The sequence below is a fragment of the Vidua chalybeata genome, chromosome 8, assembly GCF_026979565.1.
Source record: "Vidua chalybeata isolate OUT-0048 chromosome 8, bVidCha1 merged haplotype, whole genome shotgun sequence".
Lineage (NCBI taxonomy): Eukaryota > Metazoa > Chordata > Aves > Passeriformes > Viduidae > Vidua > Vidua chalybeata.
In genome coordinates this window covers 7,001,432-7,064,272 of record NC_071537.1, presented here as the reverse complement: position 1 = coordinate 7,064,272, position 62,841 = coordinate 7,001,432, and the positions used below count along the sequence as shown (strand labels likewise).

General features: G+C 40.4%; 1 protein-coding gene across 1 annotated transcript; it reads right to left on the bottom strand.

Moving 5' to 3' along the window:
- Positions 1 to 10,440: 10,440 nt before the first annotated feature.
- HSPA12A (heat shock protein family A (Hsp70) member 12A) lies at positions 10,441 to 51,378 on the bottom strand. Its single transcript, XM_053949676.1, has 12 exons — positions 51,315 to 51,378; positions 49,460 to 49,545; positions 47,474 to 47,601; positions 41,014 to 41,200; positions 40,066 to 40,170; positions 38,102 to 38,218; positions 23,092 to 23,263; positions 19,950 to 20,036; positions 19,306 to 19,410; positions 18,563 to 18,821; positions 16,843 to 16,946; positions 10,441 to 15,579 (listed from the first exon to the last, which is right to left on the bottom strand). The coding sequence occupies exons 1-12, from the start codon at positions 51,328 to 51,330 to the stop codon at positions 14,945 to 14,947; spliced, it is 2,001 nt and encodes a 666-aa protein (XP_053805651.1). The 5' UTR covers positions 51,331 to 51,378; the 3' UTR covers positions 10,441 to 14,944.
- Positions 51,379 to 62,841: the final 11,463 nt, after the last annotated feature.

Sequence of the window (62,841 nt, the reverse complement as noted above, 5' to 3'; positions counted from 1 at the left end):
GAAACAAATTCATTTCTGTCCCCTTGTAATCCTGCCTCGTGTCCCTCAGCGTTCTGCTGGACAAGGGGGCTGTGTCTCCTCTGCTGCTAGAGGAAGCTCATCCTCACTGATAGAACCTCACAGAACTGCTGGGGATCTGCTGCTACACACATCTACTGCTCCTGGGGACCTTCTCTCAAGAAGGACCTCATCCAGAACACTCTGTCCTGAAGGACATCAACCCCCCTGCAAAGCTTTAGATTCTGTGTAGTGGTGGAGGTGGAAACCAATTTATTTTGTGTTGGAGCACTACTTTTCTAGTATAGAAAAAAAAAAAAAAAGTGGGTTTTTTGGGGTTGGATTTGTTTGTTTGTTTGTTTGTTTTTTTAATTGAGTGCATTCTGCCAGCTCTCAGAGGATGATGGAAAGGAGATAGGGGATGTAAATAATAGACAAAGAAACATCAGCACTGAAGATTAGCAACCCATGGAGATGCTCTGGGCTGAAGTAAGTTCTTTATATAAAAGCCAAAGTGCTCCTTGCTTTAACACAACTGAAGAGAATATCCTCCAGCAATTTCAGTCAGAGACATGCAGGCTTGCTTTTATGTTTAAAAACCTTCTAAATTGCATTTCTGCTTCTTGCTCAGATTAAAAGGTACTATTTGATTTAGATTAGATGTATGGAAGAAGTTCTGTATTACAGGAGTGTTAAAACTGGCACAGGTTGCCCTGAGATGTGTTAGGTGCCCCATCTCTGGAAATATTCAACACCAGGCTGGTTGAATTTGCTGAATTCCTGGATATTCCCCCTGCTACATTCCTTCTCTCCCTGTGCAGCTCCTCAGGCAGCAGCAAGTGCAGCAAGCACACAGCAGAGTTCTCTTTGTATGTTTTCCTCCCAGCCTGTGCTGTCCAGAAGGACACTAAAAAGCTGGCATTTTTGTCTCCAGTTTTTCACAAATGTGATCTGTCTTATAGTTGTAGAATAATAGAGTCAGGCCTAATAAATACAAGGATTTGAGTTCTTTGTCCTGCATCAGGCTCTGTTAAGTCCAGCTCTGGGTTGCTCCTGTAATACCTTCCTTGGCTTCCCATGGGTGCATGGCTGCAGTTGGGCAGGAGGAAGAGGATCCAGCCACAGGAACAGAGGATTTCACACTTCATCCAGCCCTTGGAGGAGCACACAAACCCTCTCCAGGAAGATAAATAGTTCTGGGTTTATGAATAGCCATGGACAGGGGAGCTGGTGTCTGATGCTGGGTTTTCATGTAGCCCCCATCCCTTTGGCATGGCCTGCTTCCTTCTGCCTTCCCTGTTTGTCACTCCTAGGATTTGGTGTCCTGATCTCGGTGCCTCCTGCTGAGGAAACCTCAACAGGGCTATTAACTTCCTAACACTGCAGAAGAGTTTCTCCTTTGTCTTTTGTTCCATTATCTTGGAATAAGCAGGTTCTTGCCTACACAATTGTTTTGACAGTTTGGTATTCTCAGCATTATCCTTTGCCATAGCCACTTCAGCAGCCCGTGTAATTTTAACAAACACCTAACAGAATCAAGACGTTAAAGTTGACAATAGCATAATAAAAAATCTCCTTTTAATAATGAACTGGAGCTGCCGTCATCCTGTTTTAGCAGAGTAAAATCTCTCCCCCCCTCTCGAACACTTTACAAAGCTATTACATAAAATGCAATGTTAAATGAACAACAAATTACTTTCCCTTTAGCTAGCTTTTAATGCTAATGGTGCTATTTATTCCTGACCTTTTGAAATATTAGATTTTTTAAATGACAACATAAAAAGAATTCTTGTTTGAAAACGCGAGCGACTTTAAACCACATGTTATTACTTGTAAGTATAGCATGCACATGCATCATTCATTTCAGTGTCCCATTTAGGGCTAATTGGTATATATTTCAGTTGACATATATTGTTCTCCTGCAAACGTGTCAAATTCCTTAACGATGGCAGTGACAAAAGCAGAACGCTTGAGATATATAAATTATGCTTTTTACCATATAATCATTCTTATCTATTGGGAATGGTATTTGTGACAAACTATGGTCAAAAATACACAGCAAATTGATTTTTTTTTTTTAACTTTAATATCACACCATTCACGGCAAGTCTTTGATTGCATCCTTAAATGTAGAAATGTTTTGATTTTTAGCTGCATCGTTTTGCGGCTTTTGAAAAGCTCACTTTATTTATTAAAGGAAGAGTAGCACAGCGAGAATCTTAAAATGTATCTTTTGTTATCAGCATAAGAAAAAAAAATGGGCTGTAATTGTGGATATAGAGTGAGTAATTTGGGGAAAAATGCTTTGTGCTATAGTTAAGGTTTTATAATTCCTGCCAGAAATTACTATTATTTTGTTGGTGGGCAGCATTGCAAGAAGAATTTTAAATATTTTAAATATGGGAACAACTTGGGCCACGTATTTCCATTACATTTTAGACTACAGTGTGCGACTCATTTTCCCCCTTTATTACAAATCATCTCAGAATTAGAGAAAAAAAAATAAAAATTGAAGATTTCGTGTGGCTCTCATTATTACTGGGCTATAGCAGTGCTCATTGTTGTCTTCAGACAATGCCGTCCACAGTCATTACTTTGCTCCATAAATCAGTAGCATAATGAGGTTCTATCTTTCAAGAAATATTTGAGCATATCTTAATTTGGCATTGATGAATTCTCCTTCCCAAACCTCTGGAGGGTTTTTTTTAATCTAGTTTGTCATGTTGGAGCTTTCATCACCTAGCCCCAGCTGACGGTGTTATGGCTGTGTATTTATTTCCATACCTTCCTGGGATGTGTCCTCAGAGGTTGCAAATAGGAATTTTATGATGTTGTGCCTTGAAGGCTGTTTTTTTCTTGATTGGAGTTTAATTCCCAAACTGTTTTTCCCCACCCTCATCCTTCAGAAATATATACTACGTGTGGTTGCATTAAAGTGTGGAAAAACAAGGTTAAATTTGTTAACATCTTGTTGCTGATATAAACTGGGAGCAGTTTCTTTGACAAAAGAGATATTCACTGGAAAAAAAAAACCTTTTCTTTGCCAAAGAAATGATACAATAAGTTCAGATATCATTTTTCTTCTAAAATTTGAAGACAAGTAAAAGGTAAGTCAAAAAAGGTATGTCGAAAAAGGTCAGCAGAGGGCAGAGGAAGAAAGGAGAGGGTTGATGTGATGCTCCACAGTTCTGAATCAAAAAATACTAATAGTGCCCTACATGACACTTCTAAACTGTGCTTGCAGACAAACAGAAACAAGAAGTAAATTACTCTTTAAATTCGTCTAAATATTGTGTTCAATTACACAGTAACAACTGGCTGGCTACTGCACTTGCTATCACTTTGATGACCTCTATTTTGTGAGACCCAAAGACAAAAGTTGCATTCAAGTCCCTCTTTGTGCTCTGGCCCATGGAATTATTGTTGTGTGTTTATCCTAAGAAAAATATTACCTTTAATTGCATTAAGTAGATAACGACTTCACATCTAACCAATTAGGGAGGTGAAGGGGAAAAAAAGGGATCTAAACCTCCACAGTAATGCATTTGTTCAGCTAATAATTCACATTACTGTAATTTAGCATATAATTTATATAACCCAAGTGTCAATTCCACATGAAAAATAACAGTAATGAACATTACTGGTGGCTTGGGTGCCTCAGCTTGGGGTGTGCAGTTTCAGAGGATGGATTCTCTGGGAGTCCTGGTTATCCTCTTTGGAAAGTGAGTGCAGCCCTAAGTGCAGCACCATTTCTCACTCAGAAGAGGTTCTTCATGGAGGAGGAATATATACAGTCATCACCTTAATTATATGGGATGCAAAACACAGGATAAGCTTGTCCTGCCTGGGGTGATGGAAGAGCAGGAGCCACCCCTTCCTGCTCCCAACATGAAGCACTTTCTCCTCTGGCTGCAGCCCAAGTCACACTACAGAAACTACCACAGGAGCTGCTCAAAAAGAAATTAAACAAACCCTCTGTTCAGACTAACCTTTTCTGTATTGACTTTAATTCTTTACCCAAACACCAGCCTCCTCTCTTTTGATGAGGAGGAAAAAAATCATCCGGAGGGAAGTGCACAAGGGTTCTCCACCACCCTCAGCTCTCACCGAGGTGCTCTCAGTCCCTTGGGGGATTCTGTGGCCTGACCTCACGTTTCTTTCCAACCTTTCTCATCTCCCCCTTGCTTGCAGCTCAGAAATCAGTGCACCTGACCATTTTATAGCCCTGCAGAGGTACAGCAAATTCAGCAGGGAGTCAGAGAGGATGTGTTTGCCCTTCTGCACCCTCCCTCTGCCATCACCCACCTCCCACAGAACCCAGGGAAGGCTTGGCAGAGGAGGCTTCTCCCCTTTATTAAGGCCAGACCATAGATCCTCAAGACTTTGCTTTAATTCCAAACGTGCCAAAATATCTTTGCTGGGTCATGAAAACCAGCCTCTCATCCCCTCCCACAGAACCTGAATTAGGAAGCCTCTCCCAGTGGCTGTGACAGAGGGGACATTGCTCATGGGCCCTCCCTTGCTGGGTCTGAAGGGATGGCAACACAGCAGCAGAAAGCAGCATATTTGTATTGCAGAGGATCCTCATGAGGTAATAAAAACTTCCTTTTAACCAGGGAAAAATGTTAAAAGTGGAGAGCAGAGTGACTGCACCAAAGAATAATTCTCCTTTTGACCCACAGAGAAAGAGGTGCCTAATAAAACTATATGAGTACGGACAGTGTGAAGATAACTGTCTGATCAGATAATGGAATTGTTTTCAGTGATAAGAATGAATCCATTACTAATGCAAATAACTATAATAATTATAATTTGCAATACAGTAAAAATCACCTAGTCTACCTCCTCCTCTGACAGGAGACTGTATAATAAATTATAGGCTGAGAAAAAAAAAATCAAAGGGATAAAGGTTAAAAGATTAAAAAAAATTCTGAAACTTAAATGCTTAACAGGGAAGTCAAGACCTGAAAGCAGAAATTGGTGCTATTAAATAAAGCAATTGTGAAGAATGAGATATTATGGAATTGATTAACAAACCAGAAACCAAGCATTTCCTCATATCACTACCTCTTGTCACAGATTTCAATAATTCTGAAAGAACAAAAAATTAAGAGTTGGCGTATAACAAGGAAATTAATTATTTAAATGTAGGTGAATATGCTAATAGTACTCTGGGAAGATTAACATAACTTCACACACAAAAAGCCCCCAGAAGGTTCAATAAACTTGAGGAGTTTCTCCAGTTGTTTTTGCTTTGCTTCAGTATCAAAACTGGTCCAGCTATTCAGGTGTTCCCAACCAGGACTGCTCATCTACAGGGCAAATTTTTTTAGGGTTTTCTGGGCACACCAATTTGCTCATACCAGTCCCATAATCTTCTTTGTTCCTGTGACGTATTTTGGGCATGGAGACTGTAAAAAATGCTTTGTTTCAGCTTTGAAGGAGTAGAATAGAGCAGATTAAATAAATCCTTTGTGCAGAGCCTGCACTACAGTGAGCTGTTTTCTTGTTTACAGCACCTTTTCTTTCTCCACTGGTTAAGCAGAGGGGAAATACTGATGCACAAGGTTTATCACTCACTGTTGGCATCAAACCATTCATAGCTTTAGGTGATAGGGTACTGGGAATCTCCCAAGAGATCATGTGGTTCTTCCCCAGCCACCAATTGGAGTAAAACAGCTATTAAACAACTGAGTCTAAAGCACTGTCTTCCAAAACTCTCCATTTAGATCTACATTTTCCAAAGGTCAGGATGTCCCATAACACTCACAGAGAAAACCCAGGGATTTTAATAACAGGGGTGTGTAAGGGAGATTTAGACACCCAGAGGTGCTGACATCTAGTCAAAAGTAGGGGTGACTACCAGATTAAATTAATCTTTAACTCAGAGTGGAACCCGATTTTCTGTGCTTCTGTGTTTTCCTGCATTTTAAATTCAGAGTAAAAAGCACAATGTATCCTGCCAAAACTTCCCCCTCAAGTCATTCATGAAGTCAGAGATTTGTCACCCTCTTTGAAGTTTTTCATTGCAGCACTTTTCCTGCAGCTGAAAAGCTCAACACACTTAAGGCCTGCAAAGCACAAGCAGTTCATCAGAACCTCCACAGTATAGGAGTTCAAAGAAAATGCTTTAATGATGCAAATTCTAAAAGCACTCTGAGTGGAAAACTCACAGTCTGCTTCACAACCATGACTTGTGGTTACCTCCTAAGTGCCATTTATCCAAAACACACCCAGCCAATATAACATGAACTCCTGTAACAAGCTCCTAAGGTTTAAACACATACCTTTCGGCTTAAACACAGCTTTAATCAACGCTTGCAAAAGACAAAATACAACGTGCCTCAAATCCCCACATCCCATGTCATTGTTTGCTGATGCTTCACCAGGGCTGTTTTGGAGAGGGATGCTCCCAACACGAGACCTTCACGTGTGTTCCCACAGAACAACTTCAGCATCAGTTTCCAAATCTCCTCCCAGCAATAAGATGCTTATCTTCCAGAAACCAGCATGCACTGCCTAATCCTCAAAGCTCCCAACAGAGCCATAAAAAAGATCACAGGTCTATAAAACATGATTGAAGGACTTGGGATTTAATTAAAAAATTAGATTCAGGGCATGCATGAAACTGGTCTTCAGATATGTCAAAAGCTGTCAGGGCAGGAATGAGATGAATTGTTCCCGTGTTCTCTAGGGGTAGGACAAGAACAGAAAGTCAAAGCTGACATTATGTAAGAATTCAGACAGATGAGGACAGTGAAACAAACAAATTGCCTGAGCAGGTAACACCATTTCAGAATGGCCAGAAGTTTTAAACATCAGAAGTTTTAAAAGCAGATTAAACAAAATTAGGGAGTAGTTTAGACAGAACTAATATTGTTTTGCAGCAGAAGGTGATACATGATTGATACCTGAAGTCCTTTCCACCTACATGAAACACCTGTGATGCTCTGACAGAGCTGCAGTTGCAGTCGGCAAAAATACTTGATGGAACAGAACAGAGAAAAGAAAAAAACCCTGAATTATTATTATGCTACTTGACTCTGAAGGGAAGAAACTAAAATTCTTTTGGTGGGATATTATCAGCCTAGTTTGTACATCTCCTCAGTCCTGCAACATCCTCAATAAGTGTGTGGTACTTTTTGATCTTCAATCTCATGTGTTTCACCCATAAGACAAAACAAAACAACTGCAACATTAAAGTGTTTTGGAACATCCTCAGTGATATTACCTGATTCTTCAGCTGCCTTACACAATTATCAGGCTGAAACATTGACCTTGTTTCCTGAGTAGACAAATCTATTCTTCTGCCCACTGTGTAAGGAATTTTTCATGGACAAGGCTGTGTGTTCACAACACCCTGCAGACAGTACTGCAATCCAGACCTCTGCCAACACAAAGAACATAGGGAGAAAATCATCTGAGGAAGGATGCTGGAATGTTGCTTGTGGGAAAAAAAAAAACCACATTTAGATACAACTCCTGCATAGATCATGCAGAACCAGCACCTTCTCTGCTGGATTCTGCTCTAGTTACAGCTAATTTCCTTCAACTCCACTCATTTTGAGGAGTCAATAGCCATCTAGGCAAAGTATTGGTGGGGAGACACAGGCTGAGAAAACAGATCCATGATGATTGTGACAAGATGAAGAATAAACCTTCTGAGCAATCCATTCCCTGCAGCCCTGGGTGTGTTACCAAGTGCCTGCAGGGTGCTGGTGTGTGAGAAGCACCGAGGTTGCTTCTGGGCTACAAAGGAAGAGGATGTGTTCAGTCTGGTGTCTGCTCTTATCGGCTGATGGCAGACGGAAGTTGCTACTAGAGGTGCAGAGATTACTCCTCAAAGGGAAGGAAATAATCCTCGTTGCCCTTAGGAAAGGGAGAGTCACCTTTCTAACTCCTTAGATTGCTGCAGTTCAACAAACCCTGGCAGTCACAGCTCTATCTCACCACTGTGCTTTGAAACCATCCCTGGCCTTGGAACTGCTGGAGCACTCCAAACATCTGTTCTAGCACATCCAGGTCCTGCTCATACACCTCTCCAGCCAATTCCTTTGTTTCCTTGTGTTGCAGTAAAGTGGAAAAATTATAAGAAAAAGGCCTCATAATATCAGGCCTGCTCTGTTAGCCTGTCATTTCTTCTAAGGGAAGCTAGCACCCTGCAAGTTCCCATGTGAAAGCAATCCTGGTGTGAGCAATTCGTTAGCATAATAACCTATTCCTGGGTGAAAAAACAACTGGCACCTGTATAAACTGTTTTTACACCGTTGGACAGAAAAATGAAAGCTATCTCTCACAAGCAACTTTTCCTGCACGTACACACCAGGGGTCTGAGTGACCAATCAATGCAGAATAACAACTTGTTACTAACCCATAAAAGTAATTGGCAAGAAAGCTACTACCCAATTGAGTCACACACGAGGTCGGTAAAACTGTATAAAAACGAGTTACATGAATAAAGAATAAGTTTTTTCCACCGTGAAGAAAATGGAGCCCATGTGATTTATTCCCATATCCTTACAATCCATCTGGCATCGTCCTCCTTTGGTGTCTTGGCTCTGCTGCAGCACACAATACTCCCAGAATGAGCTTAGATTTATTTTTCATTTCTCCATGTCTGTGTCAGCTCACCTGTGGACACTGATAGAAGGATCATAGTGGCTGCAATCTACCAAGCTCTTATTTTTTTGTCATCACATGGTAATGAACACTATGGCCTCATCCAGTAACTTCTGCTCTGGACACAAGGCCAGAGCTCCTGGGATATGGCATCCAATAAACCTTTCCCTAGTATTACAATCCCTGAAAAATTAGAAAACAGGTACTACTTTAAAATCACAGCCAGTACCTAATCAATTGTATGTTAACTAAAGACAATACAGAATTTCTTGGTTTGCAGAAAAATGTCTGCAGTTAACTGACCCAATATATGGCATAAGGATGGCACAAGACAGCTTTTGCTGTAAGAAATTGATCTTTGCATCTGTGAACTGCACAGGCTGTGGTGAAAACATCTTCCTTTTTTTAAATACTCATGTTCAAGTCTCTAACTTGAAGGGAAAAAAGCACAATACCTTTATTGTGACTCTGCATTGATTCCACCACAAAATTGCTTTTGATTGTTAGAACACAGCAAGGCATGAATGAGACTAATAAAATAAAATTTATTCCTAAAAGAAAATGAAGTGCAAGACTGGCAACAACCAGGCCTGAATTCCAGTCACACAAAGCATCTGCACTTCTCACTAATTTATCCAGGCTGCATCTCTTGAAAACCAAGCAGTTCTTGCACTGAGTAAAGGAATTCTGAATCCATTGTCCCTAAGCCAGAGAGTTGGACACTGCTGTCAGGGAATTCACAAGCTGTTTTACAAGCTGTTTTATTCCGTAGCTGAACACAAAATCTGCAAATTTCAGTAAGGACTTAGGTGATTTTGTAGAACCAACAACTTACCCAAAATCCCTTCTATCAAGATGGGGCTGTAGCTTTAAATCTAAACACACTCCTATGAGAAAGCCTTAAGATTTAGAAAAAAACAGTGCAAGGACCAAATTCTGAATGCACACACAAGAAACTCCACTGGAATCTTCAGCAGTGTGGTAGAACACCGAAAGCAAAATTTGGTTCTTAATGTGCCTCTGAAGACTGTAATTATATTTCCCATTGTACTAGTAACATTAATTGAATGTTTAGCTGAAATCAAGTTCATTACAAGTTAAATACAGTACCTAGCCTATTAGGATGGTGTTTATAATTATAGTCATAAAGCACTTGTAAAACACCTTCATTGCAGCAAATAGGTGGAAGTTGGGTGTAGTGGCTGCTAAAGCATCTCAGTTCACTCTCTGCATCTTTGCAGCATCGTGGACCAAGGTCACCTGTGCCACTGAATCACCTCCAGAGCTTGTGCCAACACTGCTGAATTTCAGAGGGACACAGCCTACAGCTGTAGCAGAAAAATGTAATACTGTAAAACTGCTGTGCAAGGGTTTTTGCAGTGCAGCTGGACCTTACTGAACATCCCTAGATCTATAAAGAGGCACATTCTCATGCTAATATACCTGGTTATTGGCCAGCTTATTGGTCTGATAATGCATTTTTAACAATAAAACAGCTTTTAATAATACAAGACCTAAGAGATTACAGCTCTCCTTTGGTATTACCCAAAGTCTTTCTGCCTGAACTCCAACAAACACCTTACTCAGAGAGTAAGGTGTTCCTTCCTTTTGCTGGAAGCTGAGTCATGAGCAGCAGTGGAGCTCCACCTTGGGCACACAAGTGAACTAAAGCTGTACAGATGGTTGGTGTCACTTCTGCTCAGTTACACACATGAAGGAGCACCCAAATTCAAGCATAACCACTTGGCCTGTCTCGGTTTCATAATAAATTAGGTTTCTTTTTATAGCCATTTCCATAAGAACATTAGCACTCAAAAAGAGAAATTAGTTTTAAGGTATTTTATTTGACATGATTGAAGACACAAGAACACTCAAGATACAATCCAGACAAGTTGTGAACAGCTCCAAGTATCAGTGAAATCTGAATTTATCTTGCACAGAGGTGAACAAGACCACAATGGTTGGTTTTATAATATAGTTTAAGACTATTTCAAGCAGGTGAGTACTGTGACATTATGCCCAACAACTTTTATACTATTCATCCGCTTAAGCCACTTCATATCATAAATATGCAGCTTATCTTGGCTATTAAATCTCTGCAATATATAATTAGCCTTCTCATAATAATGCATTAAAACTCCTGTATATGAATATTGGTATACTCATACCAATGAAAACTGTCCTAACCACCACTGCACATTTATCATATTCTAGCACAATTAATCATTCCATCACAATTAGCTGCTAATTCAGTAACCTGGACCCAAACTTGCAAATTGCTGCTTAGAGCAAAACTCCTGCCAAGACCTTCTGCTCTCCCTATGGATAGCTGGCCTTGTTGTCTTTTCAACACTAAGTTGCACAATGTCATCTGAAACCCCTACCAAAAAAATGTTCTGCAGGGGAATGTCCTGCAAAGTATCACAACTACAATTCTAATAATGCCTCATTTCCTAGTAAATTTCATATAAATTTTACAGCCTAACATCCTTTATTGAAATGGGCATCCACATGCCTCTTACAATGTAAAGTTGTTTAATTGGGTTACAGTCTACAGACCACAGCATAATATTCTACTTAACAATTCTAATTCCTTAGAGAGACAAGCTAATTTTCCGTTCTGAAAGAGGGCAACAAGGACAGCTGGGAATTTGTTCAGTAGTTCAGTGCTCTGCAAAGATAAGCTTGACAGTGTTCTCACCAGACTGAAGGAGGAAGTGCAAAAATATGTAAACCACGTTTTACAGGGATTTCAGCAACAAGCCCCTGCTTGGATCCAGATGGGATCTTACAAAAGGTGAATCAGAAAGGGCAGAGAATCGCTGCTGTGCACGGAACTGTGCTTCAGAAGAGCTGCAGAAACCACCTGTAGCTTTCCCTGCAGACAGGCTGGAAACAGCACAAAAATCATGGGCCACCTGATCTTGCAGGTCAACTCCTCTCCACAGGGGAGACAGGGGGTGGCAGCCATTTATTAGACCAAATCCTGTGTTAAAGCCACTGAAAACAAACCTGTGCAGAACTGGACAGATTCAGCTTAACATACATGCAAAGACAGCAAAGCCTATTTTTCTGTAAGAAGTTTGGTTTTTGGCAGGTGGAAGTGGTAGAGACTGTGTCTTACCTGCAGCTACAATACAAGAGTGTTGCCTGGCTTTGGGAGGTAGTTTTTCATTTGTTGTTGTTGTTGTTGTTTTTTAAACTAGAGAAGATCCTTATTAAAAACCCAAAACCTAGTGAGAAGAAGCTGTATATCCAGATTTTACAATCTGATTTTTGGTTTTACAGGAGGATTCATCCATTATTATGAAGAATTGCTGGAGATGGAATGGTCACCATCTGAAACAAATGAAAATCCCAGCAACAGACTATTGCATTTGTGTGATGTGCTTAGCTGGTATGACTTGCATTGCAGGAAGAATGTTGTATTCTCTGACACACCAACATTTCTTTCCTATTATTATAAGATTGGCCTTTTACATTTCATATCTTACCATCTTTAAAAGCCTATAATTACAGAAGCTGATTGAGAAACTGTGTTATTTAAAATTAACAGCTGAATGAAATCAACAGAGGCAAAGTGCATTTTTATACAAGAAAATAGCACTGTAGAAAGAAAGAGTCTGTACAATATTTAAATATTGTATATACATAAAATTATATTGTTCATAACTCATCTTAAAGTTTCTCTTGTTTGTAAACCATGGAAAGCAGCACACACAAAAAAATTCCCAGTATTTAGCTTTTAAAGCATTTAGCAGGCAGCAGGAAATCGACTGCTAGCAAGCACACTTTGTAATTATAGAAAGTATCCAGCAGGATACTGTGACTAGCATTCTCCATAGTCCTTTATTTATTTATTTTAAAGCTGAATGCAGAATACATTTCCCATTCAATCAGGGAATTCTGCAGGAGACACAGAAAACTCAGTGACAAATGCAGTGGATCAGCTGTCCAGCTCTCTACTGTGGCAAAACTCCAGGATAAATACAGAAAGTTTAAGTGCAGGATTGGAACATAAATTAATGAAATAACTGATAAAGCTTTAATCTCCCAAAAGTGTCAGTTATGGATTTAATTCATGCTCAATTTTTTAAAAAGGAAGGTTTAGGTTAATAATTAACAATGTTTTGAAAATATAATGAATTCCAGCAGGTAATCAGGCAGCTCTGTATAAATGCACTGGGAAGTGTCAGCATTTTAGGGTGATTCTACAGGTTGGTACCACTCTGCTAATTTGGAGTGGAATTAGGATTTGAAAGTTGTCAGTTCATGGCAGATGCGGAATGCAGGTTTCAGAATTTTCCTCCTGTAGCATTTTGCAAAATAAAAACTCTTCTAGTTGCAAAAGAAATTTGCCAGGTGAGCATGCTTAAGGAAACATTTTCACAAAGATGCTACCATGGCCATCAGTGCATTTCTCTTGCTTCAAGAGCTCTGTGCTCACTGTCAGGTAAGGAATGTTTCATTTAATTAATATTTGTAGTTTCATTCTATTGGCTTCTGCCTTCCACTTCATTGGCCATTCAACTCAACCTAGCAATATATTTTACTGAATTAAAATGTTTGCTACAAAAATGTATTACGGTACTTTAGATCTGAATGTTTTGTCTCTTCTGAATTGTTGAAATGTTTCTGGACAGCTGTCATTCATCACTTGGAAGCTGTGCTTCCAAATCTTAACACAGGAATGAACAAGAAAAGAAATAAAATCACCTGGGGAAGTGCTTGATAAAGCAGATGGGTCAGAGGGATGTTGACAGGCTGGAGAAATGTGCAGACAGGAACCTCATGAAGTTCAGCAAAGGCAAGTGCAAAGTCCTGAACGTGGGCAGGAAGGAGCCCATGCAGCAGGAGCTGTGGCCCAGCTGTCTGGGAAGCAGCCTGGCAGCACAACAATGCCCTGGCATCGTGGCAGACACTGAGCGAGAGGCAGCAATGTGCCCCTGGCACAGAGAGTGCCTCCAGCCCCCGGGCTGCACTGGGAACAGCACTGTCAGCAGCTCCAGGGAAGTGATCACTGCCCTGGCTCAGCCCTGCTGAGAGCAGCTCTGAGTGCCAGGTCCAGCTCTGTGCTTCCCTGGACACACAGCTCTGAGACCAGCAAAGGGCCGTGAAGGGGAGAAGGGACTGGGGGATCTTTCGTGTGAGGAGAGGCTGTGAGAGCTGGGGCTGCTGGACTCAAGGAGGCTCAGGGGATGCTAGGAATGTCTGAGAGCAGACAGGAAAGAGAGGATGGAGCCAGACTTCTCAGAGGTATCCAGTGAAGGAGCAAGAAAGAGGGACCACGCACAAATTTAAACTCAAGAAATTCCTTTTAAGCATAAGAAAAAAAAAACCTTTGCAGTGAGGGCTATCAAATAAGTTGCCTGGAGTTTAGGGATCTTCATTTTGGAGACAATAAAAACTGGAAAAAGAAACTTGTTTTGATTGATACTGCTTAGAATGGACAGCTTTTATCAGATAGTCAATGGATGTCCCCTTCAAGCTCAACTACTCTGTGATTCTGTGGTTTCAGATGGAAACTAATAAAAATAAGTTTAGAAGACCCAAAAGAGAAATAGGTTTGTTCTTAATATTATTTTCTGAAGTATAATGAGGGTAATGCTAGCCAATTAATCTGACAGCTTGTTCTGAGAGCTTTGACAACAAATGCCTTGTTTTCAACCTGAAGCAATCAATATTAGGCCCCCAAAACAAATACATATTTCCTAAATATGTATTTGTTACATATTTCCTAAATGTAATTTTAAGGATTTCTGGAGATTTTCTTTACTCAGAATTTAAGTAATTGAGATCCTATTTCTTTGAGTCATGCATTTTCAGCACTTTAAATTCTGAAAGCACTGGGAAAAATCAAAAGAATACAATAAAACTACTAATTTGTTCCCATTGCCAGAGGATGGTGCTGTTTAAACAGATATCCCACACAGATACACCCCCTACAACAGCCACGTGGGTTACTGAGTTTTTCTCAGGAGGAAGAGGAAGAAGAACAAGGCAAAGAGATTACAACTCGGTATTTTTTTAACTAACCTTCAGGACCCAACAATAATCAGTGTTTACTTTTTAAAGGTAGATCTTTAAGCATGCGTGAGTAACTTGGTAACTTTTACTACCTCTGGAACTTTTACTCCCAAAACTTTTTAAGGGTCTTTCAAAATGCAGTCCTTGGTCACCAAAGGACACAAACACAACATACCCCACCTCACTAGCTGTTCTCATATAGCCTGCTGAAATTCAAGGTGATGACATGACAGACAAAAGTCAAAGAATGGAACAGTGGAAGATCAGTCTCACAAACAGGCTGTGGTGGGGGAAAGGGCCGTTAGTAATTTAAGAAATCAATACCAACTTTGACACTTTTAGAAGTCGCAACATCAACAGCCATGGCTTTGATTTCAGTGTCCCCAAACTGCATCAGCGTTTTGATCTCGCGCCGGTTGGGCACGGAAGCGTCAGTTCCCGTGAGATCCAAGCGCAGGGTGCCGCACTTCTTCACGCCGGGCTCGGTGATGAAGCTGACGTTGTCCTGCTCTGAGCTGTAGATATTGATCACTATTACTAACTGAGAAGGCTTGGCAGGTGTGTAACTGCGTGTCACAGTCTCTCCCAGGGCTACAGACTGGTCGGCTGAGATAAATTTGTCGAAGACGTCGGTGCACCAGCGCGTGCCGTCTTTGACGAGGAGCTTCTCCGGGGGATGCTTGCCCTCCACGAAGCGATTGAGCACCCCGACGCCGTAGGTCAGAGGGGAGCGCCGCACCTTGATCACTGCAGGGTCGAGGCCAAAGAGAACAGCTCCTTTGAGGATGGTCAGACCCACATCCTGGGGAATGATGACCCTGCACCTCGAGCCAAAGGCGCTCTGGACAGCTTGTTGGAGCAAGGGGGATTCAGCAAAGCCGCCCACCAGGAACAGGAACTTCACATTGGTCACCTCTGGCTTATCAAACACCTCGCCTGAACAGAAACAGAGACCACGCAATAAAATCCACTTTTATAAGGCAATGCAAGTGAAAATGCCGATGTCTGAGTGCACTGAGTGTTCCATGTATGTGATCTGAAACTGCCACAACCGTGCCCACACTGCCACCATCAGCATGCACCAGTCCCACTCCTGTTATCTCTATTATATTTCACTATTCACTATGAATTCACTCACCTCAAACCATACAACATTTATGAAGTGGCATTTAAAACTGACACTTTATTGCATTCCAGATCACTCAATTTCAAATTCACTTATTATTTCTGACTCCAGCATCTTAACCACAATAAATATCACCTGCAAAATAATCCCTCTTTACATTTTTACAGATTTTCTTTCTTAGCTTAAGCTCACATCTCTTACTTTCAAGAAAACCATGCAGTTCAGTTGTAGGCTTACTTTTAGTTTAAACAAGTGAGTTACCTGTCACAACTGTTGCAGTCCTAGGTGTCTCCCTCCCTGCTCACAGATAAGCTGCTCTATACTTGTTGTCTTCTTAAGTTCTGAAATTTAGCTAGAAATCCCTCACATATGATGAGCAAAGCTGGATATTTATTCCAAATAGTGCTTTGTAATGAGTAGAAAGAAACACTTTTCTCACCACAAACATTATATTCTACTTGATACTAATTTCATCTTCTGCTAGGAAGACCTTAAATAGTAACTTTCCCAATAAGCACTTGTCACTTTCCATTACTGGACAAATAAATTCATTGCTGCTTAAGGCATGCCTGGAAGTACTTTTACCGTGATGCATCATTTACTATTTGTGCTTTAGAGATGTCAGTGATTTGGATGGTCATGAAAAAATGTGACCTTCCACTCAGGAGGAACGAATTGGTGGTCTTAATAGCTGGAATAGTCAGAAACAAGTTACAACTCTGGTATAATTTGGTTGTTGCCTGAACCAGGAAAAAGAAAGGCAGGATCTGGGTTTCCCAGTGCATGTCAGCCCTCTGAATGCTTGCAGCCCTGGAAGCATAGAGTAACTGAAGCTTAGGCAGCAACAGAAGTGAATCACACGCAGTAGTTAGCCCTAGAGCTAGGCAGGAATATGTGCTCAGGACACATCCCTTACTTATATTCTTTTCCCAGCTGATTTGTAGAGAGCTGCAAGTTTCAGACCTGAATTCCTTGTCAACAACTGGTGCATACCAGGAGGGTTGTTACTGAGTTGAAATGGGTGAGCAAAGCTTCAGCTCAGCCAGGAAGTGGAAACACACACAGATACGTACTCAGGTGCTGCACGATCTGGTCAATTGTAGGTTTGAAAAGAGCATTCATTGCATCCGGGCTCATCCTCAGCATTCCCTGGGAGGACCACTTCACAAAGTCCACACTGCAAAGGAACAGTGAGAAAGAACACTAAAGCATTGCAGCTGAGCTGTGAAACAACCAGCATTAAATAAACTAATGAGTTTACAGAATCTGCCTGCATTTTCCTTGGCACAAAGTGCCCCACCTCACCCTCGCCCCACACCAACTGCAGTTATGTAAAATTTGAAGGGACAATTATTATTTTGGCTTGTCTAATTGTTGTTTTCTTTGCCTGATTGCCTTCTGCAGCATTAGCAATGCTCAACTGCTCTCTGAAACAGCTGGCAGTCAATGCAGTGCTCGCTCATCTGAAACAGCACTGATTCATCCCCAGAAGGGCAACATTTAGATTATAGCAGTGGCAGGCCAAAGCCACTGGAAACACACAAGGAAAACAAGCAAGTTGGGAAGCCTCAGGAGGCAGAAGAGAGAATGGCATTTTCAACGAGGCATAACATTTATTAAGTGAACACAGGCATTATGCTATTCTATCACTGATACACATCTGTAGAGCTCAGTAATATTCCTTACATTCATGCACATTATATGGTAACCTTTACACTCTTTCTATCCAGTTATCCAACTGATTTAATTTAATTTAAAGGGAGCATTTATCATTTCCTCTAAGATTCATCATTAAGCCTACTAATAAAAAGGAGATAGCCTTGTGAGGAGGATGATTTCCAGAAATTTTTAATGATTTCAGAACATTAGTCTCATTTAGAAAGTAACTTTTAGCTGGATTCCAAGTCACTTAAGCTTCCAGTACATTTACCAATGACTTCTGAAAGAGATGCAGGAGTTCCAGCCTGCATACTAGATTCAACACTGGCTAGTTTAAATAATTAAGGTACAGATATTAAATATCATATTTTTCCCTCTCAGGTCCCAGGCCTTCTGCCCCAGATTCACAGGTTCTCTTGTTCATTCTCATTAAACTCTAGGTTTTCTGTAATATGTAACTTCAAGAGATGCAAAATGCCCATTTCTACTTTCTGCTCACTTCCTTTTCTACAGCAGTCCACGATCTTGTCATTTAGGGCGAATTCTTGATATTAACAATCATGAATTAAGATCTCTGGAGGGGATTGTCTCCCTGCCTACCAAGCAAATTATCAAACTTGCTAAATACTATACGAAGCAAAAGCCTGCCATCACTTCAAAAGCTGAATGCTTCCCCTTACAGAGCTTTATGCAGTAGTGTATGTTTTCTCCAGTGATCTGATACTGTTAATAACTTCCCTCGAGCCATAAATATATTTACACATCTCACAATCTTGGACTTTTTTCAGCGCTACAAATTAAAGCTCTGGGCAAGAAATTCTGTGTTTGATCTGACATTCCTAATTAACATGCAAAACACTCTCAGTGGAGAGTCAAAGAAAGTGATGCAGTGGTGGCCTAAGAGAAGTCTTAGAAAACAATACCTGAAAAGTGCAAGTCTTGTACAGAAAAGCTTTTGCAAGAGACCGATCAGAAGTTTTCATTCTGGAAACTGCAGCAGATGCAACCCCATTTTCTCATCCTTGCACTACACTTTCACGCTATTACCTTTCAGATGTAATGTAATTAAGATACTTTAATTATTTGTCTTTGCTACCAGTAGTTAATTCTGCATCCATGTGGTTGTCTACTCACTTGCTTTTCCTCAAGGCATGTTCTACACTGTGACCTCGGAACTTCTTGTAGTAGTCAATGAAGGAGAAGGGCAGGGTGATGTTTAGGGGGTTGGTCCTGTCAGGAGCTGCCGCCCGCTTGCGGGACTCAAACGCGATCATCAGATCCACCCAGGCCGCAGGGCGCTTGATTTTAAACTGCTCAATGAAATCTTCCCCAAATATTTTACACAGGAGCTTCTCGAACTCGTAGTCCACACCTAGAGAACCATATGGCCCACCTATAGCACAGACAAAACACAGCTTTAATATTCTGGATGTTCTTTAACATTCCTATGACATTTCAAGTTGACCACACACACATCAGAACAACACTCTCAGGACTGTCATAGGAGAAGGTTTACAAAAAGAGGATCTTTGCTAAATGTAACAGTTGGTCTAATACACAACATGATCTTAACTTTGCCTCACTGTTACTCCTGTATCATCACAGCTATTCCAACACTATCACTATGAGTGATTCAGCCAACCAGCAGCTGGGTTATACTAATTTTGTGTGCTGGTCTCAATCCAGGAAGAACTGTCAATAAAATGCAATAAAGGCACACATTTCCTTCACTAACAAGCCAAAACATTACATAAATATATAATGCACCATCTAATTACATAAAGCAAGCAGTGGAAGTGACATTAGATGAAGTGTTAGGGCATGGGTTGGACTCAGTGATCTCAAGGTCACTTCCAAACTAGTCATTCTGTGAATACCTGTTGCTTTGTAGAGCTCCTTCAGATGTCCTTCAGGGAGCCTGATCTGATGGACAGTCATATCCACTGTGCCTCCTCCACTGTCAACCACGATGTACCGATCACCTGGAATGCCAAGGGGACAGGCCAGGGCCATTTACACCACTGTGAGCACTTCAGCTCACTGCAGTGAGAGCTCCTGAGGGCACCAGATAAGGGAGATAAGGGCCTACAGACAGCCAGAAATGGCCGTGCTGAAGACTTGATCTTTGCTAGTAATTACAACACAATGATTGGTAACAAATATCAAAGTCAGATGTCAAAAGCTATTAATGTAGCACAGCTGAAAAGTGGGACTGCTCATGCTGCTGTGTACATCCTAGTGGGCTACCAAATATTATAGCATATTTACAAAGCCTGTTCTGAGGAAAATATTCCAGTTGCATGGCTTTCCACCATCTCATTAATAAATCTTATGCTAGAGCATACAGAATTGCAATTCAGCACCTGTAACTAAGAGCAGCATGTGAACTTGTGGGTTTTATCCTTTTCCCCTTTATAACCACTGTGAGAACAATGCAGTGCACAGCACCTTTGTGGGAAACACAATATTTGCCTGCAATACAAAACCAATGAGAGCAAAGTTTGTTCAAGAAGGACAGTACCTTCCTCCAGCTCAGACCAGATCTCTCCTATGACATTTTCCACCATGAAGGTCCGACTCTGCCGGTTCCGGCGCACGTGTTCCTTCCCTAGTGATTGACAGAAAAAAAAAGTTACTGAGTATAAAAAAAACATGAAGAAATAAAATCAAAAACTGCAGGAAACGAGTGCAAGCAGGCTGACAGATCTGTATGTATCACTTCTCAACAAATGTACAAAAATTATTGCATTGGGACCAGGAACATTAGAATGTCATTCCAGGAAAAAAGGAAGAATGGTTTACAGCCAGCCTCATCTTCCTTGATATTGTTATATATACCTATTTGTCTTTTAATCTGTGCTAATTACCTAATACAAATAATGCAAACTAATAATATAGAGTAACAATCTAATAATAAGGAAGCTATAAACAGGTCTGACTTGCAGTTTTTCAATACACTCTGGCTTGCAAAGTGTGTGCTGGCAGCAGGGTGGGGGGCTGGCAGCCAGCTGTGCTCACAGCAGCCTGCACCAGCAGGTGGCAGCCCCAGCCCACGCCCAGACAAACCCCCACCACCCGGGACGGGAGAACATTCCCACATTTCCAAAAACCACTGCTCATTTTGAGTGCTCAGGCAAATACGGCTCCCCAGCCTCTCAGGATGTCAGTCTACCCCAAAACAAGCAGCCAGAAGCACTGCTGCTCAGATTATTCAGCATTAATCTTAAGGACAAGTAAGAATTAGAATTAATCTTAAGGCCACAGTGATCACCAGGGCTGACCCTCACAATATTTAAAATATACTCCAATTAAAAACTAAGTGTAATCTTGCAAGACTATTGTAACAACCCATTAACTTACAAGACTTAACTGCTACTTAGACATTTAAAAGATGCAGAACAGTCTGTCAAGAGAAAGCAGAGTAGTGAGAACCTCTGCTATTTATGCTTCCAAATCAACCTCTATAACTGAACTATCAAAAAAACCTACATTCCTTGTGTTATCATCACTCACCTTCAAAGGTACTTCATAAAACACTACAAGAGAAGCAGCCTGTCATGAGTTGATTTTTTTTTTGAAAATACCAGCATGCAAATCACAGAATGCACTTTGCTTCCTATTTCTATAGTGCCTGTCATCAGAAAATAGAGCATCAGCTCCACTTGCTCCTGCACCCTCCCCAAAAAGACTCCACGATGCAGAGAAGCTGCCCCAGCCTCAGAGCACTGACTGGGCAGCACAGGAGAGCTCAGATAAGGCATTCCATGGCAGGACAAGCACTAGGTCCAAGTGAGGGCCTGTCAAGCTCACAGAAATCAATGGCAATCCTTTCATTCCCTCCTGTGGGCTAGGAGAGAACACAAGAGCCAGTCTTTAACTACAACTGAAGCAAGCTTACCCTTGCTACTATGAACACTAAAATTTCTGTTTTGACTTCACAGCAATAATATGGTCCTTGGAGTGCTTCTCTCTGTTTATATTTAAAGGGTTTTTCTTCTTAATCTGTTCTCAGCTTGTCTTGGGTGCTTGCCATGCCTTTATGAAATTTTAATTCCAACCCCAAATTAATTCACTCCAAACTTTGTTTTCATTAATTTTGACATGAAACCTTTCTCATCCCCAATAGCTTTTTACCATACAAAGTCAAGAATAAGAATGGTACCCCCACCTAAGAAAAAGCCCATTAGCAGAAATCCATGATCTGCCAGATTCTGCCCAGCTTCAAAACATTAACCAGATGAACTCCTTTATTATTTTCCCAGAAGCAAATCCCTATGTTGTCTGAAAGTGAGTTCATGAAAAATCACATGGAACTGGAATAGTTCAGGGCACGAATGAGGGGGACAGAAGCCAAGGGGCCCTGAAGGGACAGAATCCTGAAAACAGATTGTGTCCTGTACTCTGCGTGGGCCTCCAAACACTGAACACATCTGACAAGTGCTGGCTGGGAGAGCCATGGATTTGAGAGAATGATATAGTCACTCTGCCTAACTAAAAAAAATATGCTCTGGGTAAATGCAGGAATAGCTCTACTAGCTTAACCTCCCACTTGCCTCTACTGTTTTGACCTAGCAAATATGACAAAATAGAGAATCTTCTGAAAAACTCCTTCTAGGATAGATTGTCACACTACCATCAGTATCAGGGCAACTGTTAGAATTCACAGAGATATAGAGAAATATGCACATTAAGCAGCTATCAAATCTTACTGCTGCAGGCCATTTTCCTTTTTTGTTTCCTCTATTTCCTTCCAGTTTCAGTAGGCTGCAAGCTCAAAAAACTCTGGTGATGAAGGATCTTCTGTCAAGTGACTTACAGTGCTCCCATGTTTGTCCCTGCCCTTCAAACAGCAACAGTAGCAACAGATCTCAGCTCAATAAATCAGAAGGGCATTATCCAGTTGCTCTTCAACATGGAGATAAATTAATTGCAACATTCCAATGCCGTGTGTTCCATGGAGTGTTTAAAGTCATTAATGATATTTCATAAAGATGAAATCAAAAAGCATCTGCCAAAACTTGGGAACACCTCAGACTAATTGTTTCATTGCAGATCCAGTTATTTAGCAGTGCCTCAATAATGCAGATAATCAAACACAAAATTGCTTCCAACAAATTAAATGGAAAAAACAATCCAACATGAAGTACTAACTTAAATTAAGGTAAAATACTGTTGTGAAAAATACTGTTGTGAAAATACTAAAAGACCACCACAACATCCAAATAAAGACAAGACAAAGAAGCTACCTGCATGCTAAAATTCAAGTGTGTATTAGGAAGAAATTGTTCCCTGTGCAGGTGGTGAGGCCCTGGCACAGGGTGCCCAGAGAAGCTGTGGCTGCCCCATCCCTGGAGGTGTCCAAGGCCAGGTTGACAGGGCTTGGAGCAGTATGGGACAGTGGAAGGTGTCCCTGCCCATGGCAGAGGATTGGAACTAGATGATTTTTGAGTTTCTTTCCAACCCAAATCATTCTGTGATGTCTGCTGGGTCAACATATAAACAAGTCTAAATACAGTAAGCAGCAAAACAGTTTTTAAAAGCAAACTGATGCCAGCCTGAAACATTTCAAGAGAACCAGGACAACAAGAAACGGTGAGAAACCAGCTCTCGGGGACAAAGCAAACTTAGGCACGAGAATCTGCAAAGTGAATGAACAGAAGTACCCTGTGTAAATCCAGTTCCAATAGTGTCACTCGGGCTGTAGCCATTGACAGGTGCCCTACTACTCAGGTCTATCATCTGGTGCAGGCGCAGCTTTCGGCAGTAGATAGAGGCAGCCTCGGGTTCCAGGGCAATGATCAACTGCTCGGGGTTTTCGGGAGATGCCATTCCTGCCTGCGAGAGAGAAGGGATCAGAGAAGTGGGGTGGGAACCCTGCAGCCCCTCTCAGCACAAGGCTGTCCCCAGCCCCTGGGCTCCGCTGGCTCACCCCTCAGAGCTCACCCCAGCAAAGAGCTGCTGCCAGGGGTAAAGGTCTGCATCTGGGAATTGTCCTGCCCACACTGCACAGCACAAGTCCACAGGCTGTAACAGGGAGGATCGCATGCACTTACCATGCTAAGTGTCTAACCGAGCACTTGTGTACATGACAGGTGGAGAAACGAAGAAAATCGAATTGAAACCTGTAATAATTGGCCTAAAACCTGAACTCAATTCTAATAAACCTGTGAATCTGCCAGCTAACAGGGGCCCCAGCCTCCTTTCAGCGTCCTTTTGCCTCTCCTTGCCACAATATTTTAAGTATGTCTTTATGTCCCAGATAGTCACAGTCCTTGCCAAAATGAGGTTCCTGCACTGTTTAACTCTATAGGAATATACAATACACTTTGCCAGTAATTCATCTTTTGTCTTACAACCAGCATTTTCTATTTCAAAATCCATTGCTTTAAAGTATTTGCTTTTTTAACATCTTCAAAATGTTCAGTATATTCAAGGAGACAAAATACAACAGGGCAGGTTCCCTAAAATGTAATGAGAACAAACCTAAAAATAATACTACATTATAAAATCAGCGTTTGCCGTTCTTTCTACTTTCTTAGTGGGTTTTCAGCCTTCAGACACAGATATTTTCAAAAAGCCACAAGTTCTTATGTAACTACATCAATCTCAGAATTGGGCTTAAAGAAAAATATTCAAAGAACAGTTCACAAAACTCTGTTTTAATTTCTCTTCCCTGGTACTTCTGCCTAGAAAATAGATATCTTTCAACTCTTTCTGCCAACTTTTGGTTACTTACTATATTACTGTTCAGTTAAGTGCTGAGCACTAAAGCTTGCTAGCAAACAAATAAAACAAAATGAACATTTTTCTGCTTCCACAGTCAGTCTTCCAGCCTTCAACTCATACACACACACACTGTGGTGTCTCTAGAGCATTCCCAAAAGAAGGACTGAAAAGGACATGGAAAGTCTGCAGACCTGGACTGGAATTTGACTTTTTTCATACAGCGACATTGTGTGCTGTGGGAATTGCTGTCTCATTGACACCTGCAGCCAGAAACTCAACGTAAAGCTGGTTTAAAATGCAGTACCAGGATAAGATTTGAGATACAAAACTGTCCTTCATATTTACTGACTCATTTTACCCTCTCCACCCTAATAAGTAACATAAACAGATTCTTGAAGAAAGCATCTTCCTCACTTTTTGTTACTGTTGGTAACAAAAAAAAAAGGCAAAACAACAACAAATAAGTTCTAAAATAAGAAAGAGTTAAGAGTTAAACTCTTAAATCATGGTTGCTCATTATTTTACAAGTACACCATGACTGGGATTATGGTCACTTTACAGCCTGTGTAGCTGTTGGGCAAACCTTTCTGCTTCAGTTACATCCACTGGACTAAACAGCATGATCTGAAATTAGCAGAACTCTGTGGGAAGGAAAATATTGTGCAAATACTACAGAATTTCAAACCTTGCCAGCTCTGTGGCAACACATATTGAAAAAAATACTATATTGAAAAGAATGTTTGCAACCAAACTTTCAAACTTTGGAAAACAGATTTAGATCAGCCAGAGTAACCCTAAAATGTATAAAAAGAGCATCAATTAAGCACAGACTCTCCTGCCATCACATCACTTGTATGTGAGCATGTTGGCAGATGCAGCCCTGGAGCTGTACTGGGGATGAAGATGTGCCTAAGGATAAACCCAGTCCCTCCTGTGACCCATCTGGATGCAGTAGGCACAGGCAGGGCTGGTCTCATGCCAGCTCACTTCAACATCACTTATCTCCAGCTGAGCTTCTCCACACAGGAAGTTTTGGTTTGTTGCACTGGAAAGAGCAGCATTCCAGATATGAATCAATACTTGGGTCTCTGACAAACAGATTTGTCTGATCCGCTTAAGAATTCCACAAATGTATGGTGTCTGCACACAAACTGTCTTTGCCTTTGGAGAGTTTTGCTAAAAGCCTGATCTGGATCTTGCTGCAGTTCTAAGGGCAGCACTTCCTGCTCTATCCAGTAAGGGCTTGGAGAACAAATAGCTCCTGACTACCCTGCTTCAGTTTTCACTTGTATTAAATCCATTATCATGTTGCGTGAGAGCTCTGAATCTGAGCAGCAAGTGGGTTTTTTTCACTATCTAGCAATGTGGATGAACTCAAGAGTGCTCAGTCTGCTCCTTGTACTGGGCATGTGTCAGCAGCACAGACAATTCTTAGTGCCAGACTAACCTAAGCACTGAAGACAAAACTGAGTTTTAGGGAAAAATAGTTTTTTGCCAAGGATATTAAAATTCAACAGCTACAAGACAAAGCATTTGCAGAGGTGACCAGAAGTGAGTTGCACACACGTGGAATGCACTGGTGTTTCCTAACTGGACGTGGTGGTGGGGAGAAGATTATGCTAATTGCCAAATGATCCGTTCTAGGGGGAATTTTAGTACAAACTCCCAAGGCTGGTCCTGCTAAAAGCAAACAGTAAACCATTAACAATAACATTTGCTTCCTCCCCTCCTCCAGCAGCAGCCTGTACCATGAACTTTTCACACTGCAGTCAGGAGAGGAAGGCAGTGAGCTGCAGCGGATGGACTGGGATCTGTGTTCTCAGACCCTCCATGCACAGCAGATGCTATTCTTGCTCCTTTTTTTCTCTAGCTATGATTTTAACATACCTAAATTATCTCCTGAGGAAAACATGCAACAGAAATGACAGTTTTTAACAGTTCAAAGCACAGCTGATCCTAACACAACCTCATGAAGAAAATGCTGAGGTTTTTAGTTTAAAAGCTTTTCTTACAGTTTGAAGGGCCAGTTACAATGAAGAATGTGTTGTTTCACATCATAAAAAAAAAGACTATACAGAGAATCTTCTACAGTGAAAGGTATATGGCATCTAACACATAGTTTTATATGTAGAGACACATATATATGTACATATATACACACATACATATTTTTATATAAAACTATATATATGTAGCAATCAATAATTCATACCTCATGTATACAGTATTTCCACTTAGACCATGAAAGAGAGCACATTACATATATATCTATACATCTATACACAGCACAGAGAAAATGGGGGAAGAGGAGATGATAAAGAAACATGAGCACATGAATACTGCTGGGGAGGAATGGAGCAATGAGGTTGTTTTAATACAAGCTCCAAGAGGAAGACTTAGGCAGTGCATCTGTCCCATCATTACGGCCAAGGGACAGATGGGAGAAAAATATTGAACATGCAGAGAAAGAGGAGTGCAGCCAACATGAAGAAACAGTGATGCGTTTGTTAAAATTATTAATTGCAGGTATTTGGGGATTTGCTGTATTTTACACTTTCTGCTTTCTGTCTGCCTCACTCAGTGTTCTTGCCCCACTGCTGCCCAAGCACTACTGTAATAAAGACCTGGGATTCACAAGTTAACAGGCCTGAGCAGGGCAGATCTAAACAAAGTCTCAATATTCAACATTTTAGAGATCATTCTGGCAGTGGGACAGACACACCAATTTGCTTTTGCCCAGGGCAGCTCATAGCAGAGTTTGGAACAGATCAGTGTCTTGACTCCATCCTGCTAAGGAGATTTTCTTGCTCCCGTAACACTCACTAGCAGTCATCACTTACGGAACATGAAGGCAGCAGACAGCAGTGTCCCCAAAAACACAAAAGTGGAAAACTCATTATGGGATTACAAAAATTATTTGAGCACAAGAAATTTCTTCAATTAATTTGCAAGATATTGATGCATTTATATACCTGTAAGAAGCAAAGAACATTATGAAAAGAACTGCTCTAAAATTCAACTTTGCTCATATGCCTGAGGACTAGGATTTCATTTTTTGACATGAGAACTCCCAGACCTCACTCCCTCCAGTAGCACAGGTCTGTGTGCTGGTGCCAATGCACTGCTGTTCATTTGCCAAGATGCATCATGGACAGCAAACTTCAAAGTATTTCAAAGTCTCATGTACTGCAGCATAAATAATTTCACCATCCAGATGCAGGTGAATTCTCACCCTGGCCACCAGCTCTGTTTTTAAAGGCAGAGAGGTGTCACCAGAGAGAGCCACAGCTGACCACAACACATTCCTGATTCCCTGAACAGCATCAGCTGCCAACTGTTAGAGTAGTTCACCACTAGCAAATATTGAGGTCTGGACTGCAGCTCACTGCAGTCTGAGCACTTCAGAGAACTGTTTTCACTCACTCCACATGCAGAATCACCATTACTACAGATTAAAAGATGCTGCTTTTAAAACCCAGCCTCACATGCCACAACATACAGGAAAAAAAAATCAATGCACTTTTATTTCTTTTTAATATTGTAATGTATATGACATTAAAGACAGCATTATAATAGAATATTTCATGTAGTCAGTCTTTTTAAGGTAGGCCTAGATGAAAATGTCCCATCTCTGAATGCTGCTGTAATTAGAAGCATCAGCATTTAGCTGCAGTTCTCCACAGCCAGATAGAACACCAGTGTGGTCTTTATTTATTACACCACAGTGACCTCAAAAGAAGTACAGTGTTAGGAAATACACCCTGACTGACAAGATACCTGTTTCCTATCCTTGCAAATTATTGAAAGCAACAGGTGAAGTTTTTTGGTTTTTCAGAAAGATACATCAGCTAGATTTTTAAAGGGAGAAATAAAATAGCCTGACCACTGATTTGTAACACAAGGAATCTGTCTTATGTGAAGTGCACCTGTTCTTTTGAGTTACAAAACTTATTAAAAGAACAATTAGATGAATTCTATGTTTTTTCTGCTTTGATGTATTTTGTGGTCATCTACGACCTGATTCAGTACTGCTGCACGGCTGTAGGCACTGCACTCACAATTAAGAAAGCATTTCCAAATACAAAAATGTAGCATAAATAAAATAAACAGATAAACACATGCAAAAGAGCCACCCTCATTACACAGTTGGAAAAACAAGGCACAGAGATTAAAAGGCTTTCCTTAAGGTTGCACAGGAACCCACGACAAGGAGGGAATTCCCTCCACAACCCCAGAACTCCAGTTCAGTGTCACAGCCAAGGTTCCATTTCTGCCTGTGGCATGGAGCACATGCAGAAGCTGCAGGAACAGATCCATCCATCACCTCCACAGCCTTGGGTCCCCACTCTCCTCTCCCTCTTTGTCACCTCCACCAACTGCACTACTTTAATCACTGCTGGAGTGATGCTGCAGACCAGACAAGTGCAATGATCCACTCTTCTGGTCAGTAGGGAAAACCTTTAAAACCTGTTTTACCACTAAAGCCCCATTAGTAAGAACCAGAGATAAAATTTAGAAGTTGGATCCCGTGGATCCCATGAAACAGCTCTGTAAAGACGATGGGGTTCATTAGGAAACGAAGCTCTGCAGGACAGCAACGTTCAGCCAAAACAAGAGAAGCTGAGAATTAAAATCAACATTTTCCTATTTTCCAAGATACGTATTATAATTAGTAACAATAGGAAAGGCATGATTGCAAGTTAAGCACTGTGCAGGCTGCATGAAGAAAGTATTGTGAGGCTGAATCAAGGCAAGACAAAACAGCGGCTGGAAATTAAGTGCCTTGTGAAACTTCCACTGTTTAAACTAATCAGTTCATTGTGTTAAGGGCTTCATGATAACACCATCCACTTAGTGCCTTGGTAAGTGAGCTCCTCTAATCCTCCTCCTTTTTCACTAGCTAGCACTTTCTCCAGTCCTATGGCATCAGACTGGGATGTCACAAATAAATGACTGAGATCTAATTAGGGAGGCAGAGCGTGCCAGGAAAGAAGATGGGCAACATGGGAAAAGATTCCAGCATTATCCCAGAGGCACTGGAGGGAAAGCAGGGCTGCCACGGAGTGGGGTGAGTGGGTACCACAAAGCTGCAGGAAAAGCACAGTGCAGGCACTTTTGCTGGATCCTCAGCCTGGAGAAGGTTAAAAAAAAAAGTTTGAAACTCACTACACCATCACATACCCTGATGCTTTGCCCTTAGACTTCAGAGTGATGAGGAGTGCTGCAGTACAGGAAATATCGTGGGTAAATAGAATAGACTGAGGTCAGACAGCCCAGTTAGTTCTGCCCTCTTATCTCTTCAAAGACAGATTCTTAAAATTGCTCAAAAGCCACAAAATAAAAAGGATTTTCAAAGATTCCTCTTGGTGACCACAGCAAAGAGGCTGGGTTTGCCAAAGGCAGGAGGAAGAGCTGCTGGGTGCTTCCCTCCTTTCGAAATTATGTACTCTGGATAGAAGAGCCTAGATGAAAACTGAATATTGACTTTTTTTTTTTTTTTTTAATCCAATCAACACAACGTTTGGGTGGCAGATGATCCTTCAAAGATCTGACAGCTACAATACAGAAACAAGAGCATTTTGCTTTCTCTTAACATTCACTACACACACATGCATATAGCTAACAGATATACATGAATGCATACATTTTCACACTATTACTGCTGGCTGAACTAAAATCAGGCTTCTGGCACAGGCTGTCCTTCGTCCCAGTCTGATCAGGTGTCACTGATACTTTGTATTTCACAAGTGAGAACATTGTGGATAATTATCACAGCTGCAGAATTCTTTCAGTGTCTGCTTCCCCATCTCTACAGATCAGGGACAGGACAAAGATACTCATCTCTCTGTGAGAAAACTGCTTGAGAAAGCAAAAAGGACATCTTAGGCTAAAAAAAAGTTTAAAAAGTGAAATAGTAGTAACTTCATTTTGCAGACAAGGGGAATACAAGCTATGGATGATGAAAAAGCCACAAAAAGGGCACAAACTGGAAGCTAAGAGACCCCTGTAATAGTTTTCATTTACTTACTTTACACAAACATAAGTGATGAAATAACATGAAAGGCATAAAAGGATGAAATCCAAAGTAAAAATCAGCCTTTAAACCTTCGTTAAGATTTTGGGTTTATCCTAAAGGGCTCTTTTGGGGCCTCAGACATTTTCCCTTCTGCCATGAGGAAACAGATACTGTCACTATATATTTATATACTATTTCCCTCCTTTTAAAATACCAGGGTGTAGGCTTGGCAGTGCTTTCTGAATTCCCAGGGCTTGCCCCTACCAGAAGCCTGTATAAAGGAACTTAACCCACAGAAAATTCACAGCCTTCCCACAGTTTTCACCTGAGCTGAACCCACTGCTCTCCCACTTCAAATAGGGAACTCACAAGCTGTGAGCTCCTGTGAAGGGTTTTTGGGTGAAATCCTCCCATCTGCAGCCAATCAGGAGAGATGGTAAAAAGGCACCTCACACTGGCAGCTGTACAGCTGGTTTGGTGACCACCACTAGACAGCACAGAAATTAATTCTGATTAATAGTTACACTACTTTCCCTTTATAGTTGTGCATGGCCATGTATGCTGAAGGACCAAGAGGTTTAGATTAGCATTTTACTTACAGTTAAAATTAGTTTTATGGTGGAAGAGACTCTTGTAGGCCAAGGAGCAATTGAACAGCTGCCTGCAGCTCTCTGAAGGGCAAGTCCAAAGCAGACACAATTTTTTCTCAGTCTTGCCAGGAGATACAAGAAGGGACAAAAGCCACATGCTGCAGCTTGTGGGGTCCAAACTGGGCACTAAAACCCCCTTTTTTTACTAAGATGGCGATGCAGCACGTGAACAGCTGCTCAGAAAGGCTTGTCTGTCCTTGGAGAGCTTTAAAACGTGATTCGATAAAGCCACTGCTGACACAGTGTAGGCAATAACCCTGCTTCAACTGGAAGGTCAGGCTAGATGATGTCCAACCAACACTCCCAATTAATGCTTCCATGACTAAAAATGCTGCAGGTATCCCACACTGAGAAAGGCCAGAGCTGTAGGAAGGAATCCTTCCCAAAGGATAAGGACCTAGATACTTTTTCTCTCCTTGTCTTTGTGACTCTTGTGTCAAAGCCTTGTGTGTATCAGTGAGAGGGAGCCCATCATGTCTGACAGGCTGACAGCAGTACCAGACTCACTGCTGCAGTTATTCAGGTTTCTGTATGGATTGTAATTAGAACTTTTGTTCAAGCATCTTGGAATCAAAAGGAAACATTTGTCACAGCATATTTTTTTTATTTTTAAAGCTAAAAATATATAGAGCACAACAGCCTCAAGCAGTCCTGTAATCCTAAACATCAGCCATGAGGCACATTAAAAAGTGATGCAACATATGGAAATCAATTAGTTCAATGCATCAGGAGTGCACAGGTTGAGTTTACAACACTAACACAATCTGCACTCAAAAAAAATTATCTGCCTCAGTCCAGTGTCTTGTCAGAGAAGGAAATTCAGTTCCTAATTAATTCATTGGTTGTAGAGGTAAAAATGGCCTTTATGCTTAAAAACATGAGGATACAAATAGCAGACATGGACTTGAAACCCAGCTTTTGCATTCAGCTCTGCTACAAGCTTCCTATAGAACGTTTTGTAAATCACTAAGAACAAATTTTGTGAAACAACCGACTAATGAAAAAACATCAACTTCTGAGTACCCAAATCAATACTAAGGTTTTCAGTGGAGCAGTTGCTGAAGTTTGTTGGAATGAGGGGTGCTCAGGCTCTAAATAATCACCCTGGCTGTCTGTGCATGCACATACCTGACCATGTTACTTAGCAAGTCACTTTGGGCCAAAGCAGAATCCATTTGATATTTCACTTCTGTTTGCTAACCTGTCAGTAAAGCTATTCCTGTGGTAAGAAATAACATGGAACATTTCTCCCTCTTAATGGCTGCCTAGAAACTATGGCATTATCTCACTGTGAAAAGCAAGAAAACAAATGGGGCACCTGGAACCATAATGAAGTGTGACTTTTATTTTCAGAACACTTAAAATAATGAATGTGTGGAGCTGCACTGGCTACAGCCAGAACTGCTGCATTTGTGTGGCCACTGATTAGATGAACCAGTTTGTTACAGACAGCCTGGCTGTCTGATTGAGATAAATGCCTTTGCTAAGCACAGCCAGACTGCCTCAATTTATTTTGCTTGTGTTGCTATTACCTAGCTAAGAATACAAATTGCTTTACCTGAGCATTTCTATACTTCGTATTTTATACATTACTTTTATTATCTATTCTTTTATTTTCAAACTGAGCTTGGACTTCTTTGGAACTGCAGAGACTGTTTGATTCTATTAATAAAATTTATACTTACTGGGTCTTTTGGATTTTGTATTACAATTTCCCCTTTTTAATTTATAAAAACATTTTTTTTCTTTTAGGAAGAAAGATGGAACATAAGGCAGGAAATATCTGAAATTATGACCACTGGCTACCAGTCATGAACCCACACTTTTATTTACAATTCATGGAGAAGGTTCTGGAGTTTACCTGCGCCTATTTGACAAAAAGCTTTTATGAGCAGATAATTTCTTTCAGGCAAGGCAAAAGATTTCTTGTTTTGTGAGACATGAAAGAATACCAGTAATTGCAACAGCCCTTACTTAGGATATTAGATCCAGTCTATCACATTTTGGTCCCAGGCACAATTTTCCATGGAGAGGAATCTTGGATAATTTTTTAGGTAAGGAATAACCACAAGAGACTGAATCACCAACATTCTTCTTTGTACAAATTGCTAGTTTTGTTGTGCCCTCAAAAAGTTTCTCAGGTATTGGGACCACAAATAAATCCAAATTAGCATTATTAAAGCTGAGTTACATATTGCTCAATGATACCAAGTAGAAGTCTTGTTTTTTAACAAGTTGAAGATAAATGGGACCACAGTGGCATTTGGTCCATATTTCTCCAGGGTGATGTTGCTGCAGCTCCTTCCCAAGGGACTCTTGTCACAGATCACATTTGGGCAATAACTGAAAGCTTAGCTCCAAGTGGCATTACCAAGAATTTTTTGCTGCATTACATTATATCCCCCAAGGTGCAGGAGAACACTACTTGCAAGTTTGATGAGTAGCGTGCATTAGAAAAACGAAGCCATTAAATTCTCATAAGCTTTTCAATTTTTAATGTTATAAAACTCTAGAAATGCTTTTTGTACCCAGGGCATGCACCAGTTAGCACAACAGCAAAGCCTGACCCTTCCTATTCAAGTCTCTTCCTAATGTCTCAGGCTCTCTCCTTCCCTTTATTTAGAAACATCCTCATTGTGGGTCCTTATAGCCCAGGCTGATTTTACTAAAAAGACACAAGTGGCCCTCACTGAGAAGGACCTGCACTGAGAAAAATACCTGCTTGCTATTTTCTGTAAGATGCATCTTGTTCTGTACCTTGGGCTTTCTCACTTCACCTTAACATTTTTCACTACAGTTCCAATTTCAGCTTGTATTTCTTTTCTTTGTAACTGAATACTGGCATCCAAGATGTCTTTCAGACCAATCTATTGATTTTTTTCTATGACTTTATTACAATCAAAATCCATTAGTTTTAGACCCTGTCCACACTGCGTTACATTTGTGGCTTTCTATCACTCCCTAATGACTGCAGTTTACAGCCTTTCAGACCATCGTTTTCTTTTTGGGCTGGTAAATGCCACCTAGCACAGCCTTTCCACCAGGTAGAATGAAGATTCTCTTTTTTTGGCTATTTCTGTTGCTTTCAGTCAACTTCTAAGAACTGAGAAATGTCAATTTCTAAGAACTGAGAAATGACAACCTTGTAACACACAGGCACAGGTCGACTCTTACACAGAATGTTGTGAAAACCTCTTGTTTTACTTGTTTAGCAAAAGAAAAAAACTCCAAAAGCTCCAACTTGTGCTACAAAAGTGGACAAACAGAAAGATGCAGAACTGGATTACCAGATGTCTCTGCCTTCATGTGAACCTGGCTGAGGAACTCAAATGTGTGAGCAGAGATCAATTAGTACCCATTTTCCACTCTGTAATTTCACCCCTCAATTAGTTATCTTTTCCTAATTAAGCAAAGCTATAAGATGCAGAATCCTCCCCAACATCACTCAATAAACAATTTAAAAGTCAGGTTTAAAAGATCTTAATATCACAAAAGTGAAATCAGAGACTCAACAGACCCCCACAAGCTACAAATAATTAGGATGGTTGATAGTAACACATTTCTGCCTCATCAAGTACTGTTTCAGAAAAATAACCAGCTTCCCAGTGCTGTTTACACCTTCCTAGGCAGTTTATAGCAGAAGCCTGACACACTGTCCCCACACAAATAAATTTTAGTTGCATGTATTTTATGTACAGAACAGACTAAAAGGGAATAAGAGTAGCTTCACAAATTTCAATCTGGTTAAGCCTCCCAAGTCACCTTTTAAAAATCAAATATACTTCATGTCACATTTTTATTAGCAAGGAATTTCTTGTGCTGTCACATTATTCTTTTGCCAAGTTGGTTTATTTTTTTCCAAAGGTTCCTCCAGAGTAAAGCAGTATTGATCAATGTAATGTCATTGACCCCAGAACACAATGTGTTAAATAATTCTCATTGTGCACATTCCATGACAAAACTGATGTGAAAACAATAATAAATGTTCAGCACAGGAGCTGGTTAAATAAAGCCTCTGGAATTTTAGGCTCACATGCTTTAATCCTATAAACAAAAAGAGAGGCAGTCTAGGTTATGTGAGCTTACCATGCAAGTGATTTTATTTGCTATTTGTAATTGAAAAATAAATCTACTTCAGAGCTCTAGAACTTAATTTCAAAACTCAAGAGTTTATATTAAAAAGAAAAGAACCCTCAGTATCTCAGACTAGATCAAATGACTGATGCTTGAAAGCCCAGAGAGTATTTTGGGCAAGCCTATGAAAATGCACCAGCCTCCCCTTTCTTTTGCCCAGCAAAAATGAATGCATTTGTTAGGCCATGTTTTACTTTCTTATCTTACAGCTTCTGCATTCATATATTCCTGCCACATTCCAAACTCTTCCTTAAGACTTTGCTCCCATTAGTATGTTCAAGGAATTCCAGCCTGCAGATTCTGCTCTGCACTTCCTGTGCCCAAAGAATGTGAAGCAGAACTGGGACATAGAAACAAGAAAAGTTGATGCTATTTATGACATCTTATATTTTACTAGTGGGGAGAACAGCAAATATGACTATAAACCCTGAAAGTCATTCCTAAAGATGTAGTGAATTAGTGTGCAATGCACATTAATCCCAGCAGACATGGTTTAGAAAAGGAAACTTAAAGCTAAGTGAGTCTTACAGAGTTGACACTCTGCTCTTGCCACAGAGCTCTCTCCAATTCTGACCAGACCTCAATGTGTCCCAGAGCCTTAGAGCCATCTCTGGACAGATGGGAATTAAACATGAGGCACAGGAAAAAGCATCTGTGAAGTGCCATTCAGAAATAAAGTAATTTTGGTCCAGCAAAATGATTTGTAAAGACACGCAACTATCAACAACCTGCCAGACTGAGTCCCTCAGAAGGCCCCAGAGAGAAGAAAAAAATACCTGCTTCAAAGAGGTAGTAACTCAGCTATAAAAATTGTTAAGGATACAAAAAGCACAAAAGATTAATACAGATAGGGCAGGCAGAGTAACAGCAAGAAGCTGAAAAAACCCAGCATTTTAAAAAGAGTTTCAGAAGAGGAAAATAAGTAAGCAATACAGATGTTCATGCAGATGATGTCTGAGATGACACAGATGGAGTTAAATGTGGGCTGATTCCCTGTCAAAAGCAAGGCTACAAAACTCTTTAGTGGCAGTATTCTGAAGAGGTACAAACCAGGCCAGACTACAGCTGCTGAAGCCAAGGAAATGATGTTGCAATAACCAAGATGCAAAATCACTGACAGCTTGGATGAAAGCTCAGCAGTGTGCGAAGACAGGAAAAGCTGTCATGCAGACAGAGTTAGCAGGATTTTGATAGGCTGGATGGAAAGAGAGAGGAAGAGCTGTGAGCTGAAGGGAACAAGCAGATTACTCATTCAGTGAGGAAGCAGCACAGCAGCTGGAAGGGGACAATGCAGGAGCCCTTGGGCAGATGAGTTCCAGGTTAGCAATGTTTTGTTTAAGGCAAAGCAGAGATGAGGGCACATCAGAGGTGCACTGAGATCATAGGCTGGTCAAAAGCTGATGGATGTTGAGCACAGAATCAGATTTCCAACACTTTTTACTTTATTAATTCTATTAGCTTTGCCTAGATAACTACTTAACCATTCCAGAAAGGCTGGGCTTTACACTGTGAACCAGTGACTGAAGCTGTTTTAGTACTTCAGCTCTCTTGGAGCTACCTCATTTGACACAGATTGCTTAGCAGATTTCCACAGCTCTTTAATGTTTTCTGCAAGTTAACTCTCAGCTCAGACTGGTTGTTGCACTTCAGTGTGTCTCCTGTTACAAGGTTTCTACCACTGCCTTTTTACACTTTTCTGCCCCTCATTTTCAAGATGCTTCCATCTTCCAGTAGCTAACAACAAGAGCTGTAATTTCTGATCCACCCACGAGGAACATTTGGATGCAGCAATAGGAATCTGAAAGACTGAATGGCAATTCAGAATTCTGTTTTCTGCATTTGTTTCTTCATCCCCGCTGCTTTGAAAAAAATCAGCCATGTGTCAAGTTAACATGAATTATTTCCCTAAACTCCAGTTTTCCTGCAATGGATCACACACCCCAAGTTAAAAAGCCTTGTCAGCCCTTGCTGTTTGTCAAGCTTGCCCACAGAAGTACACAACCACAGACACAACCACAGACACAGACACTAATTAACAACATTCCATTGTGCCACAAATGAGAAATGCCAAGAGATCTACCTGCACCCTGCCCTGCTCCTTACACAGCTCCCACTTCACGAGCACACATGCACACAGACAGCAGGCAGACAACAATATACAGAGATAATGAATGGGTCTCTAGTGTTTCAGATTTACCTACAACCGTGTCCTTCCATCAGAACTTTAAGAGTGTTTTGCTTCTGGCACTAGCATTAGCAATCCCACAATACAGACTGTTAAGAAAAATGTTGCTCAACATTAGAGATAGTTAGAAACAGAGTCAGAAAAATCTGGGTGCTTCCCAGGAGCACTCTGCAAATTACTCATGAGCTAGAAGATATTTTACAAACTGTGCATTGCATAGCTGCTGCCAATGAATTACGCAAGTCTCTGACTAAAAATTAAAAAAAAAAAACTAAAAATGAATATCCTGATGAAAAGAAGAATGGGTACATCTCGTGTATTAGAGACACAAACTGAATTTGAAATAGAGGACATGCATGTGGAAAGTGCAAATATCTGAGGGGCGGTTCGGCGGAAAGAATTAAATGCAGATAAAACTCTTATTGGCAAAAATAACATTTGAATTTAATTTTATATCCAGACTATCCGGTTCACAGTCCTTTCATTCCTACTGTGGGAAAATGGAAACTGGAAAAAAAAGCCCCACCAAGGAGGCTCTTTTCTTTCCCTCCTTTTTCCTTTTTTTTTTTTTAATTTTAAACTTTAAAAAAGTCTGTGATGACCTAAAGAAAGTAACAAAACAAAACTGTGTCCAGTATTTTCAACTCAACTTTCCCTAGGGTCTCAAAACTGCATCCGTTCCATGTGCAGTGAATTCAGCAGGAATACATTGTCCAAGATGACTAAAATATCAGAGTCTGCAGTGAGGGACACCAATATATAAAAGTAAATAGTAAGAAAAAGGCATTTAAGAGGTGAATACATACAACCTACAGCTACTGCTTGGTAGAGTTAATTCTTCTTTTAGTGTTTCTAGACTGTATTTATACAGTTTATACTAAATTGCCCCAAATACATTTTATAATTTTGCTTATAAACTAAGGCTTTAAAGGGGCATTTCTACATTCAGCCTGTAATATTACCTTGTAGGCAGCTTGCCTCATAAACTGCTTTGCAGGCTGCTTCCAAATAGCAGGCACTGTAATGACCCATCTTACTTCAGTGTTTTCAAAGTCCGAGCCTCCTTGGTCACTGAGCTCCTAAAAAAGGAAAAAAAAAATAAAAAGGAAAATAGAGGTGAATATAAAATGATGGGTGTCTACAGGAAAACATTCTTTTCTGCTGGCTCTGATAACAGTAACCCTCTTTTCAATTTTTTTCCTGTTACATCCATGCTACAAATCAGAATTACTTCCAACCTGCCAAGAATGCTTTACTGTGCCAAAAGGTGGGATTAAGGTTGAAGCTTTCTCAAGGAGGCCTATAGAAAAGTTTACTGCTCAAAATAAAGTAGAAAAGTTGGCTTTCACAAAAGCAGCAATTTACAGAATACTACGGCACATTTATGTACATCCTTAGCCATGGTGTAGGATTTGCTGTTAGCTTGAAGAATTCACACTTACATCTTGATTAATACACAGAAAAATATTTGGGGTACCAGTGTTGAACATTTATATTTTACAATCTGGATTTTTCAATGTCTTCTTTATATACCACTTACCTTTAAATCAAACTTTTATAATGCAGTTAACAAGAGGAAGTTACAGTTAACCCCTTTAAAAAAAAAAAGACTGATTGCTCCTTCAAAATTTTGGTTTAAGCAAACACTCAAGGCTAGTTTAGTACTTTTATTGTCCTTTCCCCCCCCCCCTTAAAAAAGAGGAAAGTCTGTATTACATTTGCAAATTAGGTGATACACTGACATGTTTTGGGCAAGGTTCCAAGTAAAATGTCATTACCATATGTCCTATCTAAATCTCCATCCAAACAGAGAGAGGTTCAGAAAGGTGGACAACAGGCCTTTAGAATGTAAAAAAAAAAACGTTTCTGCATATGCTGAGCCAAGGTGTTGTGTTTGTTTAGCTATGCTGCAGTTCAAAAACCCATGCTGGAAAAGTAGCACCTTTATACTGCACAGGGCACCACAGACAGACACAGTACAGTGCAAAGTAAAAGCTCACTTACATGGCATGTCTAATTAGCTCCAGGATTCACTCACAAATACCAGGGATTTAGTTATTAACATCAGGAAAAGGATGTAGTCCTGAGCAGGCAGCACAGCAAATATATGGGACTTTATCCAAGATTCGTATTTCCCAAGAATGTCCCCAGTTTACACACAGGTCCAAGTCTGTGACTCCACAACCAACCCAGAAAAGTACAGTTAAAAATGTCTCTGACAAGATGAGGCATTTGAGCTGTAGTGGCAGGATTGTTTCTCTGCAGCCATATGGAATAGACTGGGATCTCAGAGAAAATAAATTAAATCCATTCAAAAAAGTAGGTTAGCTTTTAACCACAAGGCTATTTTAAACAACACTTGCTTGGATGGATACTCGGATTTGACCCACGAATTCCTCTGTTCACACTGACATTATAGTGGCACATTGGAAGCCAATGTTTACTTAACTCACAATTGACTATTTACACAAGATTTAAAATCTCAAAATCTGCTTACTGGGGACATGTATTCCATTGGAGAGTAAGAAAAACAATCTTGTGATCCAAGAACACTGCAAGAAATGAGCACTGCAACATTTCAAATCAGAAATGGAAAATAACAAGCTTTTAAATTTTCTTGTCAAATGTACCTTTTTTTTCCCCATTAAAAATAGAGTAGAAAATACCTAAACCAGTAAAAAGCTATTCAGAACTCTGCATCACAAGGATGCTATTAGTGAATCAAGCTTGGCCTGGGCAAGGGGAAATTACTTCAGGCTATTGTGAGCTCTCCAGAGTCCACAGCCTGTCCAGAGTTTCTCCACCTGCCTCGCTTTGTTTACATCAAATACAACTTAGGTCAAATCTTGGCAAGGCTAAAAATATTAAGCTCATATTTATACTAATTATAAATACAGAAAATCTTGATAAGGAAGCATTACCCCACCTTTAATGCCTGTTCCTTAAAGAATTGCAGAGCATAAGCAAATATCTCAAGTGCTTTGACTTTTTTGCCATTCGCAGCTGTCAGGTCTGTCTCCATAGTAAGATTCTACATGAAAGAAAATAACTGGAAGTTATTAAAAGAAAAAGGCAAACATCAAATTAATTCCCACTGCTTGAGGATAGAGAACTCTTCATTATTCACCTGATTTGGAAAAAGTGACAAAACTATTCTGAAGAGGATTTAACTCATCACTTGAATTTCCTGGAGCATGACATTTTGCTGCTTATTTTAGACTTTGTTTTTAAACACTTACCATGCCTACAGATAACTGCAGGCAGAGAAAGAAATATGGACTAAATATTAAACAATTGCAATAGATACATCTGTAAATAACTGCAATAAAGTTGCCTGTGCAAGATAACGTAATCCAAATTAAAAATTCAGATTATTGGTTGCCCACCAACAGATGAAACCAGAAAACACCTCAAAACAGACAGTACTGGCCAATGCCCAAAGCTCTAAAATGGATTAAAGACAAAAACACAATCAGTAGGAATAATGTCAAATTAACAGCCCTACTGGCACTTGCAGTTCTGACAACAAATTCTGGGTGAATTTGCTTGGCTCCTCTAGAGCTCAGTCTGGCTCTTATATCCCATTTCTGCTGATCAGATTTATTGAACAAACCAACCTCATGCAGACTTCCCAGACAGGACATGAAGATCTAAGCAAAGCAGATACTGAACTTTTAAGATCTGCAAGGAAAGCTGGCAAGATACAGTAGCCAAATGCTGTGAGAAACAAAAGGAATCATAATGCTAACTGAAGAGTTTAATTTACTCAATCTACTCTCTAAATGTAGAGATGCTTCACTTCTAGTTGACAAAAATTTAGTAGTGTTCAAAGGAAAACAACTTGAGTAGCAAACACAGTTTGGGTGTTACTTACACCAGTGGTATGCAGCTTCATCTTAAACTTTTCAAAATACAACCAGTGCTTTGATTCAGTGGGATCCAAGTCATGGTAGAAGTCTCTTGCTGCATAGCCAAAGCTATGGAACTTTCTCTCTGGTGTTAGGAGGATGGTGGTGGGGGTCTTCTGGTTGGAAACACCAGGATCTCCACCTTCCCATCGCCTGGCCAAAAAGTGAAACAGCTCCAGTAAGTGATGCTCAAGGTTAGAGCAGCAGGAAAAAACAAGTGTATCGTGAGAAAAAGCCATGCGGTGGCAAATTGCACAGATTGCTTTTCCCTCCAAAGACAGTAATTTCAAACCTTATAATACCAAAATCAAGTGGTTTTATTCCCACCTAAGAAAAAAGAAGTGCAATTTTCATTTCACGTAATTCAACACATTTTTGTAGTTATGTATAATTCTTAAGGATATATCACACTCAGATAAGAACACAGGTTCCCTGAAGTAAGCCATACACAATTAAGGAAAGAGTTTTGTACTTAAAATTTCTACCTAAGCCAACACATGTAATAAATATTGTAGAGAAAATAAAATAAATTAGTAATTATCCAAGAACACTACTAATAAAACCCCAAATATGGTCTTTCCAATTGTGATTCAGACTTCATGAATGGTTAATTGCAAGGGATATTTTTCCCATTTTGAATTTCCCATAAGCAGGGACCTGCTTAAGTCATCTAACATCACCAGGCAGAGGTTGATTAAATCCCCATTTCTCTACCAGAATATTCCCTAAAACAAGACAAGCCAATTCAACCAACATCTGATCACGTGCTTCATTTCCTAGACACCTGAAACTCTGAAGGCATCCATACCTGCAGATGCTGAGCTCTCTGCACTGCACTTTCTACTCATGTGAAGTTGATGGATTTTATGTTTCAAAGACCCAAAATGCTGTACAAGTTTTAAACTATCAAAAATGAAGCAGGATCTTAAGGATCTCCAAGGATCTTAAAGGCACCAAAATATTTCTGTCACTGGTGAATAAAACTATCCTATCTCATCAAAATTGTGAAGGTGTCTTTGGGGGATACCCATGGACGTATTAAGGCAAAAGTAAACTCAAAGCTGCTTTCACAGAACGGATAAGGAAATAAATAAGGAAACAAATAAGAACATTGAATATGGGAACACCCAGCAGCAGGAACTGAAGAGGGGCATTGCAGGACAAAAAGGTCAGACAGTAGAAAGTTGTAGAAACAGCTGTGAGTATTCCATCTCCATCACAAAAAAAAAAAAAAGCAGAATGGAAGAAACTCACATTACTGTTCCTCCCCCCAGCATATACAAGTACTTTCTGTATGAGAAACAAACATTTACCAGAAAATATTTTCTTAAAAAGGCATCAGCGGAAAATCTGTTTATGCTCTCAGACATAATCATAACAGCTCAAACAGGAGCCAAGTTAAGATCACACAGGCAACTGCATTCATTATTAAACTAAACGTCAATTGCTTTTTCTAAAGATAGCAAAACGTACTTTCAGAACATACTCCTGCCAAGCCCTCATTCTGAAGCATAAAAAGTCTGCCTTGCTCTGTGGTAGCTGTTTATATGACATAAGAAGAGTATGTAGAAAAATTAATTTCCATTTCACTCTCAGAAACAGTTGAATCCATTGAAAATTACTTGACCTCCAGACCAAGGCAGAAAACTGACATGGCAAACTGAAATTTAAGGGGTTGGTACTTGGTAAAGTAACAAGGAATGGGATCTTCTGAATGGCTGGGACCCCTTCAGATCATTAAACTGGATCAAGCAGAGAAAAATCTCTCTTTTAAGCTCAAACAGCAGAGAATAACATGTCCGAACTTCTTTTAGGGCAGAGGACAATTCCACTGCCCTGAAAGCAAAAACAGCATGATGAGGAGTGGAATGATTTCCACATTCATCCACTTGAAAAAACTTCCCTAAATCTGCCTAGTTCCACTGCTCAGCCCCTGAGCCATGATCATCTGGCAAGAGCTCTGCTCCAGGTAATTTCTTCTAACCTGCTGCTAGAAATGCATTTGGTCAACTCCAAAATCTTTGAGTAGGTGTCACAGCAAACATATGGTTCCAATGTGAAGAAGCTGGGATCTCACAGCTCATGAACAGAAAACACTGTTATTCCACCAGATTGTTAAATCCCACTCACCCGCTGCAAGCAGAGAGGAGACAGACTGATATCGTTTTTGCTTGGAATCATTAATGATTCATTCTGAGTCACTGGTGGGAAATGCCATAAATAGGCTGTGGCTAATAACAATGCTTCTTTGTTTTTCATTATGGCCAGGCACTTTTTCACTTTCTGGAACAAGCACGCTTAAGGTGCAGTTTCAGTGAAGACAAATTTACGTTCAATGCCATGGGATGAAATTTTCAAAGCCACCTGGAGAATTGGATGTTTGCTTCCTGATGAGTTTCTGATGGAAACTGGACACGGTAATTGCTCAGCACATTCTAAAGCCCTCAGCTTGTGTTATTGTTCAGTCACAGAAAGGACAGCAAGGAAAGACAAGGGGAAACATGACTCTAGCATTTGCAATCAGAGATTTAGAAACACTCTCCTGTGATGTTTTTCTAGAGAGAAGCAGATGCAAAAGCATGGGAACAGTAACTCCTGGCTGCAGCACTCCTGCCAGGTGGAGCCCTGGCCTTACTCCAGTTGCAGGAGGATTTTAGTCAGTAGGACTAGGACTGCAACACTTTCATTTGCAGTTTCCTTTCATGGTACCAATAAAGGGAAAATAATGGTAAAAATTGGGAAAAATAAATAGAAAAAGGAAATGCCTATTAAAAGCATAAATCTGTACAAGCCAGAATTGCTCTAAATATATGTGGGGGATATTTTTGCAGTGCAGAATCACACTTAAAAAAACTATTCAAAGAGAACCAAGGTAGATTTCTTTCAAATGCAGACAAATGAGTTCCTAGGCTGATATAAAGTGGAGTATCTGAACACAAATATAAACAACTTAGACCTGTTTATAGACACAGAGCATCTAACTGTACACTAGAAATGAAAATAGAGACAAGAGAGTCAGTGAAGCAAGAAGCACGAGGTTATACAAGGGTTAGAAAAATGCCTTTACTTGCACTTTAATCTGGCTGAGACAGACCAAAGAGGGACTTGTGCAGAGTGATGAGAATTTGAGCCAGAGCTGCAGCACCACAGTCAAGGAAATGAAACACTGGGGTCATCAAAATGCAGCTGAATGCCACCAGCAGTGTGTATACAGAAAAAAGGCAGGTGTGTGCCTCCCAATAATTACAGTCAAACAGGGAAGAGAGGGAAAAGGGAAAAACCTGAAGGCTGAAGCTGCACTGAAAAGAGACCACATTCTCCCTCCTTCCAAAGACAGACTGCCATTTGTTTCATAGCCACATGCATTTCGTCATTTATTCTTCTCCATTTGTGAAATACTCCCAATTCAGCTCTCTAGCCAGTAGCCAAAACATCTGTAACTTCATGTAAGTGCATATAACTCAGGAGGAGTTTCTCAGAACTGTGTAATATCTCATGTATTTCCTCTGAATGAGATGTTATTAACTCGTTCTACAGCAGCAAGTTTTCCATGTGGCTCTGGCACTGCCCCGCTCACCAAAGTGCCGAGCTCATGGCCAGGCAGCTCAGATGCCTTTGCTCCAGTCTCAAGTTATGCTGCAAACAGCACTCATTGTAACACATTCACTCTGCAGAAGGAACCTGAACCACAGCTACCTGAAACAGAAGCTGGGGTAACTATGCAGAGTTGTCAGTACCACCTAAAACTGATAAAACAGTAACCAGTGTTTTGCAATCAAAGTGAAGTCATTCAGTGAACATTTACAAACCCACACCCAACTCCAAACATGCTGAGATGAGTGAGGCCACTCATACATTTAAAGATAAATATATGCTTAAAGAACTTTGTTCAGTCAATGCATACAAACTCTTTTATTTTTTTTTTTTTTAGCATTGGGCATGACAGCAAATAAACACACAGTCAAAAAAATGTGACTTTGTTTGCCTCCTAATTACATAACAAGAATCATGGCACTGCTGGCACTGCACTCAAACCTGGTGCTAAAGCCCTGTGTGTTCAACTCTTATCCAAAGGAGGACCTTCTGAATAAACCCATCTTACCCTTTTAGAGAAAAGCAGCTTTGTTAAAAGGCAGTCAGAAATCTAAGTATCTGGAAAGAATCAACACTAAGGAGGGAAGGTGGAAAAAATGTTAGGAAGTAGAGAGGACCATGCATCACTGGTACCCTTTATTTTAATGTAAACATTCTCGAGTGCCGGCAGGAAGCTACATTTACTCTGCTGAAATATTTTCAAGTTATCCTACATGTAAGCCTCATTATATACAGCCCTTAATACCTTCTGAACTACTGCAGACTTACCTTAGTAAATATACCAATCTTTTGATTGAATTTCATGATTTCTGAGTATTAATATATAAATACATATAAAAATATTACATATATTACTTTGTAAGATCGTTTCAATTACATCTTGCCAAAATCCTTCCCAGATAGAAATACCTATTTAATAAAAAAGTTAAAATAATTCTTGGTATGAAAATTTGCCATTGTTTGAAATACCTGTTGGAAATATGAATACACCCCCCCAAAAAAAAAGTTCCTCCCCTCTGGTTGGAAACACATGAAGTAATTTATATAATTTCATCAACATTAGTATCTCATATCATACCTACATAGCTCTGAAATCACAGTCATGCTGCCATTATCACATAAGGAGGAAAATGTCATGTTTTGAATCACAAGTAGCAAAATGTCAATTAAGATTTGGAATCAGAACCTGGATTTCAATGTCCCAGTGACTGACAGCAGGAAGCCTATTAAGGAGAAGGGATTTCCCCAGGGAAGGAGAATCTAATCCATATTGTGAATCCAGCAGCAAAACCAGATCCTAAGGTAAAACTTGAGCCCAAGGCACTTTAAGGACTTCCCCAGAAACAGCAGTGATTCCACACCGTAAAATCTCCAGCGTTTACAGGAACAACACAGAGTTGTTCCAAACACAACTTAAGTCTGCTCAGATACAGCTTCAGAAATGTGTTCCCTCATTCCATCAAACTTCTTTAAGAACTTTAATTATTACTTGCTGCCAAAGAGAATAGGAATTGATAAACGTGTGCTCCAGCTTGCCCACCCTGAGAGCTGTCTGAGGCAGCAACACAGGGTGTGTCCTTTGACTTCAGCCTTGTGCACCCTCCTGTGCTGCTCAGAGAACAAGAGATGGCTGAAATGCAGAAAAGACCTGGAAAGCATTACTTGTCCATCCTGCAAATATCAGATATCTTTGCAAGTGGATGGCAGAATACCATTTCTAAATTTACTTTGCTTTAGACAGTATTTTAAATCCCTCAGCTGCATTAGTTTGCAGCCATACACAAACCAACTATGCAGGCTGACTGCACAATCAGTAGTGTCTGCTGAGATTTAGGTAGCTGCATTCAGCTACCACCTTTGCTTAGAAAAAATGCAGTATATCACACTGGACTGCAGCAAATTAGGCTTTTTGACCTTTTGTTCTCAGCATTACAGCAGAGTACCTACTTCTGCAACAGCAGCATTGTTTAGAAGAACATCTATGGCTGAGCTCCTCATATATACTTTTTATGTCTAAAATTATCTATATCTTGCTCTCATTACAATATAGTCATTTAAAATATACTATAATAAGAATTAAATGTGTTTCAAGTTATAAGTAAGTTTTTTTTTTTTTAAAGACTATAAAATATTATAGCAATGGTTTGTAGGGAAAACCTTTCAGGTAGCTGCCATAACAGTTTTTGCATTTGTGACTGCATAGAGTTACATTGTGCTGACTTAATCAAGAAATAAAAAAATAAAAAAAACTCCCTACATCACAGCATCTAAAGTCTGTCCTTTACATACATATAACACAGACAGATTTCACATCAAACCTTCATTTTCACATTCATGCCTTTTGATTGCTTATTTCCCAATATCAATTGATCATTATGATAGATTTGATTCAGATTTAATACCACAAAGCTCACATCAGCCAAACGAACTCCCAGTGCAAGTAAGCAGGTAATTCCTATACACAGTGTGATTCCAGGGGATGGGCACCTCCTGGATGCCATGACCCTTAGGAAATCAGTCTCTGTGATAAGGGCATCCTGACTTACTTATTAACTCTGCTTCCTGAACAATTCTGAATGCTCAGATTCCTCCTTCTACTCTGTCATCTTGTAAACTCAGCAAAATAAGACAGGGGATGTGCTCCCATTGACTACTAAAGCAAATCAGAATACAATAAGATGCAACAAAAAGTCATAGCCATGAGAAATCTGCACACAGTGGTAATGCCAGACAAGTCCAGACACTTCAGGCTCCTATAGAAAATATCTATGGCTACTGCAGGCAACCCATGGTATCAGAGTCACAAACTAAATGCTGCATTGCAGCCCTTACCTCATTACATGAATACATTCTGGCTCCTTGGTGAAGCTGTAGGCGTAGCCACTGGATGTTGTGCCAAAATCAATAGCCACAACAACAAGAAATAGCTGTTCCACAGCATCCTCTGCATCAGAGTCCTTCTGTTAAACAGCAGAAGCAAAATAGACACCGAGTCACTGAGCAGAATCATTGTAAGCTGTCACAAGTTTTGCTCTGCAAGACCTGCATATCTCTTCAGTGAAAATCAGGACTTCCCTGAATTTGCCTTTGTGACTGAAATTGATACCAGAAAGATACACATTCCAATGAAATTCAATACATGACTCGACATATATGCTAGAGCCTTTTATACATCATTTTCTATTCAAAGCTTCCTTCATACTCATTTCTGGAGTATTATTAAAACTTAGGAGTTTGAGGCTGGTTTTTGTTGGTTTTTTTTTTCCTTAAACTGTTCAACTGAACAATTTGTCCATCAATGTGATATATTTGGGACCTACTTGGTGGTTTTAGGAGTTAACTATATCATAAGGATGAACATGAAATACTATTACCATTCAGAAATAACAGAGACAGAGCTACCCAAAATGCAGCAATAAGCTTTATATCCCATGTTATAAAGAAGAATTTATATAACACCTATTTAGCCAGCACTACATGCTGTACTCCTCCTGCCTGTGCTGGAATGTGGGAAGCTGTTCAGCTGCTCATGATGAATTTGAATCCTTCTCCCTGCCTTTTACCTGTAATCCTGCAATCCCTGAAAAGCACAGTCAATATGCTCCAGACCCTTCACCAGCCTTGTTACCCTAAATCCACCAGGGCTGCTCAGTCTGTACTCCCAGAGAGACTTGGAAAGAACTGATGTTACCTTTCACAGACCAGCTGCCACATGGCCTCACTCCATGGGCAGTGTTCCACCACAGATCTCTGTTAATTCCACACCTCCCACTTTCTGTTGTATCCCTACATATTCCAAGATCACTCCTGCTACTTGAAACAGAGAAACAAGAGCATCAAGTCTCCAATCATAAAAGGCTTGTTTGGATTCTCCTAATAAAAATTTTTCAACTAAGACAATGTCTTCCTCAAAGAGTTTAAGGAGCAAATCTAACTGAAATATGATGTAATTCATCAATATGACAGAAGTAAAAGAAGAATTTCAAGAGTATATAGAGAAAGAAGGGAATAAGAGCCAAAAACTATGTGAGAGAGCACTGGAAGTCCTGAAGATGGGTTTTTGCACAATTCTGAACTTGAATCAGAAAGCTAAGGCAGGGTTCCATCATAGGCTGACAAGGATAAAAATGTGCTCTGAACACAATCCCTTGCAATAACATGAAATACACTGCATGTACTGTGTTACAAATCATACAAGTGATCTTAAAAATGAGTAGGAGTTAGTTTTAATAGGAGTTTATCAACAAAATTAGCATGATGTGCAAGAGATTAAAGAGATTAATGATGTACACTAGCAAGGGACATGTTCTTGGTTCTACAAGCTTACAGACGTGGCTATTTTCTTTAAGAAATTAAACCAGTTACTTCTATTTTGAGTTTCTACCCCTCTCTCTCTCTTGCAGCAGATTCTTTTCTCTGAGAATTTGGGTTTTACTGTTGAGTACCATATATATCCTTATTTTTTTTTTTTCCTGAAAGAAAGAAGACTTTTCAGGGGCTGCCTAAACAAATCAGTGATAAACACATGGATAGACCTTGGGAACCCTGAGGATCAAGAAGTCCCTGTGTTTGATATAAAAATATGCAGGAGCAAGTCTATGAGTTTAGCAAATGAAAAATAGCAAAACCAGGAGTCCAATGAAAGAAATCAGAGCGCTGTCAACAACTCAAGTGTGACCAAAATCTCACTTAATACTATGGCTAGCATAAAGGAGATCAGTATGGAGGAAATGACAACTCTAAAGAAATTATGTCCCACTAAACAGGCAGGAGAAGGTAATGTAAGCATGCAGAATATGTTAAGAGTGCATTTCTTACCACGATGTGTGATGGAGACAGTGGAGTTATTCCAGGGTCTCCCAAGCTTTTGGCTGGTGATGAGTAAGCAGATGTGGAAACTGCATCTAAAAGGAAACAAACACCCATCAGTGTCAGCAAGCAGAATGAGTAAATGCAACAGTTACTTTGCATCCTGCTAAACTGTCTTCCAGTTGTGAATAATCTGCTAAAACACAAAGCAAATTCCACAGCTGCCATCTAAAACATGTTTTGCCTTTAAACCATGCTAAAACACAACTGCTGATTTAGTTTTACAATGTCTGTCTGACCTTCATAACTATTACCATTCTTTTATTACATTGTCATGTACAATCTTAAAAGACTTCCTAAACATATTCAAAAATCATAATTGGTACAAGCAGCTTGATCACCCACACTGCCTAAGACTTAAATGTACGAATGCAGAAACTAAACACAAGCTGTGAGATCCAAAAAGACAGACCCAATTACAAGAAAAAGAGGAGTTGACAGCAACTGGAGAAAGTAGAAAGAGTAAGTTGCAATTTGTCCATCCTGAACCTTTATTCTGAAACTTTCCCAATACTGTCTCTGTATTTATCCTTCACTACACTCTGCACTGGAACTTCCTGCAGCTGTTAATACTACTGCAGGACAGAATCCAGCTGGGAAAAAGGAAAGCATTATTAACAACTCATCAAAGAAATATTTCTACCCAGCATACAATACTAAAACTTCATTTAAAGGCACAGGCCAAATACTGTAATGCACTAATTTTATTTTTCATTGTTTCATTTACATTGCTGATGATAGAAAAGGAAATGGCTTAAAATAATTAAGCACTGATGGCTTAGATGGATTTTTATATAATCTGTACTCTTATGAAGAATGCAATGGTTTATCAAAATAGAATGTAGAAAAGGTACCACACATCCTGTCCATGCTCATAACCCTCTGCTCCAAAATTTAAGCCCTAAGTGCTTCCTGAATTCTCTTCCACAGAATACAAGCTATAATTAGATGTAAAGAAGAATGATGTAACAGGCCTCTGAATGTTAATAATAATAATTAAATAATAAAGAATACATTTCAATGTATTTTTATCATCTACTTGGACGCACCATACATTTATTCATGCATGTAATTCCTAGATATGACTGACAATTCAGAGTATCACTCCAAGATGACACTGGAGCTGCTCTCCAAGACCTCAAAATTATGTAGGGAAGGATGGTAATCAAATATGTGTTGTTTCCCAGGGAAGATTCAAAAACCCTGCAGTGGGCAAGTATGAGATAATTCGCCTGGAGGGAAAAACAATCTTCCTCCAAATCTTAATTTTGCTCTTGAAACTTCATTTATTTCTCAAAGTTATAACATGCATGTTCAGCCTGATTTTCAGAAGCATTTGCAGAAGCACAGTATTTGCATTTTCTACACAAGTTCTCCAGGAATATATTAAGTTTCTCCTCTTGCAGTGAAGTACAAAAAGTCACAGGCCAAATGCAGCAAGCACAGAATCTGTTCAGTTCATTAAGACATCTTTGGAACAGATGCTGTTATCAGCCTCCTTTGTGCCATTTTTACCTCTTAATTTTTTCACCAGCAATGTGCTATTTATTTTAGAATTGAAAACCAGTATTTCAACACAGGAAAAAAAAAACAAAAAACTAACTAACTATATTCCTTGCATCCTGCTGTAATTCCTGGCCAAAGCTGAACCATATTTCCTGAGAAAACCAGGACACTGCAACACTGACTCAACATCTTGGGAAACCTGCACTTTACCCACACTTATGATGCTGATTTGGAGCACAAAATGTAGACATCAAACCAGTTTTCAGTGTTTCACTGTGCCAGTAATTCTTTTGGTTACCTGTTTCGGCACTCATGTTTCAGAGGTGTGCTGGGGCAGGTCCAGAGGAGGCCACAAAGATGATCAGAGGGCTGGAGCACCTCTGCTATGGAGACAGGCTGGGAGAGAAGGCTCCAAGGAGACCTTAGAGCACCTTCCAGTACCTAAAGGGGGCCTACAAAAGAGTCAGAGAGGGACATTTTACAAGGGCATGTAATGACAGGACAAAGGGTAAGGGCTCCAAAATGAAAAAGGGCAGATTTCCATTAGACATCAGGATGAAATTCTTTCCTGTGACAGTGGAGATGCACGGGCACAGGCTGTCCAGAGAAGCTGTGGCTGCCCCACTCCTGCAAGTGCTCAAACCCAGGCTGGACAGGGTTTGGAGCAACCTGGGACAGTGGAAAATACCCCTGCCCGTTGCAGGGGGTTGGAACAAGATGATCTTCAAGCTCCTTTCCAACCCCCCGAATTATTCTGTGTTTCTAAGATGCATTTTCCAACCTGTCTTCACCTATCAGCTTTGAAAAGTTATTTTTATCTCTGTGTGCAACCCAGAAAATTCTGTGTGACAGGATACACATTTTTATATCTCAGAGAGCAGTGAATAAATATCCAGAGCAATATGGACATCCATCCAATGAAACCACTGACTTGGGTGGTGTCCAAGAATTGATTCAAGCTCATTAATAAAAAAGACCCTTCCAAACCCCATGACCATCCTGCACTGCATTCATGGCTCCTCCTGCAAATACCCAGCTAAATAAAATAATTCTACAATGCATCCTGGATCTAATGCCAAAACTTCTCAACAGGTAGTGAAATGACTGTCAAAAGTAAATGAAATTAGGACATTTGTAACATTATACTATATTTGTAACATTATACTATCTACCCCATCTCAACTGCAAGGTGCTAAATTGTATTTGTCTATGTGGGAGCTTTTGTATTTTGTTGAGTTAGTGTTTCCATGGTGAAAAAAATGTGCATGTTTAACAATTTTTACAGCTGTGTTCTGAAGAGCAGTAAATGCATGGATATTCCAGGATATTTAAAAATCCCTTATCTCTAAAGCACTCTGATTGGTTGATCTGATAGAAACAAAAGCATCTGTTCCAAGCCAGAGAGTGGGAAAAAGGTTACAAGGAACCTGATTTGCAATCACAAAACTGAAAAATGATGCCTAGACTGTCCTGGATAGGATCAGGGTATTTGGAACAGTTCTTAAAAGCAGAATGACTTAGAATGACTTATTTTGACTTCGGCAACCAAAAACCATAATCAAGTAATGTTCTACATAGCTCAAGTTCCAACTTTATCTCCATGTTTACTAAGGATCTTTGTCAAACTACATGCTATGACAAAAATACAGCTAAATAGTATGTACTAAATAAACACTTAAATTCTTGCCAATTTACACACCAAATTAAATTGAGGAATCTGATTTAGAATCCAAATAAAATAAGTCCTCAAACAAACCAGTATTTAAAATAACCTTATTCTAAATATGATCCAAACTTCTTGAATAAAAATTCTTACATTTACTTCTGATATGAATATTAACCTTGGAATATGGTTTGGGTAATTTCAATATATGTATATAGACTAAATTTGAACACATTAAGATTTCTGACTTTAGTCCTATCCTAAGCAACTGGCAAAGAACACCTTGTGCATTTTAAGGTGATCAGAAGTTGAAGGGAAAACAGAGAAGGCTCCCATTTTCAGGCAGATTCCCAAACCACTACAGAATTGGTAAAATTATGAGATCAGAAGATATTGTATTAATAATGAAATCATGTCCATTATCACATTAGCTCCAATTGCTGGTTTAGCAGACTTAATTTAAATTAATCCTTCTTTTCATCTAAACAGATGCAAGGGTTTATTTTCTGTGGTTTCCTTCAATGCCTAATCTGTTTAGCTCTTTCTGTTTTTCAGTAAATGATCACCAACAATTGTAGATTTTGATGAAATGCAATGAAGGATTAACCTTTAAGTGTCAAAGAATGCAGACTAAAAGCAAAGTCCAGAACATTTATAAAAACTTTGCTGATGCAGTGTGGGTATTTCACTGACTGCGTGTTCAGCTGAATCTGATTTTCTGATAGATCTGGAGAGCAGGACCAAACTCATTATTTAATTAGAAAGATCAGTTAATGGCAGCTGGAAGGCCATCAGTCTGTTCTGAGTATTTGAGAGCCCCTGCCACACATTCCCATTCAGGACTGAATAAATGAACTTTAGGGAACTACTAAAAAAGCCAGACATGGACCAATAAAGTCTCAAATAATCAGTTTCAAGCCAGCAGGTTAAAGAAGGGTGACTGCTGGACCTCCCAGTCACAAGCCACTATGGTGGTACTCAACCAAAAAAGAATTCAGCAGTCACACAAAATCTTCTATTTTCTATTCAGTATTTCATCTGTATATAATTCAGCTACATAAGGCATCAGTAAAATTTTCTGCTTCACATATTATGGAACTTGTTCATTTCCCCAGTGAAGCAGATGCCAGAGCAGTGGATTCCGTCTAACAGAAGGTTCCCTGCAACCCAGGTGCCATAAACAATGGATAAGCTAAAGTGGGCTTTGTCACCAGGCAGAATTTAACAGGACAAGTAAATCAGGAACCTGGGAATCAGGGTGTGGGGCTTTGCAGCATAATGCCCAGAAATGCTGACACACCAGGGAAGGGGGGACATTTCTCAATGTGCCTCGTGTCACCAGTTCTGTGTATGGAAAAGAAACAACTTTTTAAAATGAAGAAATAAGGACTCAAGCCCCGGTCTGCCATCAGACACCATTTCAGGCACATTCTGCACTACTTTAGAGTGATGGCTAAAAAAAGCAAAGGCTTCACCAGAGAAGTTGCACTTTCCAAACCTTCTCAGACCTCACTCCCAGGTGACTGGATCTCTCTCCTACAGCTGTTTCACAAACCAAAGAACAAGCAAAGGAGCATCACTATGATATCACCTCTGCAAGAACATGCCTAAACACCAGTGTGTACATTATATCCCAATAAACACAAGTTAATTTATATTTCTATCCTGACAGAGTGACCACAAACCCAACAGGAACTCTTCCCACAGGATCATTCCCCATTTCAGATCATAGTTCCAGTATTTTAATGAGTGCTTTCACAACAAAGACACCAGTGGGTCCCAGCACAGACTTTTCCAGGCTCCCCCAAACTCCCAGCTGAGAGTGGCTCCAGGACACCACCCTGGCTCAAAAGGAAAGCTGCAATAACTCTTTTTGATTTGTGTAATGTACATCCACTGCTCCAAATGCCAAATCATCCCAGTGCTCAGCTATTTGCAGGCTGCTGAACCAGGTGCACAGGGGAAGTTGGGATGCATTAGACCTACTAAAAATGTCACTATTGCAGCTGATCTTTGTGGCTCCAATAAATCCATGTTAACTGAACTCACCATGAACACACTGAACATGTCACAAATCAAACACTTGCACGTATCTCATGGCCATTTGTCTGGAATTTCCAGCCATCCAGCATGTGGTAAAGGTGACTGCTGCTGTGTGTATACACACTGCTCTGCTCTCAGTCAGGTTGCTGGTAATACCAAAATCTTAGCCAAATTCTTTATTTCCCATTTATTGTCCATTATATCCCAGGCACTATATCTGGATTTAAAATTTAGGAAAAAAAGGGGAAAATAAGGATGTACTGAACCAAACATGGGTATAAGAGTAGCCATCAGGCAACAAAAGAATCGAATAAACCCATTATTTTTCATTCAAAAGATTATAACCTTTTGAGCATCAAAATAATTTTGACACAACCAGACCTTCCTTAAGATGTCTGCACAAGGCAAGAAGGGTTTACTATATTGCTATTAGCTGGCAACTACTGCACTGATGAAGAAAACCTTATTCAGCTTTTCCTGTTGCTGAGATTTTCCTTTGCATTAAGCACAAAATGTCAGAGCTTCCAAATGTAATGTGACAACCTAGAGCATTTTACTGTAAATACAAAGATGGCCTTTTAAAACAATTACAGAACAATAAAAAAGAGATGGAGAGAAGGAAATTTAAAAAAAATCTTAAAATATTCTTATGCATAATAAAAAACCCCCATAATTCATATCAGAAGAACCTTCTGTTCCTACTGAAACCAATGGCACCACTGTTGTGACCATCAATGGAATTACAGTTCTTTGTTTTAAAATGCCAGTAGGCATCCAGCTGGTTTGCTGAAGACTGCAATACACTTCTCTTCCATGAATACAGCCATAGCTAATCTCTGATACAAATCCAAGTTTCCTGATACCATTTCATAATATCTAGTCCCCCAAAGAACTGGAATTCATTGCACTGATACCAATTAGAGCACAAGGATTTCCTAAGTAAAAAAAAAAAAAAATCTACCAATACTTTGCATTGAATTCTATAAATAAGACATATTTGTCATTACAACTTTGACCTTTTCCATTTACTGCTTCTTTATTGTCTCCCATCATGATTATGCTTTGACTAGAAGAATTGCATTTTACTACACTATGAATGCTTTCTAAGGTAATTTTAAGATTTTACCATTATTGTTAAGAGTATCAAAAAACAACCCCAGTTTCATCCCATCACTCACTCTGTGGACAATATTCATTTTCCTGAGCCTCAGCAGCAAAGGGAGACCAAAAGACACCACCAATTTTCTGTGAACTTAATTTGAGATGAAAGAAACACACAAGAACTCGCAATAACCTTCTGAAAATGCCAGATGTGTTATGTTCACTCCTCCTCTATTTGACAGGACATTGGCTAAACTACTTTTACCTACAACTGATCTGACCTCGGTAATGCTTGGTAAGATGGACTAAAGCTGAGCAATCACACTCACTGGGTCTGTAATGCCCCAGCAAATCCTCACCAACAGCTAAGGCTGCCCTTAAGCCACCCTCAACTTAAACCCTTTCACCATCTACACCATAAGGTCTCAAATCCAGCTCCACCCTGAATGATCTGAGAGTTTTCCAGCTTCTATGATCAGCCAGCTCCTTTTTCCCTCCCATTTCCTTCCCCACCCCCTGATGGGATTCCAATGTGCTCAAAACCTGCGCATACCCCAGAGCCTGGGGTTAGGGGAACTCACCAGCAGTGCCCTGCAGTGATGCCTCTCTTCCCAGTTCCAGCTCTTCCACAGCCATGCACTACTGCCAGGAGAGACAACTCTGATCCTGGTTTACCTGCAGCAAAAGGCAGGCTACATGTTGTGATAAAGTTGAGTTAACAGATTTGGCAGCTCAGAGTGGTAAAAGACAATTCTCCATGGTCTCCCTAAATATTCCCCTGACACAGTTCTGTAAGAGACACCTTCAGTGCACACTAACTACACCTCTCTTCCTTCAACAAGCTCTTCTTTGACCTTGCTTCTTTCACACTTCCTTGCACTATTTGCCTCTGAGCAAGCCCTGTCTTCCTGTATCTCTCACCTCCTCCCTCACTGCTTCCAGGAACACGTAAGGAACAGAAAACAAACCACAAGATGTACAGAACTTAGGTGAAAAGATACCTTCCTGGAAAAGGCTTCCTGCTGCTTCTCCTTCATCATCATGTCTGTCCTCATCTACCTCCTCTACTTGGTTCACTGCAAGGTTGTCAGGAATGGCACTACTAAGATTATGCTCTAATTCCCAGGACCATACTCATAAAACAGATCATTTGTGATGTTAATCACCCTGAGAGAAACACCATTTCCCAGCTCAACTGGACTGGTTCGCTGCTTTTTCTTTTTAAAAAACAACATCAAAATATTACAGTTATAAACCTGTTTTACTACAAGTTTCTACTTAAGAACCATGTCAAGATGCAATTGTATCCTGAAAAGAATGCAATCCTACCTTTCTCAAACAAGATAGTCAAAGAATCAGTGTTCAGTTTTTCAGACTGTGCATCCAGCACACAGGAATAAGAACATTTTGGAGGGCATTTGTTCCCTTAGAAGGCAAAAAGGTTATTTAGTTTTCAAGCATTCCTAGATTCCAACAGTATCTCGCAATGCATCAAGCTGGATGAATGTAGTGACACCTTTTTCTTAAAACATGAATTGGGGAAAAAATTTGAATATGTTTGTCTTCATTTTGACAATCTTCTGGAAGGCTTAACATGATTCACACATTTATAGTCTTGACAAGAGAAAACCAACCACTCTCATCAATTCACAGGAAAAAAAAAAAAAAAAAGGATAAGGAGAGGGCAGGGTAGAAAGAAAAGCCAAACTAGAATAGCCATTAATTATAGTAGTCAGCATGAGTGTATATGCTGTATATAAATCCCTCCACATTCTTCAAGGCTATTAAGTTTAAAGATGGAAAAATATAATAGTAACTGTGACAAAACATCAAATATAGGTATCACATTTGAAAAGTCATTAGCAAAGGCATCTATGAAACCATAGTCTGTTGGCTATTGGTTTAGCTTCTGAGCAATATTTCATTGCTACGTCAAAAACCACATTTTCTTTCTTATTTGATGGTCTTGAAAACACATAGTTACCAGGCTTTAAAAAAGCTTAAAGAAAAAATACCTTATGAGAAAAGAAGAAATTACCTGATTATTATTTGTAGAGTAGATCACAAAATAATGCAGACACCAACCAAAATCCACTTCCAGAGGTTTTTATACTAACACCCATCATGGTTACATTCAAGTGCCATGACAGTGCATGCACAGAGACCACAGTGACCAGCCACAAAATCAACTGCAAATTTACACTGTCACGGTGACAAGCCCCTGGCACAACCTTCAAAGGAGTTCCTGTGGCTAAAATCGTAACAGGAGCGTAGCTGAGTAAGCAAGAGAGCTCCTACAAAAGGTCGATTTTTGAATGCAGCACTTCCACAGTGCCAATACTGAAAGCTTTTGTAAGTGGCATGCCCTGCCGTTCTGATTACTGCGAGTGCTCTACTCAGGTATCCATGGAAACTTGAGAAATAGATGTTAAATTTGTTGGATCTGTTTGGCATCAGGGAATGGGACTAGTTGCCAGTCAGCCCAGTCTAACCACAGGTATTCTGATCTTTAATCATGGAGAAGGCATCAAGAGTCCTCCACCAAATGGTCACATTTCCCAAACAATGACAAAAGGAGGGGGCAAGGATGCACTGAAGAACTGTTATTTTAATGGTGTTATTATCTCTTGAGAGAGAAGAATATCCCAATCCCTGTAATGAGGAAAGAGACACCCAAATATTCACTGTTCCAACCTCACAGGGAACAGGAAAAAAAACAAAGCATGGATACAAATGCACAGAACCTCGCAGGGACAGGTGGACATAGAGTACACAGGAAAACCCTGTAAAAACCCTTTGAGAGAAACTGCTTCAGCCCTAGAGACTGGTCCTGAATAGCACTGAGAACTAGGGATGTATCCAGAAATGGACAAATTGAAGTTGTGTTCCCAGATCATTCCCTCTGGGAGAAGGAAGTAGCAAAGGGAGAATAATTTATCTCTGCTTCCTTCCCCAAGGAAACTAGTGCAGGTTGGGCAGGCTCCTGCAATAAGAACTGATTTTTTTCAGAGAGAAAATGTGGATTAACTCCCTCACATGACATGGAATTGCTATTATTGAACTACATTCACATCCACACTTTTCTGGACTCCAACTGGTAATGATTACTAGAAATCTCTCTCAATATTCCTCAGAAACTGCATCTGCAGAGCACAGCTTGAGAGGGTTGAGTTAAAAGCTAAAAGCAAAATCCTCTCCAGGTCTCCCATTCTTGCAAATTTAGGTACTCTTGGAACTGATCCATGTGCTCAGAGCCTGCAAATCTGTAACAGAGCTCCTGATCTGGGCCAGGGAGCACCCAGTGACTCACAGGGGAGTGGAGAGCAGTGAGCCAGGGCAGGGGAGCACCAACACTGCTCACAAAGCCACTCTGCAGTCCTTGACACACCCTCGTGCAGCCCCAGGTGAAGAACAAAGGCATTCTAGGCTTTCTGGCCACCATATTCTGAGGAGTTTCATTTATTTATTTGCTTACTTCTTAGAAATGACTGCATTTTCCTCTTCATTTACATGAAAATGTTTCTCAAATCCCTCTGGGACAGCCTTTGAAGGAATTTCCTGTTTTAATACTGATTAGTGACACAGATCACCACTGCCATACTAATTTTAAAACACTGAGAAGTCGCTGTTTTAATAGCAGTTCCAGAAAAATTTTAAACTTGCATTTATTTATTTTAAATGCGTATCACTATGATTCTTAACAGCCCAGCACACAGGCCAGAGCTGACACATTTTGAATAATGAGAGCTATGGAATGTTCTTCCAATATCAAAACTGGGCCTGGTCACTGAGAAAAGGCAGATTGGATGCAATGACCCAGGAGCCAGGACACTTGTCACAGCGAGGAAGATGAAGCCTGCAGACCTGTCACAGGCATTTCAGATCACCGAGGCTCAGCCTTGGCAGCAGCATTCCCTCAGTGCAACACCAGCATCTGTGACCTTACAGCACCAAACAGCTGCACGCTCTGCAGTGGAACATCTGTGAAGCAAGTGTACCATTTACAGCCACGGCCCATGGACTTCAGAGCTCATCCCTGAAACAGAGTCCAAGTCCTCCTGGCACCTCTCTCAGCACTGCAGAAACACCAACCTGATGCAACCTGGAGCTTCACCCATCCTGCTTTTCAACCAGCCAGGCTGTTTAATAGAAACGTGACAAGTGCCATACAAAAAAAGCTGAGTAATTATGTAAGAAGCCATCTATGGATGGACAAAGATTTCACTAAAGCTGCATAAAGAAAATATCAACAGCTAATTCACTTAAGGAAAATTAAAAAAAAAGAACAGATGCAAACTCCCTGAAAAGGTCACGCTGCTTCAAACCAAATTAAGGTCATGACTACCCTTATTCTCCTAATTGAAAGTAGCATTGTTTGTGTCCATTGTTTTTATTCCTTTCACATTTTCTGGGAGCCAGCACAGCTTTTTTAAAAATCCAAAAAAAGCCAAATTGCTTCTTCACAATACCTACAGACTAAAACAGCCACAGGGAGAAGTTTCTACAACCATAACTGGTATGCTCTTTGAAGCCAAATACTTGTGAAATCCCATCTGACACATCGTCAAAAGGCAGAACCAATTCAGGTACAGAAAACTGACACAATGGGATCTTTTAATATTATTGTTTTAAAGTAAAAAGTATATTCTTCAGATTTTTTTAAAGAAAGGGATGGTTGCTTTGTGCATTTATAGAGAGAATAAGTGAAATCATAGTAGAGGAGAGCAAAAAGGAATTAATCCCCTGGAACAGCTTAGAAGAATAAGTAACTGGAAATTTTAAAATATTTGACCAGATCTGTAATTTTAAAAGGAAAAAAGAAAAGAAATCCAAACTTAAGTGCAACAGCAGATATGATGTCCAGAAGGGGCCTAAAAAAATTCAACAGCATTGCCATGAAAGTGGGAGAAGTTGGCCATGGCAGGTCACATCAACTCAACCAACAAAAGAAGCATTTGGCAGAAAAAAAAAGCACAAGATGAGACACCAGTCAAGTCCCATAGAACCTCAACCACCAGTGACACAGAAAGCAAAACATATCCTAAACCCTGACATGCTCATGAAGGGATCAGGTCTTTTATAGCTGAGGCAGGATTCTGGTCTTGCCGTACAGAACTGGCCTCCCAGAGGCTGCTCTAACTTGAGCTGACATCCAAGGCTGCAGCATCCTCTTCCAGCTCCTGGTGACAGTTCCATTTGACAGAAACCCTGGTCACTCCCTGTGGACCAGGATAAAGCCCCTTCACCCAGAAATGCATGAGCTGAAAATGCCTCTGGACAGAATAGACCTCTTGGGGCCTCTCTACAGCTGACTGAAGCTTTGGGGAGACTTTGCAGGTACAGAGCAGGGCAGATCTGTTGAACACCAACTGCTGTCCCCATGGGAGTGAACTAAACATTCAGACTGAAAGCTTACAGGGTGCCTGTCATGAAGGAAAACTTGTCAGCTCAATCAGCACTACCCAATTACAAGCCAAAGGCTTGAAAAATGCCAAAAATCAGTATAATTAGAAGCTTTACATGCAGTAGCTCCTGGGTATGAACAACTTCACTAACTGAGCTGCAGATACCGCAGTGCTGTGCTAAGTGGAGCTATAAAGATGATGGGCAGGCACTGCATACAGCATTCAGCTATTTCACATACAGACATTTCTTTTATGCATTGTACTGTGCTGCAAGAAGTGGCTGCAGCTTCAATACTGTCAATATAACAAGCACTAAATCACACTTTATCCCTCCAGCCTTTTTTTCCCCTGACAGCCTCCGCATTCCAAAGCATGGAAAGAACATAAAGATTTCTGGCATCACAAATCATTGCTTTACTACCTGGTCTTCTGTCTTCTAACCAAATCCCTCCTGCACAGATTCTCCCTATATCACAAGTTACTTCATTTCAGTATTGCATTGCACCAACCTTGCAACCTGGGCAGAAAACAAAACGTGATACCCTGTCATCTGAAAGACAAATGAATCTGTCAGTCTATTCTTCCCTTTGTCAGCTGCATGCTAGAAAATTGTTACAGGTTACTTCAAAGCAAACAGACATTAGAGACTTCATTTAGGAAGCACTGAGAGAACATTTAGATGTGGGGAGGGGGAAGAACCCAGTAGAGCATCTTGAAGATTCAACTAGATCCTAAGTAGTGTTTTCTGGTTTAGTTTGGGGTTTTTTAATGGACACTTTATGACTCTTTTATTCCACTTACACTGAAATTAAGCTATGTCATTCAAAATGTTCCCCAAATCCTACTATAATCAAACTTAAACTTTTAAGTTTCCCCATACAATTCTGCCAACACCGTTGGCTCAGCATTGCAGTTTCCTCAAGCCTTTGCAGCACAGAGTGAGGAAGAAGGCATGGAGAGATCGGATGAAATCAGGCTGAGTCTGCATTTCCCTTAGGGTTATTCACCCATATCATTTGTATCCTAGGAACCCTCTTCCCGCCCCCAGCGCCGTTCCCACACAAGGAGAGACCACCCCGTCCTGCAAAGGCTGTGTCGTTTCTATCGGGCGCTGTAACCCCAAACGGATCAAACCCACAGCATCCTTGTTTCAGGCAAAACAAGATTCAGCTCAGCTCGAGTCAAGTCTGCAGAATCGGAGACGTGTGGCCCCCTTAACGTGTTAGAACGGCACCGGTGGGGGTTTCCCCCACCCCTACACCTCGCCGGGAGCTGCCTGGTCCCCGGGGCTGCGCCAGGATGCTCAGGCGCTCAGCCAGACAGCGCCGTCTCTCCCACCCGGCTGCCAGGTCTTTCTCTTCCAGCGCATCAGGCTTCTGCATACAGGGGTGCTGCCTCTATGTTAGCAGCAGCTCCCGAGCTCCATCCAGTCCGAGCCCTCCTCCCTCCGGCCGCTGCTGGGAAAGGGAGAGACCCCGACCCGCGGGGAGGACGGAGCCACAAAGGCCCGTCCGGCGGGGATGCCGCGCCCGCCGCAGCGCCCCGGCGCCGGGCAGGGCGCCCGCCCCGCCTCGCCCCCGCCCGGCCGTGCCGCCGCATTGTTCGGTCACCTG

Coding starts and splice junctions, on each gene's coding strand:
- HSPA12A (XM_053949676.1), bottom strand. Junction 20,037..23,091: donor TGGAACTGGATTTACACAGG/GTACTTCTGTTC, acceptor GTCAATCACTAG/GGAAGGAACACGTGCGCCGG. Junction 19,411..19,949: donor CTGGTCTGAGCTGGAGGAAG/GTACTGTCCTTC, acceptor TTGGCATTCCAG/GTGATCGGTACATCGTGGTT.